At 33.6% G+C, this 72089-nt stretch overlaps 2 protein-coding genes across 2 annotated transcripts; one reads left to right on the plus strand and one right to left on the minus strand.

Moving 5' to 3' along the window:
- Positions 1 to 8162: 8162 nt before the first annotated feature.
- LOC126880915 (uncharacterized) lies at positions 8163 to 9419 on the minus strand. Its single transcript, XM_050644991.1, has one exon. The coding sequence runs from the start codon at positions 9417 to 9419 to the stop codon at positions 8163 to 8165; it is 1257 nt and encodes a 418-aa protein (XP_050500948.1).
- A 7576-nt stretch (positions 9420 to 16995) lies between these two features.
- Positions 16996 to 18600, plus strand: LOC126880916 (matrix metalloproteinase-18-like). Its single transcript, XM_050644992.1, has one exon. The coding sequence runs from the start codon at positions 16996 to 16998 to the stop codon at positions 18598 to 18600; it is 1605 nt and encodes a 534-aa protein (XP_050500949.1).
- Positions 18601 to 72089: the final 53489 nt, after the last annotated feature.

Here is a 72089-nt window from a genome sequence, read left to right on the forward strand (position 1 = left end):
ATTAGTGAGGTTTGTGACAAATCAACTAGATAATATATTGAAATCGTTCGATAAACATTGTCATTGAGCAATAAGTAAAGAGCGTCCATAAAGTAACGCATAAATTCATTATTTCGTAACCCAGCGACTCTAATAAAAAAATCCCGAAACAGGTCGATTTTTATTTTTAAATTATGATTTTTTGGCATATATATCACACTAATGACGTCATCCATCTGGGCGTAATAACGTCATCCATGATTTTTTTAAATGAGAATAGAGGTCATGTGATAGCTCAGTTGAAAGAGCATTCAATTCTCTATTCACTAAATATAATCATTAACATAATTATTTATACAGGGTGTTAAAAAAAAATTTAATTAAATTAATTGAGACAAAAAGAAGAATGTATATAATTTATGTATTTATGTAATTTATATTAATATATATAATAAAACAGGAAAAAAATGTTTATTTGACAAATAAAAATATTGCTTTTCGCTTAAATTCAATGTTAAACTGCCATCCACCTGCCTCTTGACAGTTTGAACATTTCGTTTAAGCGAAAATCAATGTTTATTTTTTAAATAAAACATTTTCCTGTTTTCGGACAGCAGTAAAATGTATTAACAATTAAACAAATTACATACATTCATCTTTTTGTGTCAATTAATTTAATTAAAAAAATATTTTGGACACCCTGTATAAATAATTATGTTAATGTTTATATTATTGGATGGGGAATTAGATACTCTTTTAAATGAGCTATCACATGACCGCTCTTCTCATTTAAAAAAAATCATCGATTACGTCATCACTCCCAGATGGATGACGTCACTAGTATGATATATTATATGCCAAAAAATCGAGTTTCCCTTAAATTCACCGGTTTACGAAATAATGAATTTATGCGTTTTTTTATGGACGCACTGTATAACAGTGTGGTTAGAGAGAAACTAGAAAAATAGTTTTGAATAATCTATTTAACTGGTGTGCTAACAATATATTATTTCCTCTGACCTTTAAGATTAAATAAACATAGTTTAAAAAGTTATGGATTACCTAAAATTATGCTTATTTTTAAAGTTGATTTTTTCATGAACAGATTAACGGGTTCTCCTATTTTTTTTATTATTTTATATTTTGCTTTGGTATTTACACAGTTGGACAAATAGTTCAGAGAAATAAGGAAAAAAAATATCGTGTTGGTGACACATCCCCCTCCAGGCTGAAACCAAATTTTTCGAGTAATATGGTCATCTATAATAATAACCTATATGTTTCCTGCAGCCGATTTTGATGATATACATAGTTATAAACAAATGAAGATCAAAAAACGGTAAATTTTCGCTTTTTTCGTCTCTTACTAAAAAATTGGGCATTTTAAACAAATTTGAGAGTAATAAACTCATAGACCGTATAAAAAACTTCAATATGGCGTTCGCTGAATATGTCTATCCTTATTGGTTACTTAGAAAATTGCCAAATAAATCATAATTTTGAGTTTTTATAAATATTCATAACTTATGTAAAAATTAACTTAGAACCTTCTTATTACATGGAATGCTGAGACTTATGGAGCTTAAATTACATCCTAAATTCCAAAGCAATTGGTCAAATAGTTTAAAAGTTATTTAATTTGTTTATCCAAAATTAATTTTTTTTGCAACACTGTAAGTCAGAAAATAATGAAATTACATAATATTTTGGATAGTTTATGAAAGAAGAAAATTTACAGTATTAATTTAATTTAAAAAAAAATGACAAAAAATACTTATAGATATTGCAAAATAATTTTGCAAACACATGTGAATTAAAAAATGGGGGGGGGGGGCTAACTTTGTCCGTAAATGTCCTAGAACAGTTGTTTTTCTTTCTAAATGTGTATAAAAATTCAGTCTTTCTAAATATGAAAAAATAATTTTTCTACGGGTAACGGTTAAAAAGTTATTCTAATTGTTTATAAGTAAGCAAAAAATGGACATGTTTTTGCAAAATAATTTTACACTGTTTAAAATTATTTTTTGTCATTTATTTTTAATTAAGGTAATAGTATAAATGTTCTTCTTTCATAAACTGTCCGAAGTATTATTGTAACCTCATAATTTTCTGACTTATAGTGTTGCAAAAAAAATGAATTTGGGAAAAATAAATTAAATAACTTTTAAACTATTTGACCAATTGCTTTGAAATTTAAAATATAATTTAGGTACAAGAAGTCTCGTCATTCCGCGTAATAAGAAGATTCTAAGTTAATTTTTACCTAAGTTACGAATATTTATAAAAACTCAATATTTATGATTTATTTTGGAATTTTCTAAGCAACCAATAAGGTTGGACATGTTCAGCGAATGCCATATTGAAGTTTTTTATACGATTTATGAGTTTCTTACTTTCAAATTTGTTTAAAGTGCTTAACTTTTTGGTAATAGACGAAAAAAGCGATAATTTACCGTTTTTCGATCTTCATTTGTTTATAACTATGTATATCATCAAAATCGGCTGCAGGAAACATATAGGTTAATAATATAGATGTCCATACTACTCAAAAAATTTGGTTTCGGCCTGGAGGGGGATGTGTCACGAGAAAAACCTTATTTCTCTGGACTAAAAGGTTTACTCAAATTCCTTGTTTGTACTTATACCGGGTGGAAGAGAGAAATGGTTTTCTTATGTTAAATTAAGACACCCTGTAGGGAGGACAAGGTACAACTGTGAGTTAGCATCGAAATCGTAATATAATTTTATGTTTTTACTCCAGGGCGCATCTGTTTTGAAATGGACGTTGGGAGGTGGCTCAAATTTTTTTGGAGAAATTGCTTGAAAATAACTCAAATAATAATATTTGAGTTATCCTCCCACTCAAAATGGTCCGAAACATTGTTTAAATAATCAAAATGTCAAAATATGAACGAAAAATTCGATTTTTTTATTGGTTTTTTGATTATAACTTTAAAACTGTCCATTTCTGAGAAAAGTTGTACTGATATAAAAGTTGCGTAATTAAATTTCCTATAATATAAAATTGGTTAAAAATTTAAAAAATAGTCACCCTTTTTGCAGAATAGCAATAATTGCGAAAAAATCATACAAAAACAAGTAATCGCATTTTACATTTTTTAACCATTTATGCTACATTTAGGACCTTCATATTTTACCCAGAAAAACTTTATAATATAATAAAACAACACTGTAAATTTTATTAAGATCGGTTCAATAGATTTTGCAAAATAAATTTTGCAATCCAACTTTCGCAAAAAAAATTCATTTCTTTTACATGTTGCAGGACTGAAAATAAAGCAGATAGCAAGTTGAATTATTTTTTGCTTATCGAAGTGTACTGTACCTTTCATTTGCAATTTGCAAAATTAATATCGATTAATTACCACGGCGCGCGGCGTCAGGAAATTTTTTAAATAAACATTAATTTTTGGTGCTACGCGCAGGACAGCGGTGTTCGATTTACACAAGTTGATTTCCACCAAAATTTCTTCTAACCTTTATCTCATATATTATTTTCTAAATCTATATTTTGCTGTATCTTAATATTTTAATTCCACAAAAATCAAACTAATTTTATTATTGTTTGTGAAATATTGTTTAAACAATTGCATATGTTTAAAAATAATAAACTTTTATTCTTTAAGTTAAAATATATGAACAAAGAAAGTTTTTGCTAAAAAAAAGTATAATTTCAAAGGATAGAGTACGTGTTTTTATTTTGCAATAAACAAATTTATTTATTTATATCGAAATGTAATAAAAATTAAAATGTATCAATCATTATCAAAGGTCATTGGAATGCCCAATCAGAGCAAACTATAGCTGTCCTGCGCGTAGCACCAATAATTAATGTTTATTTAAAAAAAATCTTGACACCGTCGTAGTTAATCGATTTTAATTTTGCAAATTGCAAATCAAAGGTACAGTACACTTCTATAACCAAAAGAATTTCAACTTTCTATCTGCTTTATTTTCAGTCCTGTAACATTTTGAAAAAATGAATTTTTTATGCGAAAGCTGCATTGTAAAATTTATTTTGCAAAATCTATAAAACCGATCTTAATGAAATTTACAGTATTGTTTTACTGTATCATAAAATTTTTCTGGGCGAGATATGAAGGTCCTTAGTGTGGCATAAATGGTTGAAAAACGTAAAATGCAAATACTTGTTTTTGTATGTTTTTTTCGCAATTATTGCTATTTTGCAACAAAAGTGAATATTTTCTTAATTTTTAACTAATTCTGTATCGTAGGAAATTTATTTACGCAACTTTTATGTCAACACAACTTTTCTCAGAAATGAACAGTTTTAAAGTTATAATCAAAAAACGAAGAAAAAAATCGAATTTTTCCTTCATTTTTTGACATTTTGATTATTTAAACAATGTTCCGGGCCTTTTTGAGAAGGAGGATAACTCAAATATTATTAAAAAAAAGAATAAGTTTTCACTCTAATGGCATATAAAACAACATAATGCTATTCTACATCCCACCAGAATGAAAACAATGGGAACCTTCTCTGGTTACACCTCCGAGGCTTCTACAATTTGCAAGCCATACGGATGCTGAGACTAAGGAAGATGAGGGAATTCTACAATTTGCAATTCACGTCCCATCTGCTCAGCGCGGTAAAGTTCCAACGAGAATGGTTCCCTTCATACTCCACACAGAGTAAATGTAAATCAAAAATGAATAACCATTTTCAATTTCGTTGCAAAACGAAAACACAGCCGAACCATATTCTAGTCCAATCAGAGAGTGCCGCAAGCACCCCTACCGGTTTCGAAACTTATTAGTCTCTCATCAGGAGGCACATATGCTGCTCTCCCGGATTCAACCAAAACAAACCCCAGCGTGCAGTCCCGGATTGCAACGAACGAAATGGCATAGATGCCCTAGCGGCAACAGCTAGCAAAAAGACTAAGTTTTCACTCTAATGGCATATAAAACAACATAATGCTATTCTACATCCCACCAGAATGAAAACAATGGAAACCTCTGGTTACACCTCCGAGGCTTCTACAATTTGCAAGCCATACGGATGCTGAGACTAAGGAAGATAAGGGAATTCTACAATTTGCAATTCACGTCTCAGCATCCGTATGGCTTGCAAATTGTAGAAGCCTCGGAGGTGTAACCAGAGAAGGTTCCCATTTTTTTCATTCTGGTGGGATGTAGAATAGCATTATGTTGTTTTATATGCCATTAGAGTGAAAACTTAGTCTTTTTGCTAGCAGTTGCCGCAAGGGCAAATTTGAGTCAGCTCTCAACGTCCAAATGTACTAATATTTTTACAGATGCGCCCTGGTCTATTTGTGAACATTTTGTTTTTTGAATGTAACTGATCTCTTTAGAAATAAAGAAATCAGATGGTTTTAGTAGTAAGGGGTCACTTGACAGCAGTTTTGAAAACACTCTTGGGAGGCGCGGTATGATGAGGTACGTGTGGTATGATGCGGGGGTTGTTTGGTATGATACGTTGGTTGGTTGTGATACGGGGTGGTATGGGTTGATAGGGGTTTGTGGTACGGGGGTTGGGTTCGGGTGTTGTATGGGAGGGTAGCATGTGTGAGAAGGGTTGGGTTTGTAGTGACGATGGTGTAGTAAATAAATATGGTGAGGCTGGGTCGGGTACTGTTGTGCGGGTGGCAGGGAATGGTTGTGCGATAAGAGTCGTGTATGTATGTAGGGTTTTGCAGGAGTTGGGTTAATGGAACAAGAACTGGCCATGCTACAACGGTAGTAAAATAGTGGTTCCCGCTCACCGTGGGAAAAAAGTGAGCCAGAATCGGTATGCCGGTTCCCGCTCACCGTGGGAAAAAAGTGAGCCAGAATCGGTATGCCGGTTCCCGCTCACCGTGGGAAAAAAGTGAGCCAGAATCGGTATGCCGGTTCCCGCTCACCGTGGGAAAAAAGTGAGCCAGAATCGGTATGCCGGTTCCCGCTCACCGTGGGAAAAGTGAGCCAGAATCGGTATGCCGATTCCCGCTCACCGTGGGAAAAGTGAGCCAGAATCGGTATGCCGATTCCCGCTCACCGTATGCAATATAATCATTATCATCATCATGACAATGGATCATTCTAGGGGGGTAACAATGGGCCATGCTTAACATATATAAAAATGCAATATAATCATCATCATGACAATGAACCATTCTAGGGGGGGTAACAATGGACCATGCTTAACATGTATAAAAATGCAATATAATCATCATCATCATCATCATGACAATGGGCCATTCTGGGATGAAGAGCATGACAATGGACCATTCTGGGGTGAAGTACATGACAATGGGCCATTCTGAACATGTATAAAAATGCGAAATGCTATACGATTATCATATATAGGGCTGAAAATATAATATTTGTACAAATTATGAAAAATCGAATAATTTGAAATATTTACACAAATATTTTAAGTTGTTTGTTAACATGCCGGGTGTGTATGGTTGATAAGAAAAGAGTGCAGACGTTATTTTTGCAACAACAGGAATCCGTTAAAGATATGACAAACCACAATGCTAAAAGGCCGGATGGAGTCGGATGATAACATGTAACCACAGTTGTTATTTGTGTAAATGTTATCGCATATTTTTAAAACCCACAAGGTCTTGTTTTTGCAAAACATGGAAAATCTTATCTCTGAAATGAACAACGTAACCGTGAGAATGTAAACATGTGATCACGTTCGTGTTGCGTGGGGGTAACGAGCTGCGGAATCCTTTAAAAAACAAATCATTGACATTGCCAAAACGGCATTACAACATATCTTCTTTGCTAATGATCCGATTTTGACGTATGAGGTATCAAATGAAAGCGGTGGCGACACAGATGGCAACTATCAATTCTTCTTCTGTCAACGTTCAACATTAATTGCCAATTCTTCTTCTTCTTTTCCGTATAGTGCCTAACAGAACGTGACAGTGCCTAACAGAACGTGATGTGCATAACGTCACGTGAATCACGCGACGTAAATAACGTGACGAGAATAACGTGACCTGATGGTTTCTAATGGCCTCTAATGGTCTCTGCTACACTCTATTCCCTAATGGCATAGACTATTTATCTTTAAACCATCCTAACAGTGTACCTCTTTAACGTGACATTTTACCGTGAATAACGTAACGTGAACGACGTTCGACGCAGGAGATGTGCTCCAAAGTTGGAATTTATTGAGACATTTCACGCAGAACATGATCAGTACTAGTATGAATCCCATCGAGTACATACATAGGGTAATGGAGTTTCAAAGTAAACTCAGCCTGTTAAATAAAGATATTAAATCATATGAGGATTTAAAACAAATTAATAGCCAATTCAATAGTCTGCATATTGAGGGGCAAACGTGGAGGTCTGAAGAGCAGCAGCAGCAAGGTCTTTACGCCTTTAGAAAACTACCACAAGCTACATATCCGTTAAGACGTATTCAGCCTACACCATGGGAGCCACCAACAGCGAGAATATGAAAAGTGAAATAGACAATGTCTTGTGTAATATTAGCATCTGTATTTATTTTAATTTTAAAAATTATTTTTGAAATTGTAAAAAGAAAATTTCAATCTTCATGTAATATAAGACTTGATCAATAAATAAGGTGTTTAAATAAAAAAACCAACATAATCTCCAACATATTTATTAATACATAGAAAAAAATTACAACGGTATTACAGTAGAAGAAAACCAGTGTCGTAGACGATCCACATTTCTTTCGGTGCATGAAAATAGACCAACAGCGTGGCAGGGGTTTGTAGCAGGACCAACGTTTCCAGTAGCAAGAGGCGTACCATCAAACTTGCAAACATCAATAAGAAGGGGAAAAACTCCAAAAATGTGGCATTTCTTGCTTAAAAATTCGGCCTTTTGTTCTCCTCGGACATATATGTAATCAGCGGCATACAACAACTTGGTTTCAAGTATTTCATTTAGTTTGGACAATTCTACATCTCCATCAGAATATCGAATACCAAGCAGTTTTTTCTCCACGTATGATGCCGTCTTCTTATCCTCATTACTTAGCGCATTGAATGGTTTCGGAGGTAAAAATATGTAATGGCTTCGTTTAAAACCTATTTCGATGGTAAGTTCTTTGGGAACAAACCACCCGTCCACATCGAATCCCTGAATATCTATGAATGCTACTCTCATGATGACTGCTCGTGTACTACTGACACCTCATGCGTCTAAGTTAGACTTTTTACAATTTCGGTGAGAGGGAAGTACTCCATTACACAGTCGTGAATAATAATACAATAGACCTTGGTGTTGGCGGGAAAGCCAGTAGACGCTTCAATATCGAGTTTTACGTCAACGGTGGATGCTTTCATGCTTTCTTCTTGTTTCGAGCAATCGATAACGAACAACGCATGATGCTGGAAAGCTAAGAAATCAAGTAGAGGTCGTTTTTGTTGGGAATGTATGTAGCTTGGGTAAAATTCGGTATAGTTGAAATAGGCCTCGTTGTAGTCAGTTTTGTTAAAATCCAACTGCATTCTCTCGTTTGGCCAGTATTCTCCATTTAACGATAATCTAATACTTTGGATGCTGACATTGTCAAATAATGTGGGATCAGATGTGATTGTGTTACGTTTGCCTGTTTGAAAGAAAACAATGACATAACGTGGTCTTTCAACGGATGTGCTAGTTTTAACAGCCCAAACTTCACGCCTAGCACCTTTGGTAATGGCAGGCAATTCGTGCAATTCCCACTTTCTAAATGGAATAACTATAGGCTGATCTTGTTGAATGGATTTCATGAGTTCCAATTTAATTTCATCATTTGGAAATATGTGCTTCACTCTGAGTTCAATGTTGGTAATTTTAATCTTGGCGGTTGTAACAGTTGTAGTTTTGTCAGCGTTTTGTTTTTCTTTAATGACAATGCAATCGTTGTCGTTTCGAGCTCGAACTAGTCTTATTGTTTGACGACCACACGTAATCATTGGATAATCGTTGAAAATGTTAAAAATGTGCTTAAGAGGCATCTGTATGTTGAATGAAGTATCGTTAAGAATTGGGTCCTTAGGGTAATTCCATCCAGCCATAACCATATAATTAGAATCTTCTTGAGTATAACATGTCATGGCACGTACAGCACTTACGATGCCAGGATCCCGCACTGTTTCCATCTCCCTTGCGCTTTCGCTGTACGTACACGAATCGAAAAGGAAGGCACCCACATTATTTGCTAGTTTGACATCGCCATTTCCAGTTATTTCAAGTGATCCTTTAATGCATAACAGGGTTTCGCTCATGGCAAAAAACGAGTCAACTTGATTAATGCTAAATTCAACAATATCATTGCAGTTGAATGATTTGATGAATGGTGCATAAGTTCGGTATTCAGCCTTTCGAATTGATTCATCAAAGATTGGCTTACGATAAATATCAAATATTGGAGGCATTACTACGCTGTCTGAACGTGCTCGTTTTCCATACATTGTTGTCATTTTTGTAGTTTAAAACCAAGTGATTGTAAAAACAATTTGTTTGCGAACGTAAGATGTTGCCGCTTAGACTGCTGCACAACTAATGACGTTCTTGGAGCAGTAGATGGCCTTATTACTAGGCCCATTTCCCTCGTGATCTAAGTTCCAAAACCAACGTGCTCTCTTCTCCTCTAAAGTTTACAGGTCGTCCTTCTTGATCGAGAGCCAAGACAGTGATATTGGTAAGTTCACGCTGTGGCACAACGGGTAAATACAACAAATTGTGAGGAGTTTCGTCAATTGCGTACCCAGGATTCGATTGTATGACAAATTCATAGATCGTGTGACCAGGTCTGTTACCGTCGAAGGCTCCGGTACTAATGTTGCATTCAAAGCGTATGCTAGATACTTTAATAATCCTAACAGGTAGATCCGAAGAATATGTTTTGCCGGGAGGAAGTATTGCCGGAGAAAATCCCAATACTGTACCAAGACTATCTGGTTGCTTAAACGAAATCTTATATTTGCTAAATATTTGGCACTGTAACGTGTTGTGGTTAGGTTTTAGACTAAATATCGTTTCCGGTCGAAGCTCATTGCCAGCACCCAGTTTCTTTTGTATGTATTCTTCAATATCGACAATTTCATAACATCCATCGGGAAAATCAAATTTTGTCAATTGGTTTTTGTCATTGTAGTAATAAAACTTGTTATTTTCAATGTTTGGTATACTGTTGTAGGAATGAAAGGCACGAAGAGCTATTTCATAATCTTTGTTCGGATCCAACACGATTGGTGTGAAAGGTTGAAATGAAAATGTATAATTGGTACTAACTACTCTCAACAACTGCGACATGATGACTGATTCATACCAATAGATTAATAGGTTATATAGCGGAATAAAAATCAATTTTATGTTCGCATATTTTTTATTTGTTCCAAAGCAAGTTTACATAAATGGCAAGATGCTTGAGAATTGGCTGGTCCATCCCAGTGAGTCCTCCAATCTGGCCTGTTGTAATGTACGAAGCACGGAAGTAGTATCTGCAAGTTCCATTCTCCTCGATATTCTCCCGGCAATTTATGCCATATATATAACAATTCTATAGGTTCTACAGTTCGTATAATATAATCTAGCGGTATTAATTGTAGTTCTTCTTTACTGAATTCCTCAAAACGTTTTTTATGAAACATGTGATCCATAAGCAGTTCCATGCCTTTAATATGCTCCATTATATAAAAACTTTAAGCATAAATGTCCACAAATGATTTGATTATAAGTTTGATACTGATGATTATTGTAGAAAATTCTGGCACGTGCACCCAAATATTTCACAAGTTCTTTGGTCGGCTTCAGATTACCAAATGAATCGAAATACTCTACGTCATCGTTTGTCTTTCTATATGCTACCCAATGTGTTCCGTTATGTGTGGACACATCCAAGTTAACTATTGCACATTCTCGCTGTCGAGGACCGTCTCTAGGCAGAGTGTCATTCATGAAAACTCCTCGAAAATGCGGTATTTTAAGCATTTTTGCGTAATGTGCAATGTCCAAGTCGTACAGCGGACGATTGGGTAGCTTTATTGGAAGTTTTTTTTCAAATACAAGCCAAATCCACCTCTGGGTTTCTTACGCAGGTACAGACCTGATCCGATGTGTTCCATCGCCTTGTTATGACGTATGTCTTCATCCAATTTCTTTTGGGCATTCTTTGCGTCAACCACAGTCTTCGCCACCCCTGCTGCACCGCCGGCTAAAGCCCCCAAAGCAGAAAGACCTGCAAATAGAGGTATGAGGGGTAGGAAACCTCCAGATTTTAGTGGCAATACTCGTGGGACATCAATTTCTTTGCGACCGCCAAGTCTTTTAATTACCGATTTTGCTATTCGTACAGCCGTCAAAGCAGTATCTTGTAACGATGCTCCTCTCTTCATGGACTTTGTGATTTGTGAGACAACATCTCGATTGAAAGAATAACGTCCCTTTCTTCCACGACGAAGTCCCATTCCCAACTTTCTTTTGGTTTTCATTCCACCGGTTACAATTAAAGCAGCACTTTTTTCACCAAAGCTAGCGTCCTTAGACTTGAATCGCTCCCAGGCTCTATTTTCCAATTCTTTATCGGCCTTGTGGCGTTCTTCGAGAGATGTATGATGCGAATAAGCGATATCGTGCTGTTTACACGCTGCGTCTAATGGATTAATTCCTGGATCTCCGCGTGCAAGACGTTTTTTTAGTTTTGTTCCAGGTCCACAATACTGATAACCACCAGGAATATGAAGCTCAATCGGCAGTTTATTAATGAGAGTGTTCACGAGACCGCCTCCTTCGAAGACCAACATTGGACTGATGACATGCAAGTGGCGACATCTATAATATATTGCCGTACTTATTTACTACACATGTCACACGATGAAGGTCGTTCAACAAGAGCAGACGCTGCCAATTGATAATCTAGACATTGTCCAGAAAGTGACAACCAGTAAACATGGAAAATTATTACCAAACTCATTCAGGGCCATTATTTGCGGTCCAAGTGGATGCGGAAAAACTAATGTCATGCTATCACTTTTATTTAATCCAAATGGCGCCAAATTCAAAAATGTATATGTTTATTCGAAATCCCTCTTTCAACCGAAATACCAACTACTGCAAGATGTAATAGCGCAAGTTAAAGGTGTTGGGTATTTTCCATTCAAAGACAATGAAGAAATTATCGGTCCAGACGAAGCTCAAGCAAACTCTGTGTTCTTATTTGACGATGTTGCATGTGATGGACAGCAGAAGATTCGCGAGTATTATTCCATGTGCAGACATAAAGATATCGATGCCGCTTATTTATGCCAAACATATTCAAAAATACCGAAGCAGCTAATAAGAGACAATTGTAACATGATTGTATTATTCAAGCAAGACGAGATAAATTTAAAACATATATTTGATGAACACGTATCACCAGACGTGTCATTTGATCAATTTAAAAAAATGTGTTCAGAATGTTGGCGTGACAGGTATGGCACGCTGGTAATTATGAAAGATTTTGCCCTCAACAATGGTCGATACCGCAAAGGATTTGATAAATATATAAAATTGTAAGCTAATTGTTTAGTCGTCAACAAAATGTCAGATGATACGGTTGCCATTGCCATGCGCAAGAAGAAAGTCGCCGAGTTGGCTAGAGCAATTCGCAAGAAATATTTGGCATTGAAATTAGGCAAGACTGAACGAGATGAGTCACTAAATAAACTTTTTAAACCAATCTCGACACCTCTCAAGGATATTGCTCAATCATCAAAAACGTTACATCATGCTATCGATAACAAGTTTAGACAAGTTAAAAAAGAAGAGGTGAAAAAGGAGGAGCAGGATGAGGAGGATGTATTTCTTGATGCACCCGATATAGCGACACCTGATGAAAACATTATTCAAGAGCCACTCTCCGGTTCTAACGAGATTCCGATGGATGCCACAGAAGAATTTATCGGCCGCTATCCTCCACTAAGTCACAAGCACATAAAAGAATATTTGAGAAAAGATGACAAAATCGATAGAAACTATGGTCCATTTTATGATACTATTAGTGGATGGATATTGGGAAAACGTCGAATAAACTTTGACAAAACCAATGGAGACATAGTAATAATTGGAGAACGTGATTTTGAAGAACGTAGGTTAGGTGGTACGCCAGGCCTATACCACCTGTTATTTTATGCCAGCCCAGAACAGTATAATGAAGACGATTTACAAAAGTATAAAACACTGTTGATTAACACAGAAATTCATCTGGATGCCTTAGGACGTCTTAAAGGGTCCAGCGGAGAAAAATACCATGCAATTATTAAACCTCTATTCAAACCATCTGAGACAACAATGAAAAAGCATGCAACTCGATCACAAAAAGAACTTGAACCCAGAACGAAAACAGCTCGGTCAGCATCTTCATCTACGGTCACAGGAACGGGGTTGGATGACTCTCGTTTAACATACAACGCTGCACCCTTAGAGTATATTTATTGGGATGATGTCAATGAGTTAGTTGATCGGCTGAAACTCTTGGTGGCTTCAAAAGACGCCGGCAACACATCTCACGACAACGAAATCGTGGCTATCATCAATGAACTAAAAGAAGCTAATATAATAGAGTAACTGGGAATGACAACATCATTTCCATTATGAGCGTCGACAAATTCGGTCATCATTCTCGTGGTGGTGGTGGTAGCGCCCAAAAGGTGATGCGAGTTACATTTCCACATACTTCTGACGGTAATATTAATGCCGAACATGTAAAAATTTGTAATGTTAAGGACCCATCGGAAAATGGTGATGCTGCAACGAAAAAATACGTTGATGCTCAAATAATGGAGTTGCGTAACGTACACCTGCCATTAATTCAAGCACATGGTGTGATATTGGAGCAAAAAACTGATGATATACATAATTTAGCTATCGGCCTTAATGAAGTAAGAAAAGAGCTTCATAAAACCACAGTCCCACTTCTCGAGCAAAAGCTGCAAAAAATAATCAAAGATGATTTAAATACAGTAAAAAAGGATACGGAGAATAATGTAAATAAGTTGTTGCAGCAAAAAACTAATGATATACAGGATTTAACCATCGGCCTTAATGAAGTAAGAAAAGAGCTTCATAAAACTACAATTCCCATTCTACAGACACATGACGCTTCGATGCAAATTAAAATAAACGAAATTAATGGTACTCTTGCTACAATTAAACAAGACATCATCAACAATTCGGATGACATAGATAAAAACGTTAGCATGGCTGCAGATAAAGTTGCAAAAAATTCGTTGAAAGTAGACCGGATGGAGAAGACGATAAAAGAAATGAACGCAGCATTACAGGGTGTAGTAGACAATCTTCATTCGATGAATATAGATACTCGCCTAAAAGCAATTGAAAGTCGTATATAAGAATGTCTAAAGAACAGGTGGTGAACGAATTGCATAAACATGCACGCAAAAACTATCCTCGTCGACGAACAATAATCAAAGGACTCGATGACTTGTGGCAAATGGATTTGGCTGAAATGCGTCCTTATGCGCACCAGAATAAAAATTATAAATTAATACTAGTTGTAATTGATTGTTTTTCAAAATTTGTATGGACACGTCCTCTAAAGACTAAGGCAGGTGAGGAAATTACTCGGGCATTTTCGGACATTCTCGCCCATACTCAACGAGTGCCGAAGAACCTACAATCCGATCAGGGAACGGAATTTTACAACAAAAAATTTCAAAATTTAATGAAAAAACACGAAATTAATCATTACAGCACCTACACGATTAAAAAGGCTGCCATTTGTGAAAGAGTTATTAGAACGTTGAAAGCAAAGTTGTACAAGTATTTCAGTTTACATGGATCATACAAATGGTTAGACGCCCTACCTGTAATCACCGAGGAATACAATAATACGAAACATAGTAAAACAGGATACAAACCTTCTCAGGTCAACAAATCCAACGAAAAAGCTATTTTGCACAAAAGTTATAGTCACTTAAAGATTGCCGGCCCGCGAAAATTTAAAGTTGGCGACATTGTACGTGTATCAAAGGCAAAACATTTCTTTGAAAAGGCCTTCACGCCCAATTGGACTACAGAATTATTTAGAATTGTACAAGTAAAGATAACAAATCCCATAACGTATTTGCTAGAAGACATGCAAGGTGCGCCGATTAGCGGTGGGTTTTACGAAGAAGAATTGCAGAAAACGAAAAATCCCGACATTTACTTGGTTGAAAAAGTACTTAGACGAAAAGGCACCAAGATGTATGTTAAATGGCTAGGACTGGATAGCAAACACAACAGTTGGATCAATAGTTCAGATGTAGTTTAAGGATCTACCTTTTAATCCGCCGCGTAGCAATACATTTTTTGGAAAAGGATTGCCCGCAAGAGTGGGGGAAGGGAACAGTATAAATTCTCTCAACAACGAACCGGCATACGTAGTTCCAACAGACCTGATGAGTTCTCCTGACAGTGGCATATTCAGTTACAACACCATGTGTTCTCAAGATAGCGGCTACGATAGTCAATCATTTAGTGTAGAATATGATGATGATGATGATGACAGTCAGCCACCCAGTCCTGACGCCGAATTAGATCGAGTATTGGCAAAATTTGAAGAAGCTGCCACAAATGAACCATATTATTTATTAGAATCTACCTATCCAATGAGCTCTTTCAACATCAAAATTGGATTATCTCCAGCTCGAGATTTTTCACCATCCATCATGCTGTATCGTCATGGTACTTGTAACAAAATCAGTTTACACACAAACGAGTGGGCAACCATAATTGAGTGGCTTAAAGAAAGACTGGTTGATTTTTTCCAAGCAGACCTACCTACTTTTGCCGATGAGTATGACCCCATCGAATTAAAGTGCGGTGATTTCTACACACTACGACAATTGGTGATGGAGAATGTAAAGTTAGTAACCATTGAGAAATTTGGAGTCGAATATTATTTATGGGAAGGAGAGGTCAATCAAATTCTAGAAGCAGACCAGAGCATGATGTCCCATAAAGTGATGCTGTTGAAGAGTTTATAATTTCGCGAATACTATATAAACCTTTCAACTTTCATTAAGAAAAATTTGTATGTCAAAGACTCTTTGTATGGACCAGTTGAAGCCTTTAACGCATATTGCGCTATTTGTCCAGATACTTTGTTAAGTTTAGCTTTAAGAGAATATGTATTTTATTATAAAATTAGACTTGTAAATGATTTAACAGATTGTATGTAAAAAATAAATGGTATTATTAAATATGTTGTCTTTTATTTTTATTAAATACAACCAAAACCTGGAAAAACATAATTTTTGCGGTTAACGAATACTGATAACAGTTTATAATACTAATATCTGTGGTTACATGTTATCATCTGACTACATCCGGTGCTGGTAACAAACACTTTGTTTAAACATATTTTTATTTAAAATATTTATATAAAAATAATTCCAAGTCTTTGATTATTAGTTTTGTACAAATATGATATATTTTTTTAAAACATTCATTTTATGTTGGTGACGTTCGGCCTAGGATATACGAAGAAGCATTTACAGTTCAACCAAGTTATCCCTTAGGCCGTTATGGCAATGTACCATGTATCTTTGGAATGGATAATCAGAAATCAATGTGTGACCCATCAAATTAAAGGATTTTGAATGATGAATTACGTTGTGGTGTCTGCTTTAACACCATGTCATGTATAACGCCCTTTTGACACATTATCGTTTATTATTAGCATTGTAAGGTGACTCTCATCGTATGGCACCTCAAATTACAGGATTTTGAATGACAAATTACGTTGTGATGTTTGTTTTAACAACATGTCACGTATAACGCCTCTTTGACCCTCTATCTTATATTATTCGCATTATATGTCAAATCTTATCATGTAGCACCTCACATTACAGGATTTTGAATGGCAAATTACGTTATGATGTCTGTTTTAACAGCATGTTATGTATAAGGTCTCTTTGGCACTCTATCATATGTTTTATGGGATTATATATAAATTGATGCTTACACAAATATAGGTTAGTCTATTTTTGTATGTAAACAATGATGGAGGTGTTTTTCATGTGTATGCTACTCCTGCGTTTTATAGCAGCAACCGACGCCTTTTCCGAAGACGATGCTATGAGGTTTTTTCATCAGTATGGGTATATAGAAAATGGTTCTCTAGCAGATTTCAATACAACGCTCCTACATTTCCAAGAACGATATAATTTATATGTTGATGGTACATTAAACGATGAAACCATAGCATTAATGCAAAAACCTCGATGCCAAACTGGTGAAAACGATTACTCTCTTACTGGAAAATGGTATAAACATAATCTACGATGGTATTTTCCTCAGGCTGATCGAGCGCACCATATAATTCAAATAGTTGAACGAGCCTTTAAAATGTGGGAAGATGTTTCAAATTTGCATTTTAGCAGAGTAACTCTTCCTGTTCCGACACCAGATATCACTATAACAGCCGTTAAAGGAAAGCATTATTTTCGCTCCAACTGTATGGGTAACCGAGAGTGTGGACAGCAGTTTGATGGTCGTGGTGGAAAATTAGCACATGCATATTTTCCCCTCATTAATGATACTTGCGTAGAAATACATATAGACTTGGATGAAAAATGGAGTTATAATGTGAACGATACAGATTATGATTCTGCCAATCTCTTTATGGTTATTCTTCACGAAATTGGTCACAGTTTAGGTTTATCGCATAGTAACGATAAGAATGCTGTAATGTATCCCTGGTATTCACATAAATTACTCACTATTACTCAGGATGATATTAACGGTATGGAGGCTTTATACGGACGCAAAAGTACATATATTACTACGCAGCAAACTAGTGCATCAACCCAGGCAACACCGAGAAAAAGTACATCTTATATTCCTACACAGGCTAGTACATCAACTCGATCGCATAAATCGAGGGTGCATACTACAAGACCCCGTCCTATACCAACCGAGATTATACCTCACCAAACAACGAAAACTGCACCGCCTTTTTGTGCTATTGAATATCCTAATATTCTCTTTCTGGCATATGATCCTCAGTTTAAGAACCATCATATGTATATAATACATGATGGATTTGTATGGAAGAATGATCTAAATGGTCACATGGTACCGAATAATCCCGACCATTTGAGTACTTATTTACCTAAACAAATAAGAAATATTTCGTATGTGTTTCAGAATACGGCTGGTAACTTAATTGTTACATCAAATAATACTATGTACTCAGTATCATTTCCCAGCATAACTATTTCAAGAGATATACCTCTGTTTATATTACCACCCCATGCCGAGATAAACGTTGTATTTCAGACTCATACAGGAAAGACGTATATATGGTATGACAATACAGCATTCATTGAATATGACGACATAATAGACCTAGTCATTAGCAGAGGACTTATAAAGGACATATTCCCTGGAGTACCGACCACCGTTAAATCGGTATTTAAATATATAGATGGACATTTATACTTTCTAGATGGCAGCACGTATTACAAATATAATGAATTTACAAAGAAGATCATCGAAATTGGCAGATTTAATTGGAACTTATTCGGAATTCCTTGTCCAGATGACAGCCTGATTACACAGTTGAAATATTTACTGAATAAAGTTGGCTCTTTTTATACATAACTTTGTAATATATAACATGAAATAAAAACAACTTATGGAGATGTAGAATTGTCCAAACTAAATGAAATACTTGAAACCAAGTTGTTGTATGCCGCTGATTACATATATGTCCGAGGAGAACAAAAGGCCGAATTTTTAAGCAAGAAATGCCACATTTTTGGAGTTTTTCCCCTTCTTATTGATGTTTGCAAGTTTGATGGTACGCCTCTTGCTACTGGAAACGTTGGTCCTGCTACAAACCCCTGCCACGCTGTTGGTCTATTTTCATGCACCGAAAGAAATGTGGATCGTCTACGACACTGGTTTTCTTCTACTGTAATACCGTTGTAATTTTTTTCTATGTATTAATAAATATGTTGGAGATTATGTTGGTTTTTTTATTTAAACACCTTATTTATTGATCAAGTCTTATATTACATGAAGATTGAAATTTTCTTTTTACAATTTCAAAAATAATTTTTAAAATTAAAATAAATACAGATGCTAATATTACACAAGACATTGTCTATTTCACTTTTCATATTCTCGCTGTTGGTGGCTCCCATGGTGTAGGCTGAATACGTCTTAACGGATATGTAGCTTGTGGTAGTTTTCTAAAGGCGTAAAGACCTTGCTGCTGCTGCTCTTCAGACCTCCACGTTTTCCCCTCAATATGCAGACTATTGAATTGGCTATTAATTTGTTTTAAATCCTCATATGATTTAATATCTTTATTTAACAGGCTGAGTTTACTTTGAAACTCCATTACCCTATGTATGTACTCGATGGGATTCATACTAGTACTGATCATGTTCTGCGTGAAATGTCTCAATAAATTCCAACTTTGGAGCACATCTCCTGCGTCGAACGTCGTTCACGTTACGTTATTCACGGTAAAATGTCACGTTAAAGAGGTACACTGTTAGGATGGTTTAAAGATAAATAGTCTATGCCATTAGGGAATAGAGTGTAGCAGAGACCATTAGAGGCCATTAGAAACCATCAGGTCACGTTATTCTCGTCACGTTATTTACGTCGCGTGATTCACGTGACGTTATGCACATCACGTTCTGTTAGGCACTGTCACGTTCTGTTAGGCACTATACGGAAAAGAAGAAGAAGAATTGGCAATTAATGTTGAACGTTGACAGAAGAAGAATTGATAGTTGCCATCTGTGTCGCCACCGCTTTCATTTGATACCTCATACGTCAAAATCGGATCATTAGCAAAGAAGATATGTTGTAATGCCGTTTTGGCAATGTCAATGATTTGTTTTTTAAAGGATTCCGCAGCTCGTTACCCCCACGCAACACGAACGTGATCACATGTTTACATTCTCACGGTTACGTTGTTCATTTCAGAGATAAGATTTTCCATGTTTTGCAAAAACAAGACCTTGTGGGTTTTAAAAATATGCGATAACATTTACACAAATAACAACTGTGGTTACATGTTATCATCCGACTCCATCCGGCCTTTTAGCATTGTGGTTTGTCATATCTTTAACGGATTCCTGTTGTTGCAAAAATAACGTCTGCACTCTTTTCTTATCAACCATACACACCCGGCATGTTAACAAACAACTTAAAATATTTGTGTAAATATTTCAAATTATTCGATTTTTCATAATTTGTACAAATATTATATTTTCAGCCCTATATATGATAATCGTATAGCATTTCGCATTTTTATACATGTTCAGAATGGCCCATTGTCATGTACTTCACCCCAGAATGGTCCATTGTCATGCTCTTCATCCCAGAATGGCCCATTGTCATGATGATGATGATGATGATTATATTGCATTTTTATACATGTTAAGCATGGTCCATTGTTACCCCCCCTAGAATGGTTCATTGTCATGATGATGATTATATTGCATTTTTATATATGTTAAGCATGGCCCATTGTTACCCCCCTAGAATGATCCATTGTCATGATGATGATAATGATTATATTGCATACGGTGAGCGGGAATCGGCATACCGATTCTGGCTCACTTTTTTCCCACGGTGAGCGGGAATCGGCATACCGATTCTGGCTCACTTTTCCCACGGTGAGCGGGAATCGGCATACCGATTCTGGCTCACTTTTCCCACGGTGAGCGGGAATCGGCATACCGATTCTGGCTCACTTTTCCCACGGTGAGCGGGAACCGGCATACCGATTCTGGCTCACTTTTTTCCCACGGTGAGCGGGAACCGGCATACCGATTCTGGCTCACTTTTTTCCCACGGTGAGCGGGAACCACTATTTTACTACCGTTGTAGCATGGCCAGTTCTTGTTCCATTAACCCAACTCCTGCAAAACCCTACATACATACACGACTCTTATCGCACAACCATTCCCTGCCACCCGCACAACAGTACCCGACCCAGCCTCACCATATTTATTTACTACACCATCGTCACTACAAACCCAACCCTTCTCACACATGCTACCCTCCCATACAACACCCGAACCCAACCCCCGTACCACAAACCCCTATCAACCCATACCACCCCGTATCACAACCAACCAACGTATCATACCAAACAACCCCCGCATCATACCACACGTACCTCATCATACCGCGCCTCCCAAGAGTGTTTTCAAAACTGCTGTCAAGTGACCCCTTACTACTGGTTTTATTCTTTAAAATGTGCTTTAACTGAAACAAAAGTTTGAGACACCCTGTAGGGAGGAAAAGGTACAAAAGTGAGTATACATCGAAATTATGTTATAGTCTCATATTTTGTGAATATTTTATTTTTTTAATTTCTCTGATATCTTTCATAACAAAGAAATTAGACGGTTTTAATATTTAATATGTGTTTTAACTGTCGATAAATGATAGGCGAGGAGGCCATGTCTTATCACACACTAAGATGAAATTATTTCCTATATATGTATACTTCGAAAAGAACAAAGTGTTCACAGAAAGTTCTCTGTGTAATATACCTGTCGCTCTTTAAAAAGCCTCTACGTAGACACCAAATCCGTACTTACTCTCAAGAAAATGCCACCCCAAAACATCACAGAGCCTCCATTAAACAATCTCGTCTCTCGTATGTTGCGCTGTGCATACCGCTCACTTGGTCGACAACTAAACTTTTAAGGTGTCGACCAGAATTGTTAACGTTATATGCTCTTTTGTTTTTAAGGTTTCTTAACTGTTATTTTTTATTGTTTAGTTTTGTTTTAGTTAAAACACGTCATGTTAAAGAATAAAACCGTCTAATTTCTTTGTTTATATGGATATTAAGGACATTCAAAAACAAAGTGTTCATAAAACATAAGACTAGGTATAATACGATTTCGATGAATACCCCCACTTATACCTTGACCTCCCTACAGGGTGTCTCAACCTTAACATCCGAAAACCATTTCTTTTTTTCCACCCGGTATAAGTTCAACAAAGAAGTTTGAGTAAACGTTTGTCCAACTGTGAAAATACCAAAGAAAAATCTGAAATAATAAAAAAAATAGTGAAATCCGTTAATTTGTTCACGAAAAAATCAACTATGAAAATGAGCATAATTTTAGGTGATGCATAACTTTTAAAACTATATGTAATAATTTCAATTTTGAAATTTGTAAAGTAATGCAAAATATATTTATTTCTGCAGAAAAATCATAAGGAAGGAATTATATAGCGGAATGAAAGACGTAAATGTGCCAAAAAAGCTAATCAGATTAGTAAATACATACCAACACTAAAGCAAAAGTAAGAATCCAAAATCAACTGTCCGATAAGTTTAACAAACGAAGGTTTAACACAAGGATATGCGGCGCTATCCACAACACTTTTTAACCTTGCGTTGGAAAAAGTTATGAGGAAATCTTCTATAGATAGAGAAGGTACAATATTTACAAAGATCAACCAAGTCGTTGCTTACGCAGATGATATAGACATAATTAACTGCACATTAAAAGACCTAGAAAAGATATATATGTTACCGGCCAAACCTGATTTCAGGACAAACTAGTTTGGCCTAGGCCAATCATACTTTAGGATAAACTAGTACTACCTAGTTTAAACCAATTTAGCCAAGTCCAAAGTAATTTAGCGAACATGTAAGGACTTTTACATGCGGGGAATTCCCAAATCAGGTCCCAACAGGGATGGCAAAAAAAATAATAAGAGGATGATGTTTTCTCCAAAACTTAAAAGAAAAGATACACTTACGAATAAAATCGAGTACGAATTAATATTATTTTCACCAATTTTGAAAAAATGTGAAAACGTTGAATTCAAGTCAGTCTATCTGACTGTCCGTGAACTGAACTCCTCCGTCATTATACCCGGCGGGTGTAATTTCCTCACCAAAATAATCTTATACCTGAGTTTGGAAGGGTATGTCATAATCCGACAGGTATTTTCCTCACCAAAACTGAAATGGTTGTTTCAGGTAGATTTTACTAAAAGGCATTCAAGGAAATTATTTATCTACTATAAAATTTCAGTAGGTACCTATAATAAATTAATTAATTAATTTTTGTAGTATTTTATTTTTAGTGATAATTGGAATTTTGACAAAAATGGCATGTTTAATAGAAAGTAATCTCGGTATTTGAAAATTTTATATATAAGGTGAAAGTTTTAGAAAGTGAAGAAGTGTTCTGGAGGCAATAAAATAACTTTTAGTGCGAAATTGAATACTATTGGGGCAAATTTTACAATAACTAGAAGTAGCCTACAACATAATCATGAACCAGATCTGCAGAAGATAGATCGAAAAATCGTTTCTAACTCTTGTATACGTAGAGCCGAAGAGAATATACTGAAAAACCGCCAAAAATCATTCGCCAAGTGCTTGCAGCTAATTTGCCTGAAACAATTACTACGATTGATGTCTGTTACATAAGAAAAAATATATATAATTATCGACGAAAATGATGCCTGGTCGACTTCCTTCCAATATTGATGAGGTTCAAGAATTTGTGAAGAGCTGTGCTGAAAAAACAACCAAGGAGGAAAATTTTCTCTTTACAAACTGTGTCAAAAGTAAGATAACTGTATTTAGTTATGAATGTGAAACAAATATAAGATTTTTAGCAACATTGAATTTTATACAGAGAGGGGCAAAATTATGGAATATATTCAATTTCTCTAAAATGGACGATTTTGGAGAAAAGAACCCTGAACCACGTCGATTTTTATTTTTAAATCACAATTTTTTGGCATATCTATATTTCATATTAGTGACGTCATCAATCAATCAATCAATCAAACAATAATTACATTAATGTTTATATTCTTGTTCTCATGATCATTTTTCAGTGCGTCACAGTTTTTCGATTTCTCTCTAATGCATTAAGTTAGATGAGACGGAAAAAGCGGTAGCTCCGTGATTAAACACAAAAATAATGCAGCATTACAATGGTTATATACATAAGATGTCTATTCCTAACCTACGTTTGATTCGTTGATATTTAGAATGCGCGTTTTTCTAGCCAATCAAATACACGTATTACGAACATTTGACGAAAACTTCGTCAATTTTGGCCATTTTTTAGAAGTGTCAAAGAGTCAAGTGACGGTTATTATTCAGGTCAGTATTTTGTGTACTTGTCATTTTGAAATTTCGAATTCGACTTCACTTGTGTTTCACAACGTCTTTGTGTATTATTTTGTGTTTTGGTTTAGAATTTAGTTCGTTAAAAGTTAGTCATTGGCGTGAGGAGACTAGAGACATTCGAGATGTACCGAAGAGTGCTAAATATCTCATGAGTAGATAAAATAGCCAACGTGGAGGTAATGAGACTTACGCATAAGGAACGAGAACTAACAAATAAGAAGAAAACTGAGATATATGGGACATGTGATGAGAGATGTATATCTAATACTCCAGGTCATTATGCAAGAAAAAGATCCCTAGTAAGGAGACGTAACTCATGGCTGAAGAACCTTAGGAACTGGTTTGGATGTAATAACAATGAATTATTTAGAGCCGCTGTTTCAGAAATAAAGATCTCTCTGATGATTGCTAACTTTTGAAGCGGAGACAGCACCTAGAGAAGAAGATAAAAACACAGTTTATGGATAGTTTTTTGTCATTTTTTAATGTTTCCATATTTATAAATTTAATTAACAATATTGTTTACTTTTTAATTTTATTTCCCTTTATAAAAAATACCTACATGTTGTGTAAAAATCAAATCTACTAAATTACTAATTAGTTCCTTAGTTACTAAAAATTCCACAAGCTTTTCACCTATGGCTAAGTACGATTGTGGCATCTGTCAGATTCGTCAATAATTACATGAAATAAGTCTCGACACACCCAATACAGTATATGACGTCAAAATTAATGACGCACTGAAAAATGATCATGAGAACAAGAATATTATTCTTGTTCTCATGATCATTTTTCAGTGCGTCACAGTTTTTCGATTTCTCTCTAATGCATTAAGTTAGATGAGACGGAAAAAGCGGTAGCTCCTAGATTAAACACAAAAATAATGCAGCATTACAATGGTTATATACATAAGATGTCTATTCCTAACCTACGTTTGATTCGTTGATATTTAGAATGCGCGTTTTTTCTAGCCAATCAAATACTCGTATTACGAACATTTGACGAAAACTTCGTCCATTTTGGCCATTTTTTAGAAGTGTCAAAGAGTCAAGTGACGGTTATTATTCAGGTCAGTATTTTGTGTACCTGTCATTTTGAAATTCGAATTCGACTTCCCTTATTGTGTTTCACAACGTTTTTGTGCATTATTTTCTGTTTTGGTTTAGAATTTAGTTCGTTAAAAGTTAGTCATTGGCGTGAGGAGTCTAGAGACATTCGAGATGTACCGAAGAGTGCTAAAAATCTCATGAGTAGATAGAATAGCCAACGTGGAGGTAATGAGACTTACGCATAGGGAACGAGAAGAACTAACAAATAAGAAGAAAACTGAGATATATGGGACATGTGATGAGAGATGTATATCTAATACTCCAGGTCATTATGCAAAAAAAAGATCCATAGTAAGGAGACGTAACTCATGGCTGAAGAACCTTAGGAACTGGTTTGGATGTAATAACAATTAATTATTTAGAGCCGCGGTTTCAGAAATAAAGATCTCTCTGATGATTGCCAACTTTTGAAGCGGAGACAGCACCTAGAGAAGAAGATAATAACACAGTTTATGGATAGTTTTGTGTCATTTTTTAATGTTTCCATATTTATAAATTTAATTAACAATATTGTTTACTTTTCATTTTATTCCTTTTTATAAAAAATACCTACATGTTAACATATTGTGTAAAAATCAAATCTACTAAATTACTAATTAGTTTAATTCTACAAGCTTTTCACCTATGGCGAAGTACGATTCTGGCATCTGTCAGATTCGTCAATAATTACATGAAATAAGTCTCGACACACCCAATACAGTATGTGACGTCATAATTAATGACGCACTGAAAAATGATCATGAGAACAAGAATAACACCCTTTCAAATAAGCTACCGCACGACCCCTATTCCCATTTAAAAAAAAATCATTGATTACGTGATCACGCACAGTTAGATGACGTTACTACTATGAAAATATAGGCCAAAAAATTGTAATTTAAAAATAAAAATCGACCTGTTTCGGAGTTTTTCTCCAAAATCGTCCGTTTTAGAGAAAATTAATTTATTCCATAATTTTGCCCCTCTCGTATATTATATGTATGGCACAATTACCGTACCACATATTATTTGCAATTATTCACTATCCATGGGCCAATTAATGGGCATTATATTTCTTTATTATACTATTTACTGTCAAACAAAAAAAAATCAGAAACTTAAAACAATCTTTTCTATTTGTTAAAATCAGAAATTTTTAAAGCTCTCGAAATTGAGTTTAATCCTAGTAAAGTCTTTGTAGATTTTGAAAAGGCTATATTTATACATAATGCAATCATTCAAATGTGTCCAAACACTGAAATACATGATTGAATATTTCACCTAAGTACACCAAACTTGGTATAGAAAATTCAGTCTCTTGATTTAACATCAGAATATACAAATGATTCTGAAGTAGGCTCAAACATACTTTTGGCCTTATATTATATAAAACCGGAAGACGTATCAGATTGTTTTGTGTTTGATTTAATGTCATGCAAACTATAAAATGATTTTTTTTTTATTACTGCAGTCTGCAGGCACGTAGCCAGGGAGGAAGTCCATGGGGCCCGGACCCCTCCCAAAACTGCCTCCGCTTTGGTACCAATAGAGTAAGTTTATTCCCAAGTTATTATTATTATTTTTGAGAAAGTGAACCAAGTTATTATTATTCTTTACTAGGATTATTTGTGTCTTTATTCATTGTGCGGATCAACTTATATCTAATTTAAAAATCAGATTTACCAAAAATCAGCATTTCAAATTCTTTTACCTGGATTTGCCTCTACAGAAAAAGCAAAATTGCTAGAAAATTTATATGCTTATTACTCCCTCGACACTTCCCTTGCAGCAATAAAAGCTGAATATATTATGTTGTGGTGTCGTTAAAATACAATATCATCTTTGGAACCAAATACCGAAGTTCTCCGCGTAATGGAACATTGTTATAAAGATTTTTTTCTAAACATTACAAATTCCTTACAATTTTGGCAACTATACCCGTCACAACGGCCAGTGTAGAACGTTCGTTCTCAACAATGAAGCGAGTAAAAACTTTACCCAGAAACAAGATAAGAAACGAAAGACTCAGTTTATTGGCTCATTGGTCATTATGACAAATCTCGTAATGAATGTAAATATAACTATTGACAATTGTCTGTCACACAACAAACATACACTTACAAATATCTTGGACACGAGATCAAAATAAGCAGAGACAATCAAACACATCAAATACAGAGGCGCATAGGCATGACATGGGCAGCATTTGGCAAACTAAGCCATATTCTAAAACGTTCAATTCCTATGTATGTTAAGCGAAAGGTTTACAAGCAATGTGTTTTGCCTGTACAAACTTATGAAGCAGTTGCAATATTCTTGAGTTGGGGTTGATTTCATGTAATCGAATGAGCTATCTCTCAGTAAAGTCGTCCCAGGAACGCAACTCATAAATTGGCAATATCATTTTAAAGTATTCTACTTTAAAATGTATAATATATGTCTGAATTGCCGATATAAATACGTCAGATTAAATAAATTATTAGAAGAATTTTTTACTAAGCAACAACATTTTGGTTTAATTTAGTAGTATTTTGTATTTTGACAACGACAGTCGATTTGGGTGTTAAAACGTTAATAAAATTTTTTTTTTCAATTTAATTGTGGCTTATTTCCCATCTAAATAGTAAGTTACATAACGAGCCATGGAACCTGCAATACTGAACCACATAACAAACCAACAAATCAGGCAAATATCAGGAGTTCAAGACGTCATCGAAAGAACTACGACGCTTAAGTGGAACTGGGCAGAGCCTTTAGCCAGAACATAAGGTGGACGGTAGACAAAACGAATCATAGAATGAAGGCCCAACAAATATAAAAGAAGTCGAGGATGATCACCGACTAGATGGACCAACGACATAAAAATAGTAGCGGGAAACTGGCTACAAGTAGCCCAGTGTAGGGAACACTAGAAATAACCCAGATAGGCCTATGTCCAAAGTGGAAGCCATTGGCTCATTGATGATATATCAAATAATTAAAAATTGTTGGGTAGACAGCTGAATAGAAGACTAGGTGTACCTACTCTTTTTACGGAATCCTATATTTCGTTAGTAGTCACTAACATCATCAGGGACTCCAAAATGATATTAAAGATACAATGGTGAAATTTTGTATAAATAACAAATTGCAATTTTAAAATATTAAAATAGTTTTTTCAAATTTTACGTATGGATTTAAAATTTATTCTGAATATTGTTTTCAATACCTTACCGCCTAATCTAACAAAAAGTTTAAGTTGTGTCTGGACCCCCCTCAAGCACATTTCCTGGCTACGTGCCTGGCAGTCTCCAAGTAAGCTGAGAAAAATGTAGAAAATTTACGTACGACTGGTCTATTATTTTACAAATAATGACATTATTTCGAAGTCTATTAAGTACGATATAACGCCCAAGCGTGTGTTATAGAAAAATAACGCCCTATCGCCTATTAAATTTAAATAACGAGTTAAATACTGTCAAGTTGACAAATAAAACTCTAAGTAAAACTATGGTTACCACAATTACGTTACGACTATTTCTGGTAAATGTACTTAATTCAAAAACTAATTACTTCAAAATTTATTCAAATTTTTTGCATATAAAGAATAATTTAGTCGGACATTAAACGTTGAAGGCATCACGGGTATTATAATAATAAAATAATAACGCTTTCGGTCTCAACGTATATACCACGGGCCCAAGGCCCTCGGTCTATACACTATTGACCTCAAGCGTTATTATTCTTATAATACCATTGGTACCTTAATAACTATAATAAGTTATCAGTCTAATCAAATGACTATAATGGATTTTGTAAAGTGTGTTTCTCATTATAGTAAATAATAAATAATAAGTTATACGTTTTGCACATTATCTATATTATAAACTATTATTACAACGTAAGGAAATGAATCTCTTTTATTAGGATTTCGGATGCTTTCATAATAATCATTCTTAAATTATATCTATATTTTTTATTTTATTACCTGAGTGAGTTGGTGAGGAAAATACCTACCGGATTAATACGAACCCTTAAACTTGGTGAGGAAAATACCTGTCGGATTATGTGGTTCTACTGGTTGGTGAGGAATTTACCTCCGCCCATTATACCAAGTAGAATGACAAATGAGGTGTCAAATGAAAGCTTATAATCCATGGATGGTACTAAAGGTGAAAAATTTGACCTAGGCTATCTGTCGCCTCCACGAATATAACTCATCCGTCACTATACCAGGTAGAATGACAAATGAGGTGTCAAATGAAAGCTTATAATCCAAGAATGGCACTAAAGATGAGAAATTTGATCTAAAACTTTCGGTTTTAGAAATGCGACCGGAAGTACTGTTTTAAAGTCACCGGAATAGTACAAATAATATATCATTTGACGCGACTTCGCAAGACGAGAACAAATATATACTTCCGGTTTCATGGCTGTCAAATTATTTTCCTGTTTCATTATTTTTCCAAGAACAAAGTATTTTATTTAATTTACTATTTGTATTAAGCTGTACTACTTCTCTGAATTACTTTCTTCTTCTTGGCTTTTTCCCATTATGGGTTTGCCGTTTTCATCTTCCATAGCACTCTGTTCTCCCAGTCGCCATCTCTGAGGTCTCTATCTATCATAGCATTTCCTATGTAAGTTTTCCACGTCACAGCAGGTCTTCCTCTCCGTCTTCCTCCCCGCGGGTCCCAGTCCAGTAATCTTTTCGGCCACCTGTGCCCCGACATTCTTTGTACATGCGCGTACCATTTCAGGGCTCTACTTTTACTACCACAACTTTTTTGTTTTGAGCATCCTACTTCTATTCTGTTTCATATTCCCTCTGTTCTTATTCTATCCTACCTGGTGATTTGAAGAAACCTTCTCATAAACTCCAATTCAACTGTTCGTATTTTATTTCGTATTATTGTTGTCACTGTCCATTCTTCCGCTCTTGTAGGACAATATTCAGCACTATGCCCTGAAAAATCTTTTTTTGTTTTCTTTAGTTAGAGTGTTCTTCCATATCACTCCATGGACCCCTTTCGTGGCGTGTTTTTTCGTTTCCTTGTAACACTATTTTCATTTCTATATCTTGTATACAAGTGCCATCTCGGTCTATCATTTACCCTAAATACTTAAAAGTCTTACAACTCTGAATAGTGTCTTCTAAACTTACGTTTAAATCAGCAATCAATCTGTACCTAATCAATTACTTTCGACTAGATTAAATTGGTTTAGACTAGGCTAAGTTAGTTTATCCTGATATAAAAACATACACTTTAGGATAAACTAGTTTGGCCTAGGCCAAACTAGTTTGGCCTAAAGTGTGTGTATTTATTTCAGGATAAACTAGTTTGGCCTAAGACAAACAACTAGTTTGTCCTGAAATCGGGTTTGGCCTGTAACATATACATATTTTAAAGAAGAGGCACATAATGTGCTTTCTTCTTTCAAGGACAAAGTACATAAACACAACTCGGGAAAAAGTACCAATGAAAGGCACTCATATATCTCTGAGCGTGCAAAAATTTGAAAGAGTAGACCATTTTAAAGATTTAGGATAAATAGTTACAAAAGGAAATAAAATCAGTGATGAGGTAACAGCGAGAATTTCACTTGAAAACAAATGCTTCTACAGCCTACAGGATATTATAAAATTAAAAATTTAGTAGATATTAATTCAAAAATAAGGGGAAATTTGGCCTTCAAGCGCAGCGCTGGCCAAGCGTGTTGGCGAGTTTTAGAGTTTGTTCTAGAAGGAAATATACTGATCCGTCTGTCCTCGAAAACCTAATAGCCATTCGGGGTCGGAAGAATCAAGTGAGTGTTATCCATGAGAGGTTTGTAGGAATGATTAGAGACATAACACTCAAGACAAGTTGAAAAAGAGTAAAATTTGAAGGCACTTAACGCTTTTACCTCGGGGCTTGACTACATACTGTATGGCTCGTCCAGAATGCCATGGCATAAAGAATAGGACATAAAACGTAGATACCCTACTCTATGGCCTGGGCCCACTGGACAGGAATTGGGCAGGTCACGTGGCTCGACTGACAGGTAACAGATGGACAAAGTGGATACTGGAATGAAGACCAAGAGATAATGCCTACCGAGGCAGATGTTGTCCACCAACACCATACATATTCGAAAACTTGTATTCCTTGTTTGGTTGAAAGTATGATACCTTGGTCTTTTGAAGGCTGTTTAAAACTGTTTATTGCATGGGAGTAAGATATATGGGACGTAGTGGGTGCAGTCTGTGAGGTAATTGCCAATTCCGGTTCACCCATCTTCCCGCTGAAAATTTACAAACATTGAAACAGAGGATCTGAAGCCGGACCTGGCCACTTAACAAAACTGGACGGAAGCCTAATTACTTGAATTAGCAAAAAAGTGTCGATAATCGATAAGTTGAATTGATATCGATAAAATATTTGCCTTTTGACTAAGTTTTCACTCTAATGGCATATAACATATCCCACCAGAATGAAAACAATGGGAACCTTCTCTGGTTACACCTCCGAGGCTTCTACAATTTGCAAGCCATACGGATGCTGAGACTAAGGAAGATGAGGGAATTCTACAATTTACAATTCACGTCACATCTGCTCAGCGCGGTTGAAAATGGTTATTCATTTTTTATTTGCCTTTTATTTGACTGATGATCTAAAACATTATCAGAGTAATTTGATGCAAGAGGCACAAGATCGAAACAGATGGAAAATTATGAGGGAGATCTATGTCCAGCAGTGGAAAAGCAATGATAAACAAACCTTCAAGAGTTTCTCTTAAAAACCAGTCGATGACTACCAGAGCAACTATATTATATATTATAGACTCCACTATATTAATAAATTGTGTTAGTTGTTAATAATAAATATGTCGAAATATTACCGCTTTAATTCACAATGTGAGATTTTGTAAACTTACCTTTCCCTTAATAGAAATCATCAAATGATTAATTGCTTTGATCTCCCATTCGAGGTCGACCATTTGGACCGTCCTACGGCCACAAAATCGACTGAAAACTATGCGGTGAAGGGAAAACTTGATTCAAAGTCTGGCCTGCAGGCAATTAATTGAGAAATGTGCCTGAAATGGACACTATGTCCTCGGTTTCAGTGGTAATTTCAATATGAATAGTATGTTCCCAGTAGTGGACGATTTTCCGCAACGGCTTTCCTGTGGTCGATCACATAGGTGGCTAGCCTTTAACTTTTCAAAATGTCAACATGTTTCAATGAGTCATTGATATTATGGAATGCAAGCATAATATTGGCCTTTGGTTATTGTGTCAAACTCATAACTAAAGACTGGATTATATGCAAAATGCATATGCATATATATGCTGCATATTTCTCATGTTTTTCATAAATGCATATGCCTTGCATATTTGGAGATTTAAGAGCATATAAATGCATATTTTGATGGGAATTTACTCTACCCCATTTAAAAATAAGGTATATATTAGTAACATCAACATCCATTAAAATAAAATGTGAAAGTAAATATTTTGCTGTTAAGCTCCTTTGTTGTTGTACCCATAAACATAATGGGCGTTATTTATAGCTGCAGGTATCATTATCCGGATATTTAAGATTTATAGACTTCTCAGAATTTACAAATTACCTAAGTAAATACCGATTATATTTTGAATAACATTACAAATATTACCTGTACTTTCTGCTGGTGTCGGCCAACTATGAATTATTCTGGGAAAACCAACCAAAACGAAATTTTAAGGCAGCGTTGCCAATTTAGCTTATTTTATGCTAGATTTGGCATATTTTTGTGTTGTTTAGCTTATTTATTTCTTGTTTAGCATATAGCATATTTTCTAGCATATTAAATAATATAAAAATTATTTAGTAAAAATCGAAAATCTTCTAATTCAGAACAAATTTTTATGTTGGCCTTACAATTACTAAAACAACTTAGGAACTCTCTCACAGGAACTTGAAACTGATATCAGTGAGTCAAATCTGATTCCTAACAAAAAATGTTTAACCATTCACACATACACACCTACATCAGCAAATCCCTTCGCCTTCAATAATGTTTATATTAGTACTTATGTCTGTGGACCATGAGATTACTATTAACTACAGGATCATGTTTCAGCATTTTTTAAAACAAATAATTTATCTGTACTGGGTTATGCTTGCTATAGGGATTTTTTATTAGTTGATAATGGAATACCTACTGTTGAACTGATCATTCCATCATTCTTGTGAGGTTTGGCAAATACTATATTGGTCGAGTTGGCAACACTGTTTTAAGGGTAGGATAGATTATTTTATTTTATGAATGGTTAGTCTTAAATCAATCGCCGATTATTCAACTTTTGTGATTGCAAGTTATTGACTATACTGTGTAAAAAAATCATTTTATTATTATTGTGAAAATGCCTAAAGTAGCAAGGGAAAAATCAAGTCTTCTCAGAAGTTGGATTGGAAGTAACAATCATCTAAAAGTTATCGACAGTGAAAGTATGTTTTGCACCATTTGTGATAAAAAGGTAAGTTCTCCACTTCAATAGATTTTTAAACTTATCAAACTTCTTTGCACATCTATGTGTCTGTCTATTCTAAAATGACAAACCGTCCCATTTCTTCAAAAACTGTTTTTTAAAGTTCGCAACGGTTTGGCTTATACAGAGCGAGGTGTTGAGAGTGGCCCACCCTGTATACTACGGTACACTGACTGTACTTTATTGTTTGACGATTTCAATTTCACTTTGAGAAATAAAAAAAAATTGGGGGAGGTTTAAAAAGTTTGATCATTTTAATGTAGGTATCTATTTACGAAAACATCTAAAACATCATTATCATTATATTCCAGATTCCATGTCAAAAGAAATTCCAAGTAGTTCAACACATAAAAACTTCACTTCACCAAACTAAGCTATCAAAAAATGATAATAAACCTCGCCAGCAGATTCTACAGAACAGTTTGCAGATTCAGAATACGTCAGTTGGGCAAGAAACCTTTGCAAAGGATTTATGCCATTTTTTTTTGAACTGCAATATCCCTCTGCACAAGTTAGAACATAAATCGTGTCAAAACTTTTTAAAAACTTATTGCAAGATTAAAGATAAACCAGCTCAAATACCAAGTTCTTCAACTCTTCGGAAAAAATATGTCAGTGCATGTTACAAAGATGTGATGACGAGTATTAAAAATCAGTTAAAAGCCGATTATCTTTGGATTTCCGTCGACGAAACAACGGATACAAAGGGTCGACAAATTGCGAATCTAATTGTTGGAGTTCTTAACGACTCTGGCGATTTTAAAAACTCATACTTAATTAGTGTAAAATGTTTGGAAAAAACAAACTATGCTACAATAGCTAGATTTGTTAACGAATCCTTAACAAATTTTTTTTTACCTGATCAAGTACCATTTGAAAAAATATTATTAATGCTTAGTGATGCCGCCTCATATATGATGAAAGCTGCATCCAATCTTAAAATCTTTTTCCCTAATTTAATTCACTGTACATGTTTGGCGCACGGCCTAAACAGAGTTGCAGAGAAAGTTAGAATTGAATTTCCCAATGTAAACACCTTAATAAATAATGTAAAAAAAGTATTTCTGAAAGCACCACTACGTGTACAGGTATATAGGGAGATGCTTCCCGATATTCCTTTACCACCAGAACCAGTATTAACCAGATGGGGAACTTGGCTTAAAAGTGCTATATTTTTATCTGAACACTACGACGACATCAAAAGCGTTATTTCAAGTTTTGATCCGACTTGTACCGCTATTGATAACTGTCAAAATATTTTTAAAGAAAAGTCTATTAAAAATCAATTGTTGTATATAAAATCGAATTTCGATATCATTGAAAGTTCAATTACAAAATTAGAGGCTCAAAATTTATGTCTTCACAATAGTATGTCTATTGTTGATTCGGTTAAACAGAAAATAACAAATCTGAATGGGGAAATTGGAGTAAAAATTAAAGATAAACTTGATGACGTTTTAAACAAAAATGAGGGTTTCACTTTATTGCGTTCAATAAATAATATAATCAATTTTGGAAACTTCGATGAAAATATTAATATGGATCCGTCTCTAATAGCAAAGTTTAAATATGCCCCAATTACATCTTGTGACGTTGAGAGATCTTTTTCTGCCTATAAACAAATATTAACAGATAGAAGACATAATATTAGTTTAGAAAATATGAATCAATATATGATTATTTATTGTAACAATAAAAATATGTAAATTTGTTTTATTGTACTCTTTTTATAATATTAGTTTAGAAAATATGAATCAATATTGTAACAATAAAAATATGTACATTTATTTTATTGTACTCTTATTTATCTTGTGGTCAAAATAAAATATTTTGCCGTTTTATTTGTCACAAAACCTGAAGTTAAAAAAATATATTAAGAAATAATAATACAATTTGGTTTAAATTCAAACCTATTTATTTATTTTTATTATTTTTTATTTATTTATGTATTTAACGTAAACCATAAAATTATTCATATAAAAATAAGTGCATATATAAATGCATATTAATTGTGCATATTCAGCTTGTTTTAAAATGCATATTGCATGCATATTTTAGACATTTTTTAGTGCATATTTTCCAGTCTCTACTCATAACCCTCTGCGGTTGTAACTAAGGAATTAATATTTAGGGCATGATTTTTTCTACGCCATATTAAAGTGTATTACGAATGGAATATATTAGTTTTTGTCCCATTCGCAAATCTCTATTCGTTTCAAATCTTTTTCAAATTTAAAAAATCTCTTGAATAGACGATAGAAGACCACATCCAAAACTATAAAAAAATATAGAGGGTGCTATTAAAAAAATTGAAGTTAGTGGTTGTTACTAGGGGATGAATATTTAGGGGATCATTTTTTCTGCGCCATATTAAAGTGTGTTAAAAATTAAATGAAATAGACCAGTTTTTCTTCGATAACCGTCTTTGGCGGCTACCGCCGAGACTAACTCAACTTTACTTCTTGATGGCTAAAACTTGACTCTTCAACTTCCCAAACTTGACTGTTTTTTCGATCTCCTTAACTAAATCTCTCAGAAACCAAACTCCCCTTCCAAAATCGTTCGATTTCCCCATCAATGATCTTCAACAACCAATTACAGACTTATGGCACTCACTTAATCAAAATCTTGTCTAATATGAAATGCACAATACGCTCTGGGTTAAACCCTCTGGTGTACACCAAAAAAACACTTCATCCAATCATCGAGAGAATAAACATAACGGATTTTAACAGTTCGTAGGACCTTCTTCTCACGAAAAATGCCAAATCAACGTTTTCACATCTGTGGTCTCTGGAACGCTTACCAAGGTTGTGTTATTGCTTTATATAAACAATCCAGCTCTTAAGATAACATTCCACAGTCTCACATTCGCAAAAAAAAACATTAGTGAAAGATTCTCTGATTCCTTTTGGTGGAACAAAATAAAATAAACACGTGGAGAAATAAAAATTTTTCCATTCACGAGAAACAAAACTTCTGCCTATGACTGATCCAATATCGTGAGAACGAAAGAACCAAACAATTCTAAGCAATACACAATACAACTTCTGAAACGGGTTTAGCATACAGGGTGAAGCAAAAATGATAATGATTTTCGGACCGTTACAATATTTACTTAATTATTTAACTATGCTCTGAAATTCGAAAGTACAATAAAGTCTCGATAGAACGGACCAATAATTAACGAACTTCAGACATAACGGACAAAAAGATCAAATGTAAAAAAAATTGAATGCAAAAAATATGAAAAATCGAATTCTAGAAGGAAAAACCAAAGGGACAGGATCTCGGCACTGCTGTGTGCCAACGCAGATGGATTGCATGGATTGAATTCTATAGTTGTTGGTAAATCTCGTAAACCTAGTATTTACCTAATAGAGCATGGTTCACCAGAGATATTTTCAAAAATTGGTTTTGTACCTGCAGTGAGGCAATTTGAAGAGAAGAAACTGGTAATACCGACTAAAGGGGTGAAATGTTTATTGATTTTAGACAAAGCTCTTGCTAATTTATTTGAAAGTATTCTAAATTCAGAAGATGGCAACTTTAATTGTATGTTTTGCCAAAAAATATATCGCTTATTCAACCCATGAATCAGTGAATAATTTTGTCAACCAAATGAGTATATTACAGAAAGTTTTTAGATGAAGTAAAAAAGTAAAAAAAGTAGCGAACAAAACTTTATTCCTTTTTTAACTTAGATTTGTAGATACTGTAGATAGATTTGTACACTGTATCTAAATACAGTACCTACATAATTAAAAAAAAAAGATTGATTTTAAACCTATTTTTAGAACGGACTTTCCGTTTTAACGGACATCCCGTTCCCCCAATTAGTCCGATATATCGAGGTTTTACTGTACCAATTTTTAAAGCAGACAAAGGTGCTACGTAAAATATTGGCTTCGAAATAAAAATTGCTAATATTCGACAACACTTTGACGCCAATATACATACATCTGACGTTGCCAATTACATTGAAGCAATTGTAACTACTATATTATCTTCGGGGAATCGAAATTAGTAACGGTAAAACCCAAAGTGCAAGTAATGAACCGTTCTGGGAGTAATTTGGGACACGTCACTAGAAAGAATGCAGTCATTATCAGAAATGGCGAGGCCTACTGCATTAAACATGAAGCACAACATATTTTCTGGATATCTTTTGACACGTTCGATGCACGACTCGTTTCAACGCGATGAATTTTATCGTCTCGCAAATTGGTCCTTCCGCTGGCGACGGCGACGATGTTCGGCGTCGGCCCATTTAAAGGCAGTAGCGCACAAGGGCGACACAAGGTATTTTATTAAAGTGAAATTATTTGCTATATTTGGGTATATCATACACTTCAATGGTTCAGAAGATTGCCTAGTTCGTCGCTACAGTTGCATGAATATTTTCTGGGCTTTAGCATGTCGTTATATTTTTGTATTAAAGAACAACTTTTTAAAAATTAATATTTTATTTTTGCACTATTATTTATAAATAGCTTAAGAATTTCTTTCATTATTTTAGAAATTTTATTTCCTTTAATTTATCTTATTTTTGGTGTTCATACCTGAAAGGCTAATTGGTATCAATAGTATGTAACAATATAACAACCCGCAACCCATTATAGGAGTGGAGTCACTAGCTATATTATTGGATGTTAATTGTAGCTCTAACTAAAACGTGCGCTCTCTATTTGTAGGATAATTGCACAATATAAAACAATCACCTAAATAAAAAAACACACTATTTCTTATAACAAATTAAAAGATTGTAAAAAAAGTCGAGAACCTTTTTAAAAATGCCACCGGTGACATAAATATGCAATCACTAAGAAGTTATCCGAAATCGGTATTAATAAAAATATAAGCCAACTGTTGATATCACGGGACAGTTTTATATTATTAGTATAAAATGTGATTAATAAAATGCGCCTAAAATTACCTAGAACTCGCCTAGAACCTAAAATGAAAATGTTTCAAATTTGTTACATTGTCAGGAAAAGGGTTAAGGCCTTTATTTTGAATATGGAGAATTTGATACTGTAGAAGGTGAAGTGCGTGCGTAGATTCTGTTTTTTTATTATTGGAAGCCCTTTTGTGTTCTGCTATGAGTTTGTCAAAGTCTCTGCCAGTTTGACCGATGTAAGTTTTTGGACAGTCACCACGTGTCAATTGGTATACCCACACCACTCTGTAATCTTTTGGCTCCTATTCTTCTTCATTTGGTTCTAACCGACAACAGATGTATGTTCTCAAAAAAATTTGATAGTATGTTAAAAAATATTTTTACGCAAAAATATTTTTACTGTACGTACACGTTAAGCAGTATTGGCGACATAGCCCTGTCTTACTCCTATCTTCTGTCTATATCTCTGTTTTTCAATAATTCTATTAGTTTTTCATGTCAGACACTGTCGAACGCTTTTTCGAAGTCGATGAAACAGGAATAAATATCTAGGTGCATATCTAATCATCTTTGAGAGAGGACATTAAACGCAAACATTGCAACACAAATTGGGTATCATCCATATCATCTTCTAGCTTTCTGTATAATCTTCCATGAATCACCTTTAGAAATATTTTGAGGGTGTGGCTTATTAGTGATATTGTCCTATAGTCTGAACAATCTTTAGCATATATTGTTTTTGGTATTGCTACAAAGGCGGACACCAACCATTCCTGTGGGATTTTTCCGGTATTATACAGGGTGCGTGAAACCTCTGGTTTTCTTTGATTACGGTTAAACTATAGGATATACAAAAACATGTTTATAACAAAACTAATATGTATTAGTCCTGTCGCCAGTAGGGGTACAACGGCCTCCTTAATTCAGATGGACTTACCCAATTTTTTTTATGTATTTTGACCCGTAGAACACGAATTTTTTGGGTAGCAGTCGATCCGGATCTCGATAAGATTGTTATAAACAAAGAACTTGAGGAATCACATAACAGCGATTTTTCGAGAAACAAAACATGTTTTTGTATTTTTTGGGTCATTCTAAGTAAAAAATGTTTTTACAAGTTTTTTAGTAGGATGCATAGTTTTCGACATAAACGCGGTTGAATTTTCAAAAAATCGAAAAGTTGCAATTTTTGAACCCGAATAACTTTTGTTTGAAAAATAAAATAGCAATTCTGCTTACCGTATTTAAAAGTTCAAGTCAAATTCTATCGGTTTTGATTATTTTCATTGCTAAAAATTAATTTTATTGTTGTTTAACAAAGCTATAAACAAATAGTGATTGAATGATGTTTTAAATGCATTTCTAATTTGAAATCGAACAAGTAGGTGCGCATACAGAATTTCTACGTATGTTACGTACATTAAAACGCATGCATTGGGCACGGGAAATACTATGTGTTTATAGCTTGGTTTAACAAATAAAAACTTAATTTTTAGCAATGCAAATAATAAAAGCCGATAGAATTTGACTTGAACTTTCAAATGCAGTAAGCAGAATTGCTATTTTATTTTTTAATCAAATGTTATTCCGGTTCAAAAATTGCACAAAGTTCAATCGCGTTTATCTCGCAAACTATGCATCCTACGAAAAAACTTGTAAGATCATTTTTTGCTGAGAATCACCCTAAAAAAAACAAAAAAATGTTTTGTTTTGCGAAAAATCGCTGTTATGTAATTCATCAAGTTCTTTGTTTATAACAGTCTTATCGACATCCGGATCAACTGTTACCCAAAAAATTCGTGTTCTACGGGTCAAAATACATAAAAAGACTTGGGTAAGTCCATCTGAATTAAGGAGGCCGTTGTACCCCCCCTGGCGACAGGACTATATCAAAGACGTCTACATCTTAAAATTATATTCGATTATACAGGGTGAGTCAGAACGACGGTATGAGCCAAAGTTGTGTTTTTATAAATGGAATACCCTATTTACTAAATCATTTTTAAATATATGTTTTAACAATATGAAGATTTTTTATGAGGTCTTATAGGTCTAAAATTAATAATTTTCGAAATTATTTAAATTTTTATTGAGAAAAATGGTAATATTTATAGAGCCGTGGATTATGTTCCCAAGGTAATAAAAATTTAAGTGACTTATCAATGTTTTCCTAGTATAGGGTCATTATTAAATAACTTAATATTTTTTACATATTATAGCCATAAAATACACAGTGTGATCACTATTTGCAAATACAAAATTTTCTAATTTGTTTTAAATGGAACACCCTGTATATTAGTATTTCATTTTGTAGTGAATATTACAACCTTTCTTTTGGTATAAGGTTGTATGTACCTAGTATCTTTCGTTGTGTAGACATTTAAAAAAGAACTATAGATTTTACTTTTTGGCGGATATCTTATAAAATAGTTATTTATGAAACAGTTCGTGAAGTATGCTTTTTGCGAACGCACGCGATTTTTAGAGCACGAGCGACAACGGAGCGAGTGCTATAAATCGCGTAAGTTCGCAAAAAGTACTTCACGCACAGTCTCATACAATATTTTATCTACGATAAACAAATAGAAAAAGCTGTAACTCTTCATCACTGGAATTCATTTCTATTATACAATTTTTAGAACTTTGACATTTAAAAATTCTAACTACTTTCAAACCACAAAACTGTCAAAACTTTTGTTGTAATTCATTGCTCATATTGTCATCACCATGACAACGCGAAAGTTAAGGATTGTCACCATGACAACTCGAAAGTTACAAACAGTGCGAAAAAGTAATTCCCATTTAAAATACATTGTTACTTCACGCACACTTTAAATCCTTAACGCACTGCTATCTATAATGACAGTTTTCAAAAACTAAAAACTTATACATAATATGACAAAGAGTAGATAATAGTTATTTTTTATGCGAGTAACTATACATCGCGTAAGTTCGCAAAAAGTACTTCACGCACAGTCTCATACAATATTTTATCTATGATGAACAAATAAAAAAAAACTGTAACTCTTCGTCACTGGAATTTATTTCTATTCTACAATTTTTAGAACTTTGACATTTAAAAATTCTAACTTCTTTCAAACCACAAAACTGTCAAAACTTTTGCAGTAATTCATTGCTCATTATGTCATCACCATGACAACGCGGAAGTTAAGGATATTTGATCATATGAAATTGTGTCAAAAACAGTGCGAAAAAGTAAGTCCCATTTAAAATACATTGTTACTTCACGCACACTTTAAACACTTCACGCACTGCTATCTATAATGACAGTTTTCACAAACTAAAAACTTATACAAAATATGCGATAGAGTAGATAAAAATATTTATCTACTCTATGTCATATTATGTATAAGTTTTTAGTTTGTGAAAACTGTTAAACTAAAAACTATTATGTATAAGTTTTTAGTTTGTGAAAACTGTCATTATAGATAGCAGTGCGTGAAGGGTTTAAAGTGTGCGTGAAGTAACAATGTATTTTAAATGGGATTTACTTTTTCGCACACTTTCAATTGGTTTTTTGGCACACTTTCATAAAATCAAATATCCTTAACTTTCGCGTTGTCATGGTGATGACAATATGAGCAATGACTTACAACAAAATTTTTGACAGTTTTGTGGTTTAAAAGTAGTTAGGATTTTTAAATGTCAAAGTTCTAAAAATTGCAGAATAGAAATGAATTCCAGTGACGAAGAGTTACAGTTTTTTTATTTGTTTATCGTAGATAAAATATTGTATGAAACTGTGCGTGAAGTACTTTTTGCGAAATTACGCGATGTATAGCACTCGCTCCGTTGTCGCTCGTGCTCTAAAAATCGCGTGCGTTCGCAAAAAGCATACTTCACGAACTGTTTCATAAATAACTATTTGCAAACACAATAATTATAATCTGGTTTTGGAAACATACACTAAAATATCAAAGAGAAATTAAAAACGTAATTAAAGATTAAAATAAAACATATGCTAGTAAAACTGAATTGAATTTAATAACTTTAATTACAAAAATTATTTTGCCGTGCTAATAAATATAATTAATATGCATAAATTAATTATTACATTAAATAAACAACCAATTTTAAAATCTATCCTAGTAATATTTCTACCCTGGTAACTTTATTGTACCAAATTAATTGTGAGTTCAATTGTATGTACGACTAAGATCACTTAATAAGTTTTTAATTTACCTACATCTTGAGAACGTATACAGTATGCCTTAAAACAAATGAACGTTATAGGAGTATGTATAATATGAACTAAATAGTATCTATATGTACTCGTGTCACAAAAGTTGTCACGAAGCTAAGACAAATAATCCCCGGACAAATAATCCCGGACAAAAAATCCACACAAATTATCCCTTGACAAAAAATCCCCGGACAAAAGTACTCGGACAAATAATCCCCGGACAAAAAATTCCCACAAAAAATTACGGACAAATAATCCCCACAAAAAACTCCGGACAAAAAATCCCCAAGAAATATTTGCTGCCGAATTGTTCTCTAAAAGTTTTCCCGAAATTTTACCAAATTTCTAATTCCAATTTCATGCTGAAACCTTCAAATTTTACATGACAAAGGAGTGTGTTTTTCAAAAATCGTGGAAGATATGGGGAACGAGCTAAGGCCCCGTTCTCATGACCGGCGCTTAACGCACGTTTTGATAACGCGAGATTACAACTACATATATTTTACTTGAGACCGTTCACATGCCAACGCGCGTTCTAACGACCTAAATGTAAATGTTACGCGCCTCTCATGAGAACGGGGCCTTAGCTCATTCCCCATATTTTCCACGGTTTTTGAAAAAACTCACTCTTTGTCATGTAAATTTTTGAAAATTGCAGCATGGAATTGAAATTCGAAATTAGGTAAAATTTCGGGAAAACTTTTAAGAAACTATTCATTCGGCAGCAAATATTTCTTGCAGATTTTTTGTCCGTAATTTTTTGTGGGGATATTTGGTCCAAAAAAAATTTGGGGATATTTGCACGGGATTTTTGTGGGGATTTTTTGTCCGGGGATTATTTGTCCGGGGATTTTTTGTCCTAGGATTTTTTGTCCGAGATTATTTGTCCAAGGATTATTTGTCCGGACCCCGCAGATACTGTTTATTTTATTAAAGAATTTGGAAAATACATTTAACATTCCTTTGTTTCAAAGCATGCTTTATATGTATTAGGTTCTCAAGATGCAGATACATTTAAAAGATAAATTAAAAGTTTAACTGATTTTACTCGTAAATACAATTTAACTAACAATTAATTTGGTACAGGAAAGTTGCTGGGGTACAAAATTTACTAGGATAGATTTTAAATTGGTTGTTTATTTAATTTAATAATTAATTTATACATATTAACTATATTTATTAGTATGGTAAAATAATTTTTTAACATAATTTAAAGTTATTAAATTCAATTACGTTGTAGCATACGTTTCATTTTAACTTTTTTATTTGAAAATTTTTTACTTTAATTACGTTATTATTTTCATCTCTGATATTTTAGTGAATGTTTCTAATACTAAATTATAATAATTTTTTTTAGTTAAATTTATGTGCCTCGGCAGAAATGGCCATTAACACAAACAATATTGGTTATACAATAATTAATTACAATAAGGACTTAAAACTAAATATTATAACAGTTAATTTCTAAATCTTAAATAATATTAGGTAAAAATTATGAAGAAAAAAAATTGGATATACAATAGGGTGCATCGAAAAAATAAAAGTTGGAAATGTTATATCTAATAGCGTGAAAAACTTGTTAGTGTTATTTTTCAGCATATTAGTATTTTTAATTTTTTTTTCAAAGCGAATTTTCTGCCCCCCAACGGCCTTGAATTTTATTAAATATCTTATTTTTAGGGAAATTTCAATTTATATTATTTCGAAAAAAATATGTGCTAACTCGATCTAAAATCAATTAAAGAAAACTTAAAATGTTGTCAATTACAAATTTAAACGATATTTAAAGTTTTATTTGTTTTTTCAGTCTCCCCAACCCCTTTGAAATCTCCCGCTTCGTGAGTCCGTGCGCGTAATTTTCACTTATGTTTGGTGCGATGCCTTACTTTGTTATTATTGTTGCTTGTAAATGAAAGATTTTTAAAATAGATATACCAGGACAATGGGGAATAAAATCAGGATATGCTGCGGAGCGCTCCATTTTTGGATAACCACCAAATATACCTGAAAATGTTTTACCGAAATACAAACAAGTGATGAAGTTTTGTGGTTGCAAGAGGATGAAAGACTCAGCAAGAGAGATCCAAAATTTTCTGGTATTGCCGAACAGGTGAAACCATTTAAGAACAGGCAAAACAGTGAATTTTACAAGAATAAAATTCAATGCTTTAAGAACAAAAGTAAAACTACACGTTTCGATCTTGCAGCATGCAAATGTGACACACTGATTAATTGTCTTTGTAGCAAATCTCAAAAAGTGCCTCTGGATAATCGCGAATTTCTATTAAATCAAAGAGGTCCCAGAAAAATGGCGATAAACTCGATTGATAGGGAAAACAAAAACAAATATAATCAGAGAGAACAACGGTAAAAGAAGAAATTTACCGACGCAAAGAGAAAACTTTAGCTCAAGTAAAAAACAATACCAAGTTTTATGGTCAATCGATCGTGGAAGAACGCATAACACTTGTGTATGAGCCAGGGTGCAAATATTTCGAATATGGGTATCCGCTGTCTGGTATATCAGAAAGTATCAAGTCCAGCTCTTGCATGTGACAAAACACTCGTAAATACTGGCGTTAAGGGTGATGTAATACGGCTGTTAAAAGAACATTTTAAAAAACCGTTTCAGTGGTTTTTATGTCTGCGACATTCAAATCATCTACCCCTTGGACATCAAAAGAAGTTTGCCAGTGACCAAATCAAAAAACGTGAGGGTCTTCAAATTTTCTTCTATAAAAATTTTGATTCAAACGGCTACTTTGAGTTAATTAACTAACAAGAATGTCACCATACAGAACCACCTATATTCTCTAGATTTTAGAGTGAAAATCTGTGAGATTTTATTAAGAATCCTAACTTAGACCCTTTTAACATTGAGATTGAGAAATATCACTGCCACATACAATGTGTAGAACGATGTGTCAAGCTTGTGACATAAGCTTCTCTAGCAGTTTGTGGAGCGTATTCGAGGGATGGATTTATAAAAACTCGAATTGATTCCAGAAAAACTATGCCTCACTTTAATGCTAAATCGGAAAACATCTTTAAATAGAATGCTTTTACCATATTTTTTGTAATATTTATATATCTTATTGTGTACTTTGCTTTATATTTACTTTAGTATTAAAAAACTTGGGTGACGTCGGGGAGACGGATAAGCTAGGCTATTTTGTTATAAAAATAATGTTTTAGTATACTTTTCTTAAGTAAAATTTTTAATTGCCTTGTGAAACCAGAAAATATTTTGCAATTTAAACCGAATTTATTTATTCAAGTTCTATAAGGTATTATATTTCCCTTACAAAAGAAATTCGCATATTAATGTATTTTTTCTAAGTTTTAGTTGCCGTGCGGGGCAGAAAATATTTTTTTATTTCAACACAATTTTACTAAAATACTAAATAGTGTGTTAGGCAACTTTTATGAGCTATTACATTTTCGTTTCGAAATAAAAATTTTTTTCGTCTGTTAACATTTTTTCAAAATGTTTAATTGTCTTGGGGGGCAAAAGATATTGTCCAATTTCGAAAAATTTTTACCAAAATACTTGACAGTTGATTGGGCAACTTTTGTGAGCTATTACTTTTCCATCGCAACAAAAAAATTTTTCGATGCACCCTAATATACAATCATTGGATACTATAAAGACGTACAACTAATTATAAAATTGCTTTGGTCTTCTTGGGATACTTCGGACGTTGTTTAGTCATAGTAGCAGTTGCATATGAACTAGTAAGATTACTGAAAAAATTGGATCCAGACATGGTGTTGCTATCAGTGGGGGAACATTGATTTAAATTGTTACTCATGTAGTCAAAAGTAACTTGGATTTACTCTTTATTGAACTCTTTAGTCATAGTAGCAGTTGCATATGAACTAGTAAGATTACTGGAAGAACTGTGTCCAGACATGGTGTTGCTAACAGTGGGGGAATATTGATTTAAATTGTTACTCATGTAGTCAAAAGTAACTTGAATTTTTTTATATTCACGCTTCGGATGTCTGGAAATAAGTGATAACCTTGGATACATCACTGCAATACTGGTTGCCTAACCGTTGGCGTCCGTTGGGACGGGATAGCAACAGTGAAAAACTATTGACAGTTTGACACTGTATGTGTTTAAGTTGGAAGATTATTAAGTAAAACATCACTTACTGACCGAAGTTACAGCTTGTTCTTGATGATTAACACGTAACACAATTGTTATTAGTCACTATTTGAGCGAAAACTAATTTTGATAACTAGTATTTACAGTAATAATTACAAATTTCGGCACCAATTTACAGATCGATACATACACGTTCTGACGTTAGTTTGACAGTCCTATAATTATTTGTTTTACAAAAAAATTGTTTAATAAAAAATCCGCAAAACGTAAAATCTATAGTTATTCTTTTAAATATTTACAAAACGAAACATCCTAGGTAAATACAACCTTATACCAAAAGAAAAGTTGTAATATTCACTACAAAATTAAATAACAATATGGAGGGTGTTCTATTTCAAAAAAATGAGAAAATTTTGTATTTGCAAATAGTGATCAAACTGTATATTTTATGGCTATATGTAAAAGATATTAAATTATTTAAAAAAAATTTTCTACAACCGTGTTAAAAATGCAATTTTTAGCACCCCATACGAGCGTTAAAAATGCTACTTTAAGGCGCTATTGTTTTAAAATTTTTATGGCACTGCAGTTCATATTGACCATATAAGCAATTTTGATGTAATGTCAAAAAAATAAAAAAAATGGAATGTTAGTGTTCAAGTAAAAGTTTTTGTAGATATTGTCCTGTAATTACTTTTGTAGAAAAAATATTGTATGATATGCGTGTTAAAAAGTACATTTTTAAGGCATTCATGTGAATTACACAACTCGCTTCGCTCATTCTGCAAACTTTCACATGCGTGCATTAAACGTGTACTTTTAACACTTATATCATAAATAACTATTACTATCTTAAGAACATAATTCACAGCTCTATAAATATTACCATTTTTGAACGCTTTTCTTCACTTAAATAGTTTGCATCAAATTTTTAGACGTTAATTTGACTGACTTTTCTTCAATGCAAATTAATGAAAATTTTCAGACATATGCATTCGCGGGAACAATACACCAATATTCAATAAAAAAAATTGGTTATGTTTATTAATTGTTTAAATAAAAAAAAAAACGATTTTAATTGAAAATGCTTAAATTCTCTTGTTTTTTACAATGAAGAAACTTGAAACTTTTACAGATTGTAACTAATTATATGAACTATACATAATTTCACTTTTTACGTTAATTGTTTACGTTATGCTTCATAAATAAACAATAAAGCTTTAAATTGTTTGCCGATTCCGACTACTTTTCATGTTTGCAGATCACATGTTTTATAGATATTTTAATAAACATGACGATATGTTTTAATGTTTGAAAAGTGTAAGACTAAAAATAAAAAATAAAAAAATATAAAAAAATATTTTTAAGAAACGCTTTTCTTTAGTTACGAGTGACTAAAATTAAACATATAAAAAATAAAAAATCAACTAAAAAGCAAAAAAAATAAAAAAAATTGAAAAAATCTAACACATTCGTTAAAGAAAAGCGTGGTGCGAAAATCGTTTATTCGAAAACGCTTTTCTTTGACGAATGGGTTAGATTTTTTAAATTTTTTTCATTTTTTGCTTTTTAGTTGATTTTTTATATGTTTAATTTTAGTCACTCGTAACTAAAGACAAGCGTTTCTTAAAATTATTTTTTTCATATTTTTTTATTCTCAATAAAAACGAAAATATTTCTAAAATTATTAACTTTAGACCTATAAGACCTTTTACAAAATATTCATATTTTTAAAAAATATATTGAAAAATGATTCAATATATTTTCTATTTAAAAAAACAAAATTTTGATTCATACCGTCGTTCTGACTCATCCTGTGTAATCGAAAATAATTTTAAATTATAAACGTCTTTGTTACATATTAGTTTTGTTATAAACGTTTTTTTTATATACCATAGTTTAGCATCAAAGAAAATCAGAGGTTTGGCGCACCCTGTATACATACTTCATAAAACTGATAAAACTGATCCAAAAGGGTAGGTAGAGATTCATCGTGTAGAAATTTCAGTAATTCCGCAGGTATTTCATCTGGACCTACAGTTTTTCCGTTTTTTTCGTTTCGTATTACTTTTTGGATTTGAAAGATACTGGCAAATTCAGGCAATGAATAATTTGCAATCGTAAATCGCAAATATTTTCAGAGAAGTTTCATCTTTCCTTATTTACCTGTTCTCGTATGATTACCGTAATTATAAAGTTTTAACAAGCATTTATTATTATGTTTAAGTTAGTTCGAACTCAACATCTAAAGCCCCAGAGTGTTAAACCTGGTAGTTTATCAGTAAATACAGTTCAAATTTTTATAAAACATCGATAAATTTATTAAGGTATTATACTATACCAATAAAGATATAAAAAAACTAGTACTAGAAAAAGAAGTATAGTAGTCTCAAAAAGGTATTTCTATCTATCTACAGGAGCCCTACAGCCTCTGCTTCATCCACCGATTTCGGTTGGTCCATCATTCCTCATTTATGGATATCTATCTAATCAGCCCTAAAAATCCAATCTTGGATATAGGCCTCCTCTTCCTTCTTCCATGCCTCTCTATCTTGGGCAATTTGCATCTATTTTGACCCAGTGTGTTTCTTCAGGTCATCTGACCATCGCATCTGTGGCCTTCCCCTTTTTCGTTTGTGGTTCCACGGTCTCCAATGTATATCCATCTTAGTCCATCTTTCATCCTTCTGCCGTAGGTTTTGTCCGGCGAACTTCCATTTATGCTTTGCTACTTGGGTTGAGACATCTTTTTCACTTTTGTTTTGTTATGGATCCATTCTTTTCTTTTCCTGTCTGATAGTTTAATGTTCAGCATTTGTCTTTCCATGGATCTTTCTGTCTTTGCTATTTTTTTTCATATTTTCTTTTGTAAACGTCCACGTCTGAGAGCCAAATAATAGAACAGGGAGTATACATTGATTGAAGACTCTTGTTTTCAGGTATTGCGGGTATTTTCTGTTCTTTAGAATATAAGATAGTTTTCCGAATGATGCCCAAGCCAATCTTATTCTTCTTTTTATTTCTACGGTCTGATTTTCTTTATTTAATCTAGCGATTTGTCTTTGATATATATACTCTTTTACTTGTTCTATTCTTGTTTGTGCCACTGTAATTATTAGTTCTTCTTGTTGATTGGTCATGTTTTTTTACTGTAATTCATTTTCAGTCCTATCTTTGTCGATTCTCTATCTAGTTCTTCCACCATCCTTTGTAATTCTTCATTTCTTTCTGTTATTAATACGATATCATCAGCATATCGTAAGTGATTCAGCTATTGCCCGTTTATGTTTATACCCAAGCCATCCCAGTGTAGTTGTTTGAACACATCTTCTAGCGCTTGGTTGAATAGCTTGGGCGAGATGGTATCTCCTTGTCTTACTCCTCTGTTTATTTTAATAGGCGCCGTTTGTTTCATTAGCTTAATAGTTGTTGTTGCCTTATTATATATATTTGTAATTAAGTCAGTATATCTGTAGTCTATTATTCTGTTTTGTAGGGAATTCTTTACTGCCCAGTTTTCCACACTATTAAATGCTTTTTCCGAAGTCAATTAAAGCCATATGTATAGCGGGATATGATATTCGTTAGCTTTTTCGATTAATATCTTCATCGTTAAAAGGTGGTCACTTGTACTGAAGCTCTTTCTTCCATTTATGGATATATCTCCCAGTATTCCTCTGCTTCCTGCTGTCCATTCTAATTCTGGCCTTCCTCTCTTTCTTTTTTTTTTCCATTGAACAAAGTTTACGGTCTGTTTTGGCCATCGTTCGTCTTTCATTCGCATTACATGCCCTTATTATAAAAGCTGCGTGGATTCTACTGCATCTACGGTATTGTAAATCCTTCCTGTTCTTCTTCTATTTGGGATGTGATCAAATGTGGATATTCCCTTTCATCGTCATCTGTCAAGATTCAGGCCCATAGTCAAAATTGATTCTGCAATTGCCATTTTTGTTCGTAAAATGATTTTAGGAGACCAAAGAATTGATTTTAGTATTGATTTTAGGAGCCCAAAGTATTACAGGATATAACGAAGTGGTTAAAGAATTTAAATCTACATATGGGAGCAACAATCACAAATGACAACAAAATCGAGCGAGAAGTTAAAACGCGAATAATGTCAGAAACAGATCTTTCTTTGCAAGGCAACATCAATTGAAGTCAAAACTTCTTTCACGAGGTGCAAAACTCCAGATATATAAGACCGTAATACGACCAGCAGTCGCGTATGGAAGCGAAACATGGACGCTAACAAAAAGAGAAGTAAATAAATTGCTGGTGTGGGAACGTAAAATCCTTCGAATGATATAATATGGCCCTTGCAGAGACAACGTGACAAGCGAATGGAGGCGTAGGTACAATGGGTTATGAGTTAGAGTCTCTAGTCGGAGAGGAAAATCTAGTCAGATATATAAAGGCCAATGGACTCAGGGCATGTCATACGCAATAACGACGCCTTATAAACAATCTGTTCTGGGAAAGGCCAGATGGAACAAGGACTATCTAGAAAAAAGTGGAAAGATGCAGTCAAAGAAGATCTGGAGAAAATGGGAGTGAGACAATGAGAATTAGTGGCACAGGAGCGACAAACATGGAAGGCGTGTAAACGTGGCAAAGACTCACGAAGAGTTGTAACGCCATTAATGATGATGACGATGAAAGTATTGAGTATATTGTTTGCACCAGATTTCAGCCCTGTCGCATTTTCTCCTGGATGTCCCATTTCGATATATCTTCCCTCGATATCACTATCCATAGGTATTTAAATTCTTCCTCTTTTTATATCCCTAATCGAGAGTTGTAGGCCTCTTTCTTTGTCCTTTATTATACGATATTCCGTTTTGTTTATAGTAGGGGAGCAAAGTATGCTAAATGTGCAGTCACTCAAGCGCTTTAGGGACCTATTTGGGTTGTGAAGAGTAGGTCCTAAAACCAAGAAAAGTTAAGTAAAGTTTTCCATTTTAGTAGGGACTTTCCATTTTTAATTTAATTTTCCATTTTCAATAATTGTTTTTTTCCGAATATAACGCCATATATCCATAATTCAAAAAAATGTTTCGAATAAATGTTACTTTTTTTTTACGTAAGGAATCCAAATCTGCAATAAAAATTGGGGCTCCTATTTAAGATTTTAAAGTAACCCCCCCACCTCCGTGGGGAGTCGTGTTTGGTGCCATTCGATATATTTTTCAAAAATACTGAATAAGTGAATTTTACAGTTTTTCGATCTGATGTTCAATTCGCGAAATATGGCGGGATTCGTAGTTAAAATATTAAATTTACCCCACAACCCTCTCCGTGGGAAGTCGTGTTTGGAATCATTCGATAGATTTTTAAAAAATATTGAGCACCTATTTTTTAGTTTCTCGATCTGTGATTCATTTCGCGAAATATTCGCTTTTTTCTTGTGAAACTTTGGGACTCGCCCATTTCTTTACGCCTGGCTCAGTTTGTCAGATTTTTGAAATATACACTCTTTTGCATGTACCTACTTAACTTACCTTATCTTAATCTGACAATTTCGAGTTATTTTAAGAATAGATTTTTTTTTCGGGCCCCCTTTAACGAACTCCCCTGTGTTAAGAGCCAATATATGGTTGAGGTACATCTGCAGGGTACCAGGTTTCTGCCCATATGCTAATCTGACGCGCTCGAGTAACTGCAAAAATCCCCGCTTGGGATCCCCTACCATTATGTTAATTGTGAGTCCCCAATTTTCGTATTTTTCGGTTATATTTGAAACCATATAATCCATGTTTCCCCATCGTTTGCCATAATAAGTTAATCGTCTGAGAATAATTTGTTCTTCTTCTTCTTCTTCTTCTTCTTCTTGTTTAGGTACCGTCTCCCTAAGGAGGTTGGTAATCATCACAGCTATTTTCACTTTTGAGATTGCAGCTCTGAACAAGTCGATCGTACTGCAATGATAACACTTTCTCAGATTGTTGAGCCAGAAAATGCGTCTTCTTCCAATACTTCATTTTTTTTTTGTAATTTTCCCTAATTCATAATTTGTTATATACTTGTTAATAATTTGTTTAGTACAAATAGGTATATTATCAACAGATGATCTGCAAGCTCGAAATACACTCTGATGTTCTATTTTCTCATATTGGTTTTCGATTATCTCTTTTATCAATTAACCATACAACCTCTCCACTGAACTGATAACGCTTAACCCTTACAGGACCAACCTTTTATTAGAAACAGCAAGGGCCAAGGGGAGTCAATAAATGTACACACATAAATTAATCAAAACCATCCTTCTTTATTTAAACTAATTTAAAAATACTACTTTTACAAATAAAATAATTGGAGGGCTTAATGTAAAACAATCATTGTTTATGTGGCTTGTCATTATGACAAGCCACACATGAGTTCAAAAGAATTAGTGTTATTTTTGGTTAAAATAATAGTAGCACAAGCCACTTACAAATTATCTCAGCCCTTGGTTAATAGATCGCCCGATAAATCTATGATCACACTATTGCATAGACCTAGTTTGTCTCTAGTATCTACTTGACATAATGACAAGCCACATTAAAATGGCGAACATGGGCGGAAGCGATTCAGATAATTATTGAGTTCTGATGATTCTAGTAAAAACAATAGCAAAGTTCACTTGATATTCGATGACAGTGACCGTAACTCTGACTATGTATAATCTAGGAGTGACTCAAATAATGAAAATACAACGATATTATTTAATTAATGTAGTGGCTTATGACGTGGCTTGTTATATTATTGTATTTGGTTGTACGATAATGAACAAGGTCCGTCAATAAAAAGGACAAAACCAAGCAAACCCGTCAAAAATTCCAACAAGTTGATAGAGACAAAGAAATAAACACTGTTTAACGCGTATAGGGTTGAAACCACCCCAAACTCAATCAATAATAGACAATTCTGAATCTACATATGATCTAAAATTTGGTTATTTATTATTAATGGAATAATGTAACAAGCCACATTTTTTAAATAAAGGCTGTGTTTTCTCGAGTTTCAAGTAATTTTATTAATATTGTTGTCAACCCTAGTCCCATAGGGCATGATGCATCGAAATATCTAAACTAAAACAACAAAAGGTGTTACTTGGTTTTTTAATATTATTTTTAACATTCAAAGTCAAATATCTCACTTTTACCTTTTTGAGGCTTGTCATTGTTTCACATTAAGCCCTTCAATTATTCCTAGACGTAAATGGAACAGTTAAAAGATAAGAATTTATAATTTACCCGGAGTCTTCGGCTACAGTGTAATTGGCATCATCGTAGGGTACAGAAACATTTGACTTATTGTTGTGCTTATTACCACATACAAACTTCTGGCATTTTGAACAAACTGTGGTTGTTTTTGCCGACTTATTGGTCTTTTATCTTTTAGATTTTGCTAATTTGCAACATGAATGGCATCGTCCCTTTCCATGTTGGGATGGTGTTGAAGGTATTCAAGGGGGATTTTTTATAATCCATTGTCAAATTTTTATAATAAAAGTGTGAAGAAATAAATTAAATTATTGAAATACTAATTATGACCTGATAGGGCAGTAGTACGCCGACAACTACTAATTATTATTTGAGATTCTTGCATGCTTCCGACAATAAGGTACCTACTGTCTATAGAAAATTAAGTAAACCATCCAAACCACCACCAAAATTAGTGTGTAACACAGCGAGATGTGAAACGATTTGTGTTGGGAATAACTTTAAAATATCGCGCCCGCAATGCAGAAATATTACCTTGCAGAGAATAGAAGATAATTATTACACAAAAGTAATAATGTGATGTAACATGCTGCTGTATTAAAGTGCTCCTGAGCAGGACATATTGCCAGGCAAGATGATACGAGGTGTACTAAACACATCGCACAGTGTACACCTAGATTACATAAGACTGCAGTGACGTTCAAAAAGCTGGACGACGTAAAACAATAGGCGGGAAGACGGTGTTACCAGGTAGCAAAAAAAATAAAATTGCGTCCAGAAGTGGACATTTAAATGCTGGTGAAAAAAGAGACCAAAATTAATTGTAATTAAAATTACATTTTGCGTTTATTTTTGACGTTTCGATTTCTACTCCGGAAATAATTTTCAAAAAATACACTTGAAACAAAAAAAAGCGATGAACTACCTCAACAGATTGAAATAATATCAGAAAATATTACCTCAATCATCCAAGATAGTTGAGCGTCAGTGAAACGAAAAAAGGCGATGAACTACCTCAACTAAGTGAAATACCATTCGAAAATAATATTTTAATCAGCCAAAATAGTCATCGCTACACCCCTAGCTTAGCTCAGTCTTTCAAGGTGTGTGTTCGTCTTGTCCTAATCTTTGAAATGCACTATTGAAAATTCGGAATGAAGCAAACAAAACAGTATTTTTAACTAATCATGTATATTGTTCGATAAATATTTAATAAAAATATGACTTAGTAATTGCATTAACAAATATATTCTCATAAACAAATATATTCTCTTCATAATTCTTGCCAAAAACTAACAATTTGTAGATTATACTTATGGCTTTGGTATCTGGTTCGATGGTAACTTCTTGATGTCGAATGGTATTTCTGTAGACTTCTTGTAGATCTGGGAAGATGTTCAGCCCCAGGCCCTGCAGCTGAAGATGTTGGGTGCTGTAGTCTGCATGTTATAGTCTCATTCTTCGCCTTAAAGTTGCATCGCCGGTGATGAAAGCTATTGGCTCCTGAAGGGAGAAAAGTTGTTTTTTATTCCCAAAAACTATAAGATAAAGACACATATCAATCATCAAGAAGAAAAACCAAAAACGAGCCTTTGCCAAATAATCGTAAAAAGTAGCAAAGTCATTGGCAAAGGAACAAAATAAAATTAATAGTGACGGAATAGTTAAATAATTTGATTACTAAAAGGATATCAATAGATGAAATGAAATATTCAAAATTAAGATAATAATACACGTGGAGAGTAACGTCGAGGTTAGCTAAAAAAAAATCATTATAAAAAATTTAAAGTAGACTATAAAAAACTTAGAATACAAAACTCACCCCAAGAGAATAATAAGTCTGGAAATAGATAGCTATTATCAGCTCTGTAATTGCCTTTTACAAAATTACCACCATTATTTTGAGAATTGAAATGACAGCGTGAACTGTAGAAATGTATATGTTCCGTATTAAGACAGATATTTAGAGAGAAAGGATATACGGGGTGCGTTCAGTATGTTCGGTTGATGATTTAGATGTTAGATGAAAAGATAATATATTAAATATAAGATAATAAAAGAGGATAATAAAAGAGGGCGCCAAACAAGTTTTTAACGGAAAAGCAAGTTAAAACGAATAGAACAAAAGTATTAATGAAATATTAAAGAAAATAAAGTAAAATAATTAGTTAAAAATAAAATATCAAAGATGAGACGTTTGTTACGTTACACATTTAAAAATAAGAAGTTATTTTAACCTGTAAATACTTGGCGGTTTGTTTTTCGACGATACCTTGTAATAGTTTTTCTCATTACTGCCTTTATATTTATAAAGCTTAATATTAGAAGTATTTAGCATTAATAAAATACTTGAAATACATACACTTATTCGAATTCGAGCTTGCCACCACTGAGGCCGTTGCTGCTACACCATGAAATTGAATCAGGGAACGGCAGATGATGCGTGGTATTTGATTAGGTTTTCTGTGAAAATTTCCTGCTTGTTAATATTAAATAAAATCGTCTACGAAAGAGAAACCCTTTGCCGCTACGAAAAACAGTCCTTTTTGATGGACTGTAATAATAAAGGGAAAAGGCGTTTTACATTAAATGTATTTACTTTATTTTTAAGTATTCAATTAATTGAAGGTATGTGTGTTATTATAATGCATAGTACATTTTTTGACGGTTTTTGCTGTAAATTTTAAAGAACGGATTGACATGGTATTTGGGATAGGCATAGCTAACATGTCAAAAAAAAGTGATATTGTGCCGATGTGTGCTTTTACCCTGGGGGCGAGTTTCACCCCTCCTCGGGAGTGAAAAACACACCTTTAAAAAAATTCTCCAGAATTCGATAAACTGACTAATTCTTTATTCTATACAGACTTTTCGCTAAGTCAACACTTTTCGAGTTATTTGCGAGTGAATATGTTAATTTTTCAACAAAACAAACACACTTTTAGACAATTTTTCCCGAATAATTCACAAAGTATTTTATCGAAAAAACATTCTTAATAAAAATATAGCCTTTATAAAAGTGAAAAAAATGGTGTCTGCGTGAAGTCTCTAGACCTAGCAGGTGCAGAGTTATAAAGAAAAGTAGGTTCATATTCGCCAAATTCCAAATAGAATATTTCAACGTGAAATAACCAAAAAATTAGGCACTTTTTGTAGAAAATTCATTACAACTTTTTTAAAGAGTTTAACAATCTTTATTTCTGATTTTATAAAAAAAGATTCTAGCATCATAAGCAAGTTACGCCCAAAATACAGTTGGTCCTTTTTGTTTTGGCAAAAAGAAATCGGGAAAATCACCCCCTAATTATCAACTTAAATGAAATTAATCGTTACCGCTTCACAAGTTGCTTTACTTATGTTGTTCTCATATGATCTGTAAGTTTCATTGATTCAACGTGCTTATTAAAAAAAAATTGGTTTTAAAGTAAAAGTCTTAAAATTTTTAATTTTGAAAAAAAATGATTTTTTTCAAAATAACTTAAAAACTGTTAGAGGTACCAAAAATCTCAAACAATAAAAAAAGTCGGCTTTGCTTTTCTGAATATCCTGTATTTTTTTGTTTTTCCGTAAGAAAAAAATTGTTTAAGATTTGGTGTTTCTAAATTTGCATACACTCGTGATTAGTGATTCGTTCAAGCCTTTTTAACTACAGCCCTTTCAAAAATAAGAACTTTGAACCTATGAAACTTACAGATCATATAATCAATACATACACCAGTAAAGCAACTTGTGAAATAGTAACAAGTAAGTTCATTTGAGATGCTAATTAGGGGGTGATTTTCTCTATTTTTTACCGAAAAAAAGGGGACCCACATTATTTTGAGTATAACCTGCTTATTTTTAATGCTAGCAATTTTTATATAAAATAAAAATGCTTTTTTCAAACACTTTAAAAAATTTATAGACTGTCAAACTAACGTCAGAACGTGTATGTATCGATCTGTAAATTGGTGCCGTAATTTGTAATTATTACTGTAAATACTAGTTATTAAAACTATTTTTCGCTCAAACAGTGACTAATAACAATTGTGTTAAGTGTTGATTATCAAGAACAAGCTGTAGATTCAGTCAGTAAGACCTTTTTTACGTAATAATCTTCCAACTTAAACACTTTCAGTGTGAAACTGTCAATAGTTTTCCACGGTTGCTCTCTGGCCCCAAACGGTTAGGCAACCAGTATTGCAGTGATGTATTCCAAGTTGTCGCTTATTTCCAGACAACCAAAGCGTTAATATAAACAAATTCGAGTTACTTTTGACTACATGAGTAACAGTTTAAATCAATGTTCCCCCACTGTTAGCAACACCATGTCTATACCCAATTCTTCAAGTAATCTTACTAGTTCATATGCAACCGCTACAATGACTAAAGCACGTCCTAGGTATCCGAAGAAGACCGAATCTATTTTAATTCATGCAGAACCAAACTTAGTACTACTAGACTATGTCAAGGCCATAGGTAATATTGTTAATCCGAAAAACATCTGCTTCGCCTCAAGAATTTCCAATAATAGAATCTGTATCTACCTAACAAATTCTGAACTTGTTGGTCAAATTATTACTGAACATCCTACAATTAAAATAAATACAGTTGAACTACCAGTACGGAGATTAGTAACCCCAGCTAAAAGGCTTATAATCTCCAACGCTTGTCCATAAATTCCACACGACATCATAGAGAAACATATCAAGGATCTTGGTCTACAACTCGCGTCACCAGTGTCATATTTAAAAGCTGGAATCCCCGGTGATGTATTTACCCATATTATGAGTTTCAGAAGACAAGTATATGTCACTCCATCCACAGAAAACTTTGAGCTCCAAACTTCAATAATAATCCCTTTTGACAACAACTCTCACAGAATATTCCTCTCTACGGATAAAATGGTATGTTTTCTATGCAAACAACAAAATCACACAGCAAATAATTGTCAAAATCCTCCTAGAAATCCCTCCCTAAATGAACAATCGTTTCCTACTGAACCCATCCCCACTTCCCAAATATCAAATAATGACACACTATCAAACCCAACAAATAATATAGATCTTAGTCAACAAATAAATACAGTCGATGTTCCCATTACTTCCATAACCTCAAATAATGATTTTATTCCCCCATCCACCAGTCAAAAACGAAGTCGTTCTGACATCAGTGATACAAGCTCTTTAGAAACACAAACTTCTGAAAATACACCCACTAAAATCAATGAAATGCCCTCACCAGATGTAATTGTTCCCACTAAGCATAAAGCCAAAAGATCTAAGAAAGACTCTCCCGATAAGTCTAAATTAACTAATTCCACAATTCACACTATCCAAAATGTTTTTCAAGAAAATCCAGACTCATTTTCCCTTCCTGTTGAAAATTTTCTGGCCTTTCTAGAAAATACATTCGGCAGTGATAACCCATTGCACGAAGCACAGGAGTTCACTCAAAATGTCCAGGCACTCCTTGACGATATGAGAAAAATATACCCCTCACTTGAAGACAGAACAGCGAAAAATAGATTCACAAGAGTCTCTAAGAAAATTAAAAAACAGTTAAATATAGACAACACAGAAACGGAAAGTACAGCATCACAATCAACCAATAATGATAACGATTATCTCTCAGACTCTTCCTTAACTACCTAAAGCCATTACTTTCACGCTAGTTCAGTGGAATTGCGATGGGTTTTACCCTCGCTTAGAACGCATACAACAGTTAATCAACAATACAGAAGCCGATATCATTTGCTTTCAAAAAACTAATTTTAAACACTCTCATAAACGAGAGCTTAAAAACTTTGAAGGTTACCATTTTCTTCGAACAACATTTACTAGAGCAAGTGGAGGAACCTCTATTTTCGTGTCTAACGATTTATTTTCTTTACATCATATCCTAACCACTAATTTGGAGGCTATAGCAGTAACCATCTGGTGTCCAGATAAAATAACTATATGCAGTATTTATATTCCACCTAACTATAACCTCTCTGAAACCGAGTTAGATGATTTAGTCCGCCAACTACCTAGCCCACTTATACTAGTCGGAGACTTTAACGCCCATAATACTATGTGGGGCTCCAAGAAAACTTTCGGAAGAGGAAAAATCGTAGAAACCGTATTGAGTTGCAATAATGCTTGTTTGATGAACAGTGGAGCTAACACATATTTTAATATCGCATCAGGAAGTTACTCCTTTATTGACTTAAGTATATGTGATCCCAAGTTAGCTGATTCACTCTCATGGTATACGTTAGACAGCCTATACGATAGTAATCATTTCCCGATAGTCATAACAAATAGTCATAAAAAATATTGCCCCGTCACTAAGTGGAATATTGCTAAAGCAGACTGGAATCATTTCAAAAGTAGTGCCGAAAACTTACTATCCTTAGTACAAGGGTCTGAAGATGTAGACGAGACAATAACTCTTTTTAATAATTGCATTATCATGGCTGCAGAAACTCATGTTCAGAAAATAACAATATGCCCCTCTAAAAAGGCTGTACCATGGTGGAATCCAGAATGCGAACAAATAGTGCAAGAATGTAAATCTGCTCTTAACAGATATCGAAGAAAGAGAAGTCAAGAAAGCCTGATTTGCTTCAAAAGACTAAATGCTAAAGCTAAATATGTTGTTAAAAAAAGTAAAAAAGATTCCTGGCAAAATTTTGTTTCCACTCTTACCAGTGATACTTCTCCAACACAAGTGTGGACAAAAATAAGACAAATGAAAGGACAGAAATCTTCACCAAAAATCCCAGCAATTACACGGGAAGGAAAAGTAATTACAGATAACCAAACAATTTCGCATATTATGGCTGAAAGTTTCGCACTGAAATTTAGATATGAACTCGAGTATAACCAAAGTTTAAATGAGCAAAATCCGTTAACTTCTCACACTCCTCAAATTAGTAGACATGATATAGCCGCTATCAACCTTCCTTTTACACTAGAAGAATTAACAGTAGCTCTAGCGTCTTGTAAAAACTCCACTGCCGGGCCAGATAATATTCCATACATATTTTTAAAAAATTTATCTAATTCCAGCCTTGCAAAACTTCTAAATCTGTACAATAGAATATGGCTTACTAAGAAATTTCCTCGCATATGGCGCGAATCAATCATCATACCAATAAAAAAACCTGATCAATCTTCCAATCTGCCAAAATCATATAGGCCAATTTCACTAACCTGCTCGTCATGCAAACTTCTCGAGAAAATGATAAACTCAAGATTAACCTGGCTTCTAGAAAAATATGCTATAATTAACAAAGCCCAATCTGGTTTCAGACGCCACCGTTCTACACTTAATAATCTAGTGTTACTGCAAACACAAATAGCTACCGCCTTTTCGAATAAACAAGATGTTATCGCTAGTGCTTTTGATATAGAAGGAGCCTTCGATAGCATTTCACGACCAGCCATTCTTCAAAAGCTTCTTCAATACAATATTACAGGCAATATTTATTTCTTCATACAAAACTTTTAAAAAAAAGGACTTTCAAGGTTAAAGTAAACGGTGAAATATCTGCAACATACCCGCAAAATAATGGAGTCCCACAAGGTTCCGTACTCAGTACAACCTTGTTTATTCTCGCAATAAATGACATATGTTCGAGTGTTTGTCTACCAGTCAAATATGTAATGTATGCGGATGATCTTATTCTATATTGTCAAGGAAAAAATACAACCGCCACATGTAAAGTACTGCAAACCGCCGTAAATCAACTTAACGAATGGGCTAAAAACACAGGATTAATACTATCACCTTCCAAATCAAAATTAGTTCGATTTAGCAGAAGACCTTGTAACCAAAATCCTATTGTATATCTCAACGAAATTCCATTGCAAACTGTAACACACTACAAAATACTTGGTTTAACTTTTGATAGTAGACTAACTTGGAAAGAGCATATTAACAAACTAAAAGGAAATGCAATGAAGAGGCTTAATATAATCAAGGCACTGTCACAGTATACTTGGGGTGCAGACGAAAGCATTTTACTTAATATCTATAGAGCCTTAATTCGCTCTAAACTGGACTACGGTAGTTTCATTTACATGTCTGCGTCAAAGTCTGACTTAAAGTTACTCAACTCTGTGCATAATACTTCCATTCGTCTCTGTTTAGGCGCCTTCAAATCTAGTCCTGTAGAGAGCCTTTATTGCGAGGCTAATGAGCCACCCCTCTGGATTCGACGAGAGTATCTCCTACAATCTTACTTTGCTACAGTATCTGCAAATCCATCTAACCCCGTCTATCGTCTAATAAATTCAAAGCCCCTCTCGGATTTACCGAGAACGATCCAATCGATTATTGAAATCCAGAAATCAACCTTAAGAAATGCCATCGATCTTACCAAAACACTTCCATATCCAATTCCAACTACCCCTCCTTGGAGCAGATCAATCCTACATTTAAATACTTCTTTGTTGGCCTATAACAAACACGAAACTCCGAGCATTTTAATAAGATAATACTTTGAAGAAATCATAGAAAAGAACCAATTCCAAAAAATTTTATACACAGATGCTTCCAAAAGTGAAATAGGAACTGGATGTGCTGTTACCACAGTTGATAAGACAATAAAATCATTTTTATTACCAGATGTATGCAGCGTATATACTGGTGAATTATACGCGATATTAGAAGCTTTTAAATCCTTAGAAATCGATAGTAAAAACCAAGCAATATGCACAGATTCCTTATCATCACTCTTCTCCATAAAAATTTTATATGTTCAACATCCTTTAGTTCATTAAATCCATAACATATATAGTACACTTGCCTCTCAAGGCGTAGTTGTTACTATCATCTGGGTACCATCCCATATCGGCATCCCCGGTAATGAAAAAGCAGATCACGTCGCCAAAGTAGCCTCTACCCTAAATGGTCAGCACTCAAAAGTACATATTCAAATCTGTAGTGACTTGAAGCAGATGTTTAGGCAGCAACAACATATATCTTGGCAAATCCACTGGAACACAATCAAAAACACATTATACGAGATCCGGCAGACTGTCAATATATTTGAACTCCCAACTATGACTAGAAAAGAAAAAGCAGTCATTCGAAGGTTGAGAATTGGACATACCCGATACACACACGAATACTTAATGAAGTCTGAACCGAAGCCTAATTGTCAAATTTGCTGTAGTGTTTTGAGCGTGAAACACATCCTTATTGAGTGTCCTCAGTATGTGACTCAAAGAAATCGACATAAACTTAAGCCAAATATTAAAGATATTTTAAACTCGTCCGATCAACTTCATAACCTAATTAGTTTCTTGAAAGACATTCGATTATTTAACACAATATGATCTTTTGTCTTTATAATCTCTACCTATTATTCAAAATTTGGTGATTAATAATTAATCACTATAATCCATAATTAATAATTATTGTAATAATTAGTTGTAAGTCTCTATAGTATCTAATAATTGTACCCCCAATATTTCTGTCATAATTTTTACCTAAAGTTATTTAAGATTTAGAAATTAACTGTTATAATAATTAATTTTAAGTCCTCATTGTAATTAACTATTGTATAACCAATACTGTTTGTGTCAATGCCCATTGCAGCCGAGACACATAAATTTAAATAAAAAAAAATTTATAATGAGTTTTCCGCAAAAAGTGCTTCACTTTTTGGTTATTTTACGTTAATATATTCGATTTGCAATTTGACGGATAATTTTATTAGCTATAACACTACTAGGTCTAAATATCTAATACATACACCATTTATTTCAATTTTTTACAGGCTATATTTTTGATAAGAATATTTTTTTCGATCCAATATTCACTTTTTGAGTTATTTGCGAAAAACCGTCTAAAAATATGGTTATTTTGTTAAATAACTGGCAAATAACCCGAAAAGTATAGACTTGGTGAAAAAACTTTATAGAACAAAAGTTGCTTAAAATTAGTCAGTTTATCAATTCCGGACTTATTTTGGAAGTATATTTTTTTACCCTTAAGAAAGGGTGAAACTCACCCCCAGGGCAAAAGCACACATTGGCACCATATCACTTTTTTTATTTGACTTGTTAGCTATGTATATGCCAAATTTCATGTCAATCCAAGTGGTTCTTTAAAATTTAGAGGTTTTGCAATATTTTACCTTAAAGAACTTACTAGTAGACAGTATACTATAGAGCAAACAAGTTGTTTCTCTGTTTTGTGGACTTGGAAAAAGCATTTGATCGGGCGCCACGTAACAAGATCTGGGAAATATTAAACCGTAGAAATGTGAAACCGAAGTTATTCTAAGCAAGAGTATATTATATAAATGAACACGTAATAATGTAAGAACGAACAATCGCTCATCTCTAGAATTCTACACAAGGACAGGTGTAAGACAAGGTGGTGTTCTGAGTCCTTTGTTATTCATCACTCTTATGGACGAAATGTCAAAAGAATGCAGGGTTAAGGTAAAAAGAACTAGGGTTGGGGTGTATAAACTTACAAGTTTACGTGTCAGAGTTGATATATGCCGATGACCTGGTAATTGGGGCAAAATCAGAAAAAGACTTGCAAGTGAATATGAATATTTGGAATAAGGCCTTCTTTTCATTCTACCTGGTATAATGACCGAGGACTTATATTTGCGGTCGAACGGACAGACGGACAGACAGCCTACGTCAAATTTCTCATCTTTAGTACCATCCTTGGATTATAAGCTTTCATTTGACATTTCATTTTTGTCATTCGACCTTGTATAATGACGGAGGAGTTATATTCGCGGTCGGATGGACAGACGGACAGACAACCGAGGTCAAATTTCTCACCTTTATTATTATTATTATTATTACATAACAAGTAAGGGCAGAGGAGCAAGCTCCTATTATGCCCAAAAACAAAGAAAAATAACAATGTAAAATAACTACTGACAGTTACATAAAATAAGAGATATTAGTAAAATATCCATAGAAAATTTAACGTCGTGCAATTTTTATGTATGAAATATTGTCGTATCCAGTCTGTTTTTAAACGTATTCACTGTAGTTGCTGATATGGTGTCTCGATCTAAATTATTCCAAATATTAAATATCCTGTTAGGCAAGAAGTTTACTCTGGACCGTGCTATTGCCTGCTCCTTCTTTAATTTGTATTGGTGGCCTCTTAATCTATCATCTCGGTTTATGGTAAACATGGTATTTAGGTTTCCAAAGTTGTATTTCAGAATTCGGAAGCACAAAATTAGATCACCTCGAAGACGTCGACGCTCGAAAGTCGTTAGATGAGCCATGGTGAGTCTATCTTCATAACAAGGTCTTACGCGGCCGAATGCGAGTCTTGTAGCTTTACGCTGCACATTTTCGATTAATACCTTGTCACGAGCGAGATCTGGATTCCAAACCGGTCCTGCAAACTCAAGTACTTTAGTACCATCCTTGGATTATAAGCTTTCATTTGACACCACATTTGTCATTCTACTAAGTGTAATGACGGAGAACTTGTGTTCACAGACAGACAGATAGACAGACAGACGGTCAGACGGAAGTGGATAATTCAAAGTTTTCACATTTTTTCAAAATTGGGTGAAAACAATAGTTTGTTATCACAGTTTCAGGTTGCGGTGATATTAAATGCTATACTTCTAACACTTCCGAATATAAGGAAAAAAGTGTTACTTGATATTTTTAATTATTATTTTTTAAAAGTAATTGATAAGTACATAAGAACTGTTATTTTTAGACCAATTCTTAAACCAGATAAAGATTCCAACTTAATACAAACATATAGTAGTCCAAGGCGGATCTGTTTTGAGATGGACGTTAAGAGGTGACTCTAATTTTTTTGCAGAAATTGCTTGGAATTAACCCATATAATAATAATTGAGTTATCCTCCCACTCAAAAAGGTCCGTAACATTGTTTAAATAATCAAAATGTCAAAAAATGAAGGAAAAACTCGATTTTTTCTTCGTTTTTTGATTATAACTTTAAAAGTATTCTCTTTCAAAAAAAAGTTGTACTAAAATAAAAGTTGCGTAATTTTTCCTACAATATAATATTGGTTAAAAATTTTTAAAATTGTTACCCTTGTTGCAAATTAGCAATAATTGCGAAACAAACATAAAAAACAAGTATTCGCATTTTACGTTTTTCAACCATTTCTGGTTTACCCAAACAAACTTTATGATATGATAAAATAATACTGTAAATTTAGTTGAGATCGGTTCAATAGATTTTGCAAAATAAATTTTTGCAATCCAGCTTTCGTAAAAAAATTCATTTTTTCAAAATGTTGCAGGACTGAAAATAAAGCAGATAGCAAGTTAATTTTTTTGCAAATAGAATAATACTGTACCTTTCATTTGCAAGTTGCAAAATTAAAATCGGTTAACTACCACGACGGCAGGAATTTTTTTAAATAAACATTAATTTTTGGTGCTACGTGCAGGACAGCGGTGTTCGATTCACACAAGTTGATTTCCACCAAAATTTCTTCCAATCTGTATCTAATATATTATTTTCTTATTCTATATATTTTGTTGTATTTTAGTATTTTAATTCCATAAAAACAAACCAATTTGTTTATTGTTTGTAAGACATTCTTTAAACAATTGCATATATTTAAAAATAATACACTTTTATTTTCTAAGTTAAAATATATGAGCAAAGAAAGTTTCTGCTAAAAAAAATGTTATTTCAAAGAACAAAGTATGTGTTTTCATTTTGCAATAAACAAATTTATTTATTTATTTCGATATGTACTAAAAATTAAAATTTATCAATCATTATCAAAGGTCATTGGAATGCCCAATCAAAGCGAGCGTATCCACTGCCCTGCGCGTAGCACCAATAATTAATGTTTATTTAAAAAAAATCCTGACGCCGTGGTAGTTAACCGATTTTAATTTTTCAAATTGCAAAAATGAAAGGTACGGTATTTTTTATAAAAAAATCAACTTGCTGTCTGCTTTATTTTCACTGCTGCAACATTTTGAAAAAATGATTTTTTTTGCAAAAGTTGGATTTCAAAATTTATTTTGCAAAATCTGTTAAACCGATCTTAATGAAATTAGCAGTATCGTTTTATCATGTCACAAAGTTTTTCTGGGTAAAATATGAAGGTCCTAAGTGTAGCATAAATGGTTGAAAAACGTAACATGAAAATACTTGTTTTTTTATGGTTTTTTCGAAGTTATTGCTATTTTGCAACAAGGGTGACAATTTTTAAAAATTTCAGTTAACCCTATATTGTAGAAAATTTAATTATGCAACTTTTATGTTGGTGCAACTGTTCACGAAAATGAATACTTTTAAAGTTATAATCAAAAAACCAAGAAAAAAATCGAATATTTCCTACATTTTTTGACATTCTGATTATTTAAACAATGTTCCGGACCTTTTTGGGTGAGAGGATAACTCAAATATTATTATATGAGTTATTTTCAAGCAATTTCTGCAAAAAAATATGAGTCACCTCTTAACATCCAAATGTACTAATATTTTTACAGATGCGCCCTGGTCTATAGATCAATCACTTTAATTTCGTGTGTTTTGAAGAAATTAGAAAAAATTGTTAAAGGTGGATTGGAATGCTGGTCTGATGGTATTTTCACAGAATACAGTTTTTAGATCAATTCCATTGGAATCTTTGGTCAGACATCACATCACTTGGGGACATCACACCACTTTTCCAAGGATATCCTCGTCTACAACTGCTTTACCTTTCTTTATTTGTTGAAGTATTTGAGCATCGTCCTCGTTTGTTTTCTGTTACTGGCTTTGTTAGGTCAATTGGGTTTCTGTCACTTTTTTCATTTAATAAATTGTCAAAATAGTTTTCCATAGCTTTTTGACATCCTTTTTGTGAAGTATTGTTTTACTATTTTTTTTTTTTGGATACACAATATTTAATATAATATGCTGCAACTTTGCTTCAAGTTTGGCTATTTTATATAATATCTTTGCTGCTTGATACCAAGTTGATCGAATAAATATACGCTTCTGCTTTAGGTATTTCTACTACTACTTTTGTTGCCTTTTAGTTCATTCTTTCACGGTTTTTGCTCTAAATTTTAAAGAACCGCTTGGATTGACATGAAATTTGGCATACGTATAGCTTACATGTCAAAGAAAAAAAGTGATATTGTGCCGATGTGTGCTTTTGCCCTGGGGTGACTTTCACCCCCTCTTGGGGGTGAAAATATATATGTCCAAAATAAGTCCGGAAACGGGTAAACTGACTAATTTTAAGTAACTTTTGTTCCATAGAGCTTTTTCGCCAAGTCAACACTTTTCGAGTTATTTGCGAATGAATATGTTCATTTTTCAACAAAATAACCACATTTTTAGACGGTTTTTTGCAAATAACTCAAAAAATAGGTATTTTGTCGAAAAAAATATCTTAGCAGAAATATTGCATATAAAAAAGTAAAAAAATGGTGTACGCATTAGGTCTCTGGATCTCGTAGAACCAGAGTTATAGCCAATGAAAAATAGATTTATATTAACCAAATTTCAAATAGAATATTTCGACGTGAAATATCCAAAAAATTAAGCATTTTTTGGGGAAAACCTAATATAACTTTTTTAAAGTGTTTAAAAAAGTCTTTATTTCTGTTTTTACATAAAGTTTCTAGCATTAAATTTAAGCAAGTTACGCTCAAAATAAAGTTGGTCCTTTTTGTTTTTGCAAACAAAATTCGGGAAAACCACCCCCTAAGTGACAACTTAAATAAAATTAATCGTTACCGCTCCACACATTATTTTACTTATGTTGTGTTTATATGATCTGTAAGTTTCATCGGTTCAAAGTGCTTATTTTTGAAAAAAATTGGTTTCAAAATAAAATTTTTAAAAATTTAAATTTTGAAAAATATGCTTTTTTTCAAAATAACTTAAAAATTGTTAGAGATACCAAAAATCTCGAAAAACAAAAAAAAGTCAGATTTGCCTTTCTGAACATTACGTATTTTTTTGTTTTTCTGTTAGACAAAAATTAATTAAGATTTGGTGTTTCTAAATTTGCATACATTCGTGATCAGTGACTCGTTCAACCCCTTTTAACTACAGGCCTTTCAATAATAAGGACTTTAAACCAATGAAATTTACAGATCATATAAACAATATATACACGAGTCAAGAAACTTGTGAAGTCGTAACGATTAAGTTCATTTAAGATATTAATTAGGGGGTGATTTTCTCGATTTTTTTACCAAAACCAAAAGGAACTAACTTGATTTTGAGCGTAACTTGTTTAATTTTAACGCTAGAAATTTTTTTTATGAAACAAAAATGAAGGAATGGATTTAAACACTTTAAATAAGTTCTAATGAGTTTTCTCCAAAATGTGCTTCATTTTTGATTATTTCACGTTAAAGTATTCCATTTGGAATTTGACGAATATGAACCTATTTTTCATTAGCTATAACTCTGCTTCTACTAGGTGTAGAGACGTGATATATATACCATTTTTTTTTAATTTTTTACAGGCTATATTTTTGCTAAGAATGTTTTTTCGACAAAGTTCTTACTATTTAAGTTATTTACGATAAACCGTCTAAATGCGTGGTTATTTTGTTGAAAAAATGAACATGTTCACTGCCAAATAACTCGAAACGTATTGACTTAGTGAAAAACTCTATAGAACAAAAGCTACTTAAAATTAGCCAGTTTATCCATTTCCTGACTTTCTTTGGACGAATATTTTTTCACCCCCAAAAGGGGGTGAAAACCACCCCCAGGGCAAAAGCACATATCGGCACAATATCACTTTTTTTCTTTGACTTGTTAGCTATGTGTTTGCCAAATTTCATGTCAATCCAAGCGGTTCTTTAAAATTTAGAGGTTTTGCAATATTTTACCGATAAAGAACGGACTATTTTACCTGTCTCCAGCATTCATTTTTTCTTAAACTCCAGTAACTTCCCTTCAATAGCATTATCTCTAATAATACTAGCCATATTCCTTTAAATCGTATTAGGAATTTTTTCATATACCATCTAATATCATTATTCTTTTTGTCCTTAATAGACCTTTTTTCTTATATTTTAACATTCACAATTTGATATTAAGCTGTGATCCTCTCGATGTTTTGGTTTATTTTCGCCTTTTTACTTATGTGTTCAGCACAAGCAACTTATGATGTTGAATCAGTTTCAGTAACTGTTAGTCTCAACTTCCTACATTCACGTATGTCTTATTTTGTGGTAATGTTGTATCCTTTTTGACATTGATTTTGTTCACTTTTGCTTGTGAAAGTTGCCTTTCGCTTTTGAAAGAGTGGTTACCAATTGAAGCGCTTATTGTATAAAGGGTATAAGTCCACAATACTTAGTTTTGAGAAAAGCGAAAAAACTCTTTAGTTTAGAAACTTGATGACCTATCAAATTTTGTTCTACAGATGAAATGTAGAAGAAGACTAGTAGAGTGACATGTGATAGAGCAAACTTGGCTTTGAAAACTGTTAAGGTCAAAAAGTCGTTTTTAAAGGCTGGGACTTGTTTCCTTTATACAATCAATGAATACAAGACGAAATAATGCTGCTTCTATACAGTTAAATTATTTATAAAAAAAGTTTAATTATTACAAACAAGACCCATAATATAATAAATATAGGTCTTATAATATATTAAATATAGGACGAAATAATGCTGCTTCTCTACAGTTAAATTTTTAACTAAGTTAGAAAAAAAGGTTTATTATTACAAACACGACCTATATACTAAAATACATTGTAAGACTTAAAAAAAACTAATCACTGTCATATTCTTGATTGGTCGTCGGCCAGTTGTTAAATTGTTCAAAAAATGCTTTTTCTTCGTCGGGAATGTAATTCAGGACTTTCATAAGATCACTGAGATTTGTTGCCTTGATTGGCAATTTTCCTTCGTAAGTCATTTTATTTGGATGCAAAGGAGCTGCAACATTTTTTTTACAAATTTAATTTAGATGAAGTAAATCCATCTATGAACTAGCATGCTCTATAACTCAAGGAGTCTCACTTGAATAAGTAAAGTGTTTATATTTTGATATGGCAAAATTTTCTTTAATTTTATTTGTACCCATGACGAGTTCCCTTCCATTTTTTTTAAATAGACCGGCCACCAGTTTTATCCTGTTTGTCGATCAGGTTTTGTAATTACTTTTTGACTAACATAACTTTTTCCAAGCAATCGAGCTTTAATTCGCATAATACTCTTATATTTTTCAGGGTTTCGCAGGCCCCTTTTGGTTTCCCTTCTTTTCTCAATTTAATAGTTTCATTACTTGTATCAGAGATATCAGACATTATGCTAACGAATATTGTTTAATAAAAAAATATTAATGTTTATCAGCAAAACTACTAATGCACACACCTGTTACAGCACAGCTAACGGAAGTAATAAAATCAACGACTCTTTAAACAAAATGACACAAACGATGGTGGCGCCACAAGGATTATTGTATAAAGGTAATCAGTCCTGGACTAGTTCCCTTTATACGCTCAACAAAAATTTTATCGTGCGATATTTCGCGTATAGTGAGAGATACAAGTTTCCTTTATAGACTCAGCGATCCGACGACGTTGGTTTAACAAAATGTACACTGTATATCTCACTTTAATTTCGTACGGAAGTGGACTTATTCCCTTTATACAAAAAGCGATTCAATTGACATATATATTGCTGTGGCCAATTCCGGAATATCATCTCTAAACGTAGCATCATTGCTAGTTCCAAAACTTGCTCCTTATAGCCCAATAAATGAACGTTTTGAAGTGTAATTTCCAGGGGCAACTCCGAATTGCATGAAAATTTGCATTTAGGTTCTACTTACCCTCCACTTCAAAGTTGAATTTGTGCCGTTGGTTGCTTTTACTTGGCGTTGGTTGCTTTTACTTGGGGGTGATATTTACCCCTTCTCGGGGGGTGAAAAACGCGTGTTTAAAATAAGGCCGGAAATGGATAAATTGACTTATTTTAACACCTTTTGTTCTATAAATTTTTTACGTAAGTC

This window comes from Diabrotica virgifera, chromosome 2, assembly GCF_917563875.1.
Source record: "Diabrotica virgifera virgifera chromosome 2, PGI_DIABVI_V3a".
NCBI classification, from domain to species: domain Eukaryota; kingdom Metazoa; phylum Arthropoda; class Insecta; order Coleoptera; family Chrysomelidae; genus Diabrotica; species Diabrotica virgifera.

Excerpts from the sequence above, each read along its gene's own strand:
- LOC126880915 (XM_050644991.1), bottom strand. The coding sequence starts at position 9,419 with ATGTATGGAAAACGAGCACGTTCAGACAGCGTAGTAATGCCTCCAATA.
- LOC126880916 (XM_050644992.1), top strand. The coding sequence starts at position 16,996 with ATGATGGAGGTGTTTTTCATGTGTATGCTACTCCTGCGTTTTATAGCA.